The sequence below is a fragment of the Nomascus leucogenys genome, chromosome 20 (assembly GCF_006542625.1).
Source record: "Nomascus leucogenys isolate Asia chromosome 20, Asia_NLE_v1, whole genome shotgun sequence".
In the NCBI taxonomy this organism is placed as follows: Eukaryota; Metazoa; Chordata; class Mammalia; order Primates; family Hylobatidae; genus Nomascus; species Nomascus leucogenys.
The window spans coordinates 37,209,553-37,281,641 of record NC_044400.1 but is presented as its reverse complement, the minus strand read 5'-3'; the positions used below and the strand labels follow the sequence as shown (position 1 = coordinate 37,281,641).

The 72,089-nt window shown below is 44.0% G+C and overlaps 1 long non-coding RNA gene across 2 annotated transcripts; it reads left to right on the top strand.

The window, feature by feature from the left end:
• The first annotated feature begins 12,997 nt into the window (after positions 1 to 12,997).
• On the top strand, positions 12,998 to 51,983 carry LOC115831865. Of its 2 annotated transcripts, none has more exons than XR_004027356.1 (3): positions 12,998 to 13,049; positions 14,777 to 14,914; positions 51,311 to 51,983. It is a non-coding gene; the product is annotated as an uncharacterized LOC115831865 (long non-coding RNA). The 2 variants fall into 2 exon arrangements; XR_004027355.1 differs by lacking the exon at positions 51,311 to 51,983 and adding an exon at positions 15,138 to 15,177.
• Positions 51,984 to 72,089: the final 20,106 nt, after the last annotated feature.

Here is a 72,089-nt window from a genome sequence, read left to right as displayed (position 1 = left end):
GTCTGCACTGCCAGTGGCCTGCACAGGGCTGGGGGCTGCCACAGCTGCTATAGTTCACCGTGTGCACGTGGCAGTCGCCCCTGAGCCCATCGCTGAGGCTGCAGGGCTGGTCCGGTCCCAAGCGGCTTGAGGGTCATTTGCCCGCGCCCAGAGCACCGGGTGGCGGGCGCTGGGCACTGTGCCGCCTCCAGGAATCCGCTGAAGGGCGGGTTCCAGCTCTCCTGCAGCTGTGGGCCGACTGCCTGACTTTGGCCACTAGGTGGCCTCTGGCTCTAGGGTTTCGGGGCCGCTGGTGTCGGCGGGCGGAGTCCGGGTTTGCCACCGCTGCCCACAGGCTCACCATGGCCTGACTAAATGGTCTCACTGCTCATACATCCACTTTTAAAAATCAGGTTGAACATGAGAACATAATCATTCATATTTTATCCATTTGCATGTATTCAATAACATCCTTTCCCTGTTCTCGTCTCTGCTTTACAGCCTTTTTCTTTAAAGAATGACTGTTTCCATGTTTTATATCCACAGAACTTCTGTTTTTTCCTGTTGGAGCCCAAGGAGCAAGGGCAGAATGACGAACATGATGTTTCTTACAGTTACTCATGAGGCTGCAGCACAGAAATTGCAAGAAATGTCAGTCATAAAGTGTCCAAGTGCATTTTAAATTGATGGTTATTAAAATCCTTCTTTATCTATAGGGGATCTAAAAAATTAAACAACTCATAATTTAAACACAGTTGCCAGGTAGCCTGATTCAAAAATCAGGAGAGGCTCCATGGTCAGAAGTCTCCTAGTGCTCACCTTGGTGAGGGTCTAGTTGCCTAAAGGGTTGGTGTAATGACATCATTTAACACAAGCAAAACACAACTCCCTTAGTTGTCCAAAAAATCAGGAAATAGAAAAAAAAAAAGGAGAATAAAATATTGACAGGAGAGAAAAATGAAGAGTTACTTGGAGATTTGAAGAAGGCGAAATGGACAAAAAGTAAATTTAGCAATTCGAATTTAAAGTCAGTGGATAATTAAGTTGAATAATTTATTCTTATGTCCATGTATTTTGGTTTTAAAGTTTTGATTAATACTCAACACTAATTTCTAACAAATTAGAATATTTTCACATTGTCTATTTTTACCAGTGAGCTTGTAATAAAAATCCACCAGTAATCTTAGTACACCAAAAGAAGCCCACAGAATAAACTAATTTTTAAAGAGTCACATTTTATTCAATGTCTATTTATACTTGTTACTAGCAATAAATACTTTTATCTTTAATTTTGAGAAGTTTTACAAATACAGAAAAGTAGAATGACTAATAGAGCCGGTAGCCAGGACACAGATTTGGAAAAATAGGTCTAATTGGTTGTTACGCTGTGCTTATGTCATACAGTTCACTTATTTTTATCAAATAAAAATCAGAATTTATAAAATGTTAATTAAAAGGAAAACATTCTGAGTAAAGTTTAGTCCCGTGTTTCTTCCTCCAGATCTTTTTGTTCTACACTAACAGGTCAGGATAAGTATGGATGGGGAGGTTGGAAAAGGGGCATCCTTCCCCATGCGGTTCCCAGAGCCATCTTCTCCAAGCAGGACTTGGGGAACATCCTTCTCCATCCAGGACCTGAAGGATGTCCTTCTCCACCCAGGATTTGGGAGGTGTCTTATCCACCCAGGACTTGAGGGGGATCCTATTCCATTCAGGAGTGGGGGAAATTCTTCTTCCTCTGGACTTGGGGAGCGTCCTTCTTCATTTAAGTCTTGTGGGGCATCTTTCTCCATCCAGGATTGGGGTCTGTCCTTCTCCATATAGGGCTTGGGGGGCATCCTTCTCCTTTCGGGACTGGGGGTTGTCCTTCTCCATGTAGGACTAGGGGGCATCCTTCTCCATTCAGGAATTGGGGGGCATCCTTCTCTGTGCAGGACTTGGGGAACCATCTTTCTCCATCAGGACTTGGGGGATGTATTTTTCCATCCAGTAACTAGTGCCTGGCAATCCTGTAACCCACTCGGGGAGGACAGAGCCCTTCTCCATCCAGGACTGGGGGGGCATCCTTCTCCATTCAGGAATTGGGGGGCATCCTTCTTCATCCAGGACTTGAAGGACCATCTTTCTCCATCCAGGACTTGGGGGACATCCTTTATCATCCAGTAACTAGGGGGCATCTGTCTCCATCCAGGACTGAGGGGGGCATCTTTCTCCATCTAGGACTGGGGGGCATCCTTCTCCATCCAGTATTAGGGGTCATCCTCCTCCATCCAGGACCTGAGGGATGTCCTTTTCTGCACTTCCCTGGATGGCAGCCTTTCCTGTGCAGTCATTCAGAAAGTCAGGCTGACACATGTTGTCGTCTTGAACTCTGGCATCTCATCTAGGTGAATCCCTTCGTGTTTATAGTGATTTACCATTAAATCACTGTGCCGTTTTTTTCCTAAAATATATAGGGTGTGTTTTTTGTTCTGACTTCTGTTAGTCCTTTGGTCCCTAGCTCCAGTTTTTTTGTAATTTCTTTTGCAACCTAATATGGGTCCCATTTAGTAAGTATTACCTATACTAGCAAATGACATATATTCAGCATTTGTTGTGATTTTAAAATCTTTTATAAACACATAACATCTTTGTCTATTTCCTGTTTAAATTCAGAAGTATGAGTTCCAGCGTCCCTCTCTAGACCTGCTGTTCCTGTTAGTTTCTTTGTGTGTCCTGGAGGCGAGGCCAGCGTTGGACTTGACGTTGCTTCACCTACTTGGTTCTATGGTCCCTCCATGTGCAGTGTCTATCCTGTTGTTTATTATTTCTTCCTTAAATTTTATTTGAACTAAAATTAATTTTGTGGTAGCAGCTTGCTTTCTGTGAATACTTACTTAAAATTTTTATTCCCATTATTTTTCTTTCTTTAATTTGAAAGTGCTGCTTTGTTACTGATAATTTTCTATTTTAATATATGAGGTTAATCCCTCTATGTTTGGTAGGAAAAAGTGAGATATTTGAACTTATTTCTATCATTTGATTTTGGATTTTGTATCCCAAAGCTTTATTGTCAATTCTCTTTTCCTTTTTTCAGATTTCTTTTCTTTTCCTTTTTTTGGGGAGGGGGGGTATGGAGTTTTGCTCTTGTTGCCTAGGCTGGAGTGCAACGGGGTGGTCTCGGCTCACCACAACCTCCGCCTCTCAGGTTCAAGTGATTCTTCTGCCATAGCCTCCGAGTAGCTGGGATTCCAAACATGTGCCACCACACCTGGCTAATTTTGTATTTTTAGTACAGACAGAGTTTCTCCATGTTGGTCGGGCTGGTCTCAAACTCCCGTCCTCAGGTGATCCACCCACCTTGGTCTCCCAAAGTGCTGGGATTACAGGCATGAGCCACTGTGCCAGGACTTCCAGATTTATTTTCAATCAAGGTTTCATTTTCCACTTCCTTCCTTTGCTGGCTTTTAGGTTTTCCAGACTATTTACCTTCATTTAGTGTCAAAAATTCTTTTGGAAACTTTTGAGTTGTCAACCAATATTGTAAGCACATTGGATATTGCTGTTTTTCTCCTGGTGCTCTGGTTATAATCTCTCCTATTAATACCTGATAGTCTTATTGTTGTAGTTATGTTTTTCTATTAATTTCTGAGATATAAGAATTAGAATTGTCAAATTGTGGATTTATGCATTTATCCTTTTAATTCAATAACTTTTGCTTCATGTATTTTGTTATTTTTCCTAGGTGCATACATGCTTATTAGGTTTTCTAAGCAAATTGACTCATTCGCATAAAACATCCTTCTTTATCCCTGTTGATGCTTGTCTTTCTTGTAGTCTGTCTTATCTGCCATTAATACACTGGCTGCAGTTTTTGATAACAAAGATTTGCATGGTGTATATTTGTCCATCTTTTCAGTTTGAATCTATTTGTATCTTTATCTCATAAGTGTATTTCTTTTTAAAAGCTGATATTGAGGTTTCCTTTTTACCTACTTTGACAGTCTCTGTTCTGCCTTCCTGGTCTTCTTCTGGATTATTGTAGTTTTCATTTGTTTGTTTGTTTTATGGGGTTTTCTTTTTTTTTTTAGTATGGATTTTGTATCTTGTGTTTTTTTTTTAACCATGACTCTGTTTTATTTATTTTTAGTGAGTTCTTTAGAAATTAAAATAAAAATACTTAAAGTATATTAAATATCATAACATTGTATATAAAATATAAAAACCTTACCTTACCCTCCTCCTTCCTCTCATCTTTTGTGCCATGTTGCCATAGATTTTTCTTCTGCACGTGTTGTAATTCCTGGAGGATGTCGTTAAAACAGTAATTTCCCCTCCACATGTTTACTATTTTTGGCACACTTTCATCTTTTCTGAGAACTAGAATTTCCAATTGTTATCATTTTTCTTCAACCTGAACAGCTTTCTTTTACATTTATTTTTGTTTGGGTGTGATGGCAACACATTCTCTCAGACTTTCCTTAATTGAAAATGTACTTTTCTCAACTTCAGTTCTGAGGGCGGCTTCAGCAAGTTCAGAATTCTAGGGACACCTTCGACTTTGAACAGCGTGAAGTCTCTGCTCAGCAGTGCTCTAGGCACCATCTAACATATTATTATATCTAGTTGTGTCAAATCTGTCATCGGCCATAGAACCCTTTGACAGGTGCTTCTTGTTGCTTCAGTTCTAAGTATTTCATAGTCTTCAGAGATATGGAGAAGTAGCAGTGCTAGCAACAGTACCAGTAAAACCAGGATAGGCTCTAAAATAATTAAGAAGCCATTGCATGCACACGCATGAACGTTTGACTTCAGCTAAAATGCTTTCAAGTGTACTATTTTATCTTTTCACAAGGTTATAATACAAATTAAAATTTTAAAAATATTTTCACTTTATATATGTGAAAACTGCAGCTCAAAGAATTTAACAGACATGACTGAAATCCCATAACTAGGTAAAGATGGTCAAATCTGGAGCCCACATGTCTCGGTCCCCCCACACCCTGTTACAGAGAGTGTGAGGCTTCACCAGGAAGCTCTTTCGGCTCAAGGATTAGCTCTGGGGAAGTGCAGCAGGCAGGCCTGCTTTGCATCCTTTTTCCAGCAGAAATCCTATGTTTGTTTCAAGTTTCTAGTTCTTTTTGTTTTGTTTTGTTTCTTACCAGCATGGCTCAGGGAGTTATTTACACAATTTAATTTTAAAAGAGACAGTCCCCATCACTAAGGTTCCTTGGAAACTTATCATGCAAAAAAATAAAAATAATAAATGCTGGTAGATGAGAAACTTCTGCAAAATTATTTTATATATATAATTGTAACTAAATAAATATGTGTATTACAGTAATGATTTATTACTGTAATTTTCTTGCCAGATTTGAAGGCAATTTTTTAAAGCTCTCCACGTGTAGTTTGCTGTGGACCAAACACTGGCAGCTTCAGGCTTACGATCTGCTGACAAACCCTTCTTACTTAGTTCCTTCACTTGAAGAATGGGAGCATGCACTGCTCATGTGCCTGGCAAGCATGCAACCCACTCAGGAGAAGGACAGTGGCCACTCAGGTCATCAGGTGAACTTGTGACGGGGCCATCAAGAGTCTGCACATGAGCTCCAGAGAATGAAATTCCCACTATCAACCTATTTTCCATTTCCACCCAATGCCCCGCCTCTGCTCCAAATCAAGGTCTCCGCCTCTTAGAAATGCTTGATTTTCAGTATTGCTAAACAGGGGTCAAAGAACAAACTGAACAAAGAAACAAATAAAGCCTTTAACACAGTGAGCAAAGACACAGCACCCACCCCTTCCCCGGGCCCTGCAACAGCTCCAGAGCTGCACAGCTGCTCCCAGGGCCTGAGCATGGACCTGAGCTCTGGCGCACGGATCTCACCAATGCATTTCTTCCCTCTGTGTCAAAAAAGCATCCAGAAATTGAATTCATTTACTTGGGACATAAAATAATGTATAACTATAGTTTTGTCCGAGAACTGTTTAAACTGGCATGCTGCCTGCCACAATACAGTCCTCCCCCTGCATCAGGAGCTCAGATGGGGGAAGCCGGCAGGGCTGGAGGCCTGGGAGTCACAGGTGCTTGGAGGGGAGAGAAAAGCACCACAGAGAGCCAGGCAGGCCCTGCCTACAAGTCACATTTTTAGGGGTCTAGTGGTCTGCGCAGGCTGGGAGATGATCTCTAAAGGAAAGGCAAGAAATATTGCCCCACATCTCCCACCACCAAACAGAAAGTACAGGTGGTCAGTCCCAGGGCTCACTCGCCCTTTGCCAGGGTCATGAGCTAGGCCCAGGCTGTGCCCTCCACACAACCATCAAGGGGACTGCCTGCCAGGCTGGGACAACAGCACCGGGCCCTGATGCCCTGGGAAGAACAGGGTTGCATTTAACAGAAACAGCTAAACCTGCAGGGATGAGCTTGCCTTTCCCCAGGACCATGGGATGGTTTATAGAAAGTTCTACCCATCAGGAGGAGACCTCACATGGCACCATCAGAGGAACTGATACCATGCCACAGAGGGAGGAAGAGGGCACGCGCCATAGGTCTGCTGGTCACAGCACACACACGCTCCTGGGAACTTCAGAACCAGCAGTGTGGCTCAGGTGCCAGGTCAGGATGTGGGACGACACAGTGTCTGGGTGAATCTGTCACCTTTGCTAGCTGCCTTGTCCCACCAGGTAGAAGATGTGGCAATGGGAGCACAGCAGTAGGAAGCCCAGTGTCCCCCAACCTTCCACCTCACACCCAGGACCTCTGAGGTGCATCTATATCCTGCACATATAGGCTCTGAAAAGCAGGAGGTCCTGGTTTCCACAGCTATGGGGCTTCTAGACAGGACAGAGCCAGGTTCTCCAAAAAAACAAGCTCTGGATGCTGCTTTGTCCTCAGGCTGCTTCTCCATGGGACCTGCGGGCAGAAAAATGTGTACCACCTGGACCATGGTGTCAGCAGAAGCAGGGCTGTGCTGCCTGGGGAAGGAGGGGTTCTACACAAGTGCCTCTCAGTACACAGCATTTGATGGTATGTGGACAAGTGCAGCAGCCCTAGACCAAGGACTCTGTGGTGAGCAAGACTCAGGACCCCTTAGGGGTGAGGGCCTGGGTTGCACCACCAGGGGGTCACCCAGACCCTCAGCAGAAGGTGGAGGGGGTGGTGATCATTACCTTTGCGACCCTGAAATAGGTGGCAGCCACAGGACATAGAGTTCATTGAACCCACCTTGTGTAACTATTGCCCAGGAAAAGGCCCAGAATTTAGTAAAGATGAGGCCCCTGGCAGTGCAGTGCTGGATGGGCCCACCCCCTGGGGCACACCTGAACCTCCCCCAGGGCCTTGGCTGTGAGCTTTGATTATAGACACACGTATGCCATGGCCTCTTCAGACTGCTCCCTTCACCTCTGAAAAACCAGACAGGATGCTTCTGTTCCTGGAAATGTGAATGCCCTTCATGTGTTTTTTACTTTGACTATAAACTCAACTGCAACCAAAATATAGACTCCCACACAATAATAATGGGCGTCTTTAACACCCCACTGTGAACATTAGGCAGATCAATGAGTCAGAAAGTTAACAAGGATATCCAGGAATTGAACTCAGCTCTGCACCAAGCAGACCTAACAGACATCTAGAGAACTCTCCACCAAAATGAACAGAATATACATTCTTCTTAGCACCACACAGCACTTATTCCAAAATTGACCACATAGTTGGAAGTAAAGCACTCCTCAGCAAATGTAAAAGAACAGAAATTATAACAAACTGTCTCTCAGACCACAGTGCAATCAAACTAGAACTCAGGATTAAGAAACTCACTCAGAACCGCTCAACTACATGGAAACTGAACAATCTGCTCCGGAATGACTACTGGGTACATAACGAAATGAAGGCAGAAATAAAGATATTCTTTGAAACCAATGAGAATAAAGACACAACATACCAGAATCTCTGGGACACATTTAAAGCAGTGCGTAGAGGGAAATTTATAGCACTAAATGCCCACAAGAGAAAGCAGGAAAGATCTAAAATGGACACCCTAACATCACAATTAAAAGAACTAGAGAAGCAAGAGCAAACACATTCAAAAACTAGCAGAAGGCAAGAAATAAGTAAGATCAGAGCAGAACTGAAGGAAATAGAGACACAAAAAACCCTTCAAAAAAATCACTGAATCCAGGAGCTGGTTTTTTGAAAAGGTCAACAAAATTGATAGACCACTAGCAAGACTAACAAAGAAGAAAAGAGAGAAGAATCAAATAGATGCAATAAAAAATGATAAAGGGGATGTCACCACTGATCCCACAGAAATACCAACTACCATCAGAGAATACTATAAACACCTCTACGCAAATAAACTAGAAAATCTAGAAGAAATGGATAAATTCCTTGACACATACACCCTCCCAAGACTAAACCAGGAAGAAGTTGAATCTCTGAATAGACCAATAACAGACTCTGAAATTGAGGCAATAATTAATAGCCTCTCCCTGGGAATGGGCAGGCCTGGGTCCAGTCCACAGGGCCCCTCGCGGGCCCTGACGCAGGATGGAGTTGAGGTGGGGGCAGCGCTGGACCCCAGGGTCCCTGCCTGCCTCCTGGGGAGCCCGGTGACCCAGGCAGCCCTGGTGAGGCTGTGGGTGGCTGGGCCATAGCGAGGCACCCGGGCTCCCACAGGACAGATGCGGACAGTGAGGCTGGGGAGGCCCTGCTGCCCTCCAGACTGTCCCTCCAGGCCCCAGCTTTCTGTGGTTCTCTGGACCCCCTCTGCAGAGGAGCAGGGGAACCTACCCTGGATCCTGAGACGCCGAGCTTGAGGGACCCCAGAGCTCTAGCGAGGCTGCTTCCTTTGCGGATGGTGAAGCTGAGGTCCAGAGGAGGGCAGGGGCAGGTCCTGGGCGCTCCCTAGGCAAAGGGAGCCGATCTCGGGGAGGGGGTCACAGGGAGCGCTCCTGCGACTTCTAGGGCCCGAAAGCTGGGGATGAGAGACCAGGGGCCTTTCGTCGTCCCCTGGGGCTGGGCAGAGGCTCAGTCTGTGCCGCAACCCAAAGCTGCTTCTGGCAAGTCGGAGCCGCGGTCCCTTTAAGAGGGGGTGGAGCTTCAATCTGGCACGAGGGACGCTGCCAGCGTGCGGGTCCCTACGGAAGCTGAGGCTGCACTTCCTGCGAGGCCCCTGGAGCAGCAGCGCCGTGGTCAGAGCGAGCTTCGAGAAGCGGTGGTGGGTTCCATGTGATGGTGGAGTAGGAGGCAGGTCTCCGCGGTAAGTGGCGGGGGCGTGGACCCCACCGGGAACCCTCCCAGCTCCTTCCCTGCCTCTCCCTGTTTTCGTGCCCTCACTTCTTCGTGGGCATCTGGGCCTGAGTCCTCCGCATGGGGGCGGTTGTGGGGTCCTGGCTACTGCAGCGTCCGCACCCCGGCCGGGAAGGCTATGCCAGTGTCCGACCCGCGTCCAGCGTAAAGGAGTGCCTTGGCCCAGAGCTGGCGGTGAAACGCGGGACCTGGGTCCCTCCGAGCCCCAGGGGCCTCTGAGGTGGAGTCTAGGATTATTTTTGATGCCTCAGCACCTTTAAAAAGAGACCTCGCTAGAGCAAGGGACATCTGTAGTTTCAGTTCTTTGAGGAGTCCCCAGCTATTTAGCTGTTTTCCATGGTGTGTATCCTGATTTTCATTTCCACCTACAGTGTAGAGTTTCCCTTTCTCCAAAACCACACCCGCATTCCTGTTATTTTTGGCTTGGGGTTTGTTTTGTTTTTGTTTTTAGATGGAGTCTTGCTCTGTCTTCCAGGCTGGAGTGCAGTGGCGCCATCTCGGCCGACTGCAACCTCTGCCTGGTTTTAAGCAAGTCTCCTGTCTCAGCCTCCAGAGTAGCTGAGACTACAGGCGCCCACCACCATGCCCAGCTAATTTTTGTATTTTTAGTAGAGATGGGGTTTCACGATATTGGTCAGGCTGGTCTCAAACTCCTGACCTCAGATGATCTACCTGCCTCGGCCTCGCAAAGTGCAGAGATTACAGGCATGAGACACCGTTCCCAGCCCCCCTATTTTTTTTTTTAAATCTAGGAATATTCAATAAGTGTGAGGTTATCTGTGTGTGGTTTTGAATTACAGTTTTCTAATGAATAGTTTATTTTGAGGACTTTATCTCTTATTTGTTGTTCGATTTTATGGCTGTGCAGAATTGTCCAGGTTCTTTGCAAAATATTAGATTGGATGCTTTTGCTACTTTGTAGAGTTTTTTGTGTACATGTTAGATGACAACTCCTCGTGAATTACATGATGGCCTGAAATTTAATTTGGAAAGTAGTTTTCTTTGATGTGCAGAAACTTTTCATGTTGACGTAGACCCATATATTTATTTTTGCGTTTCTTGCATGTAGTTTTTGTCACCCATATAAGAAAATATGTATCAGTGACAAAGCATTTAATTGTCAATGAGGTTTTTCTTCCAGGGTGTTTGTTAATTTTCCTCTTTGCAAAGGTGAGCAGAGATTCAAGTGACCCAAAATATATGCTCATCCTGTGTTTTAGTTAAAAACATTGTCTGGTTTATGGTCTTTTGTTTTGCCTTCAATTTGGGGGAGGGGTGTTCATTTTCATACATCGTGTAAAATAAGGTCCTGTTTCGCGCTTCTGCATCTGGATATCATTTTTCTCAAAGGTATTCATTCTCTGCCTTCCACATTGCAGTGTTCTTTATCAAAGTCAGTTGATTGTGTCCATATTTGTGTTGATCATGTTTTTGTCCTCCCTGTTTTTGTCCATAGTTTATGCAAGTATCATATATCAGCTGTATAACTACAACTTGGCAGTGTAATTTGATATTGAGGATTGTGGGTCTTCACTTTGTATTTCTTAGGATTCCTTTAGATATTCATTGCTTTTGTGGTTCCCTGTGATTTTTAGCAATACATATTTATTTCTGTTAACTTTTTTTCACAACATAAAGGTCCATAATTAGAGGTACACTTTCATACATATAGATTGGGTAATGATCAAATCAGGGTACTTAGGATCTCTATTTGCTCATCCAGGTGTTTTTTTTTTTTTTTTGTTTTTTTTTTTGTGGGGAGAACTTTCAAAATTCTCCCTTCTTGCTCTAGAAAAATATGATATTGTTAACCCCAGTCACCAGGCTGAGGAGGAGAACCTCAGATTTATTCCTTTAATGTTAAGATAACTTTGTTTCCATAATCAGTCCTTCCCCATTCCCCCTCTATCTCCCAAACTCTGGTAACCAATGTTGTGCTTTCTACTTCATTAAGATAAACATCTTACGATTTCACATGAGTGGTATCATGCAGTGTTTGTCTTTCTAGGCCTAGCTCATTACATTTAACATAATGTTTTCCAGGTTCATCTGTGTTGCTCTAAATGACACTGTTTCATTATTTTGATGGCTGAGGAATATTTCCTAGTGTATGTATATGAGAGTTTCTTGATCTCTTTATCTGTGGATGAACAGGTAGGTTGAGTTTATACCCAGTAATGGGACTGCTAGATGATATGGTATTTCTTTTTTTCCTATTCTTTGCAAGACCTCTAACTGTTTTTTATAGTGTTAATACTAATTTATGTTTCCACAAACAGTTCCCCTTTCTGGAAATTCATACCAGGAATTGTCTTTTTAAATATTTTGATCTTTTTGTAATGTTCATTCTATTGGAGTGAGATAAGATCTGAGTGTGGTTTTGATCTGCATTTTTCTCATGAGTAGTAATGTTAACCACGTTTTTGTAGACATTGTGTCAGTTTCCTGTCTTCTTTGGAAAATCATCTAATCCAGTTATTTGCCCAGTTTTTGTCTGGCAATTGTTCTGTTGTTTTGTTATTTTTTTGCCAGCTGGTAGTATGACTGGCTTGTACCTTTTCAAAAATAATCCCTTATCCCAAACTTGTAATTTTTAGTGTGCCTTTTTATTTTGTTTATTGTTTCCTTTGTTGGGCACAAACCCTTCAGCTTGACGTGGTCCCACATGTGTGTAATTTCTTGGTGGCTGTGCTGTTGGTTACTAATCAAGAAAAAACAAATCACCACCAAAGCAGTTCACTGTCAATAATTTTTTTCCCTTGTATTTTTGTTTACTTTTTGCGAACCCTCAGCATACATACAAGTTGTCCTAAATATATGCACAACCAAGGTTGTCTTTATAGGAGCTTTATGGTTGCAAGTTTTGTGTATAATCTTCAATCATTTTGAGTTGATTATTGTGTATCTAGTACCATAAGAGTCCTGTATTATTCTTTTGCATATGGATATCTAGTTTTGGAAATCTTCCGCGTTGTGTCATTTTGGTGGTGTTTTGAAAAATGTGTTGATTCCATATAAATTTTTGTTTATTATTGAGCACATTCATTTTGCTCACTGGTCTGTGTTTCTCTGTGTATGTCAGTAACATATGGGTTTGTTAACTACGGATTTTCATTTAATTAGAACTCAGGGAATGTGATGCATCCCATATGGTTTGTATTTCTTAGAATAGCTTTGGAAATTCAGGATGTTTCACATTTCCACATAAATTTTGGCATTGTTTCTTTATATTTCTTAAAACACTATTTGTCATATACTAAATGTATACAATTAGAAGGTACAAGGAAGATTTTGATACATGTATATGTTGAGTAATGATAAAATCAGGTTATTTAGCATCTCTTCATCTCATATAGTTATTATTTTTGAGTGGTAACAACATTCAGAATCTTTCCTTCTAGCTACTTTGAAACATATGATACATTTGTGTTAAGGCTGGTCACCCTGCTGTGGAATAGAAGACCAGAATTGATCACTCTCATCTGAGAGTAACTTTGGACCCCATCACTGATTCCTCCTGAGACCGCCTCCACTTCCCCAGCAGCCTCTGGTAAGCCCTATTGAACTTTCTACTTCTAGAAGATAAAGCTTTTTTCAGTCTACATGCCTGAGATCACGTGGCATGGGACTTTCTCTACCAGGCTTATTCTTCGGACCTCATGTTCTTCAGGTTTCTTCATGTGGCTGCAGATGGCAGGATTTCCCAAAGGTTTATGGCTGAAACATATCTGTGGTGTATCTGTACAGCAGTTTCCTCATCCCTGCAGCTGTGTTTGAACAGGTAGGTTGGTTCTCTACCTTAGCCACAGTTAAGAGTGCTTTAGTACTCATGGGAAGGCAGATAGCTGTCTTCAACCTAGGGACTTCCACTGCTTTAAATGTGGAACCAGTGGTGGGGCTGTTAGCTGACATGGTAGTTGTACTGTGAATTTTTTCAGAAACCTCTAGCTGTTTTTCATAGTGTGTATACTAATTTACATCCCTACCAGTAGTGTTTAAGTGTTACCTTTCTGTAAGTCTACACTGGATGTCACCTTCAAAAACTTGTGTTTTGCTTTTGGTAGCACTCATTCTGAGTGGAATGAGACAGAATCTTAGTGTGGTTTTCATGGACATTTTTTTGTGAGGTTTAGTGATGTCGAGAAAGTTATTTGAGAAATCCCCACATTGCTTTCCATGGCGTCCGAACTAGTTTGCATTTGCACCAACAGCAGACCAGCATCCCTCCTCCTCTGCCTTGCTGGTGTTCATTCTTGTGGACTGTGTCATAATTGTCATTCATCAGAATGTGTGAAATACTATCTCATGGGCCTTTTGCTTTGCATTTCTCTGATGATTCCTGAGGTAAAGAAATGTTGTCTTGTCCGTTGGTTGCTGTAAACCTTCTTTGGAGATGCATGTTTTCATGCCCCTTGCCCTTTCTTCATTGAGTTTTTGTTTTTCTGATTTATTTGCTTAATGTATTTGAGGTAGATCCTGGATATTAGACTTCATCAGATGCGTATGTGGGAACATTTTCCTCCATTGTGTAGGCTGTCTGTTTACTGTGTTGGTAACTTCTTCTGCTGTGCAGCAGCTCTTTTGTATATTAGGCCCCACTTGTCAATAATTGTTTTAGTTGCACTTGCTTTTGGGGTCTTAGGCATAGCCACGCTCTGCCAAATCCTCTGTCAAGAAGGGTATTTCCACGTTCTCTTGCAGGCTTTTCATAGTTTGAGGTCTTGCGTTTACATCTTTCATTCATGTTGAGTTGATTTCTGTACAGGGTGAGACACAGGGGCCCAATGTTTTTCTTCTGCAACTGGCTAGCAGTTTATCCTGGCACCATCTATTGAGCGGAGGGAGTCCTTTCTCCAAAGCTTATTTTTGTGGATTTTTTTGAAGATCAGATGGTGTTAGGGGTGTGGGTTTATGTCTGGGTCCTCTAATCTGTTCCACTGCGGTGTGTGAAATGGGGTCCCTAGCTTTTCCATGAAATTTAAAATCAGGAAGTGTGACACAACCAATGTAGTTTGGACTTCTCAGGATTGCTTTAGAAATTCAGGGTGTTTTGTGGTCTGCATGAATTTTAGCATTGCATATTTACATATTTTTTAAAAGGTTGGCCATGTAGTAAAAGTATACAATGGGGAGAGTTAGAGTGGGGCATTTTGGTTAATGCACACACAGAGGAATGTTAAAATCAGGATATTTAGAGTCTCTGTTATCACAAACAGTTGTTAATTTCTTTGTGGTGAAAACATTTGGAATCTTCTTTTCCAGATTTTGTGAAAAAGTGTGATGTTTTGTTAACCTTTGGTCACTGTGCTGTGGAACAGAGAGGAACAATCCATTCCTCTCATCTAAGTGTAATTTTGTACCTATTTCTGATCCCTGCCCATGCCCCTGCTTCCCTCCAATCTCTGGAAACCACTGTTGTGCTCTCTAGATCTATTGCAATAAAGCCTTTTATTTTGGGTTCTACATGAGTGAGATGTGGCAATGTTTTTCTTTCTCTACCTGGTTTAGGTCATTTACCATGCTGTCCTCCAGGTTCAACAGTATGGCTCCAAATGATGAAATTTCACTTTGATTTTCTGGCTGAAGACTATTCTGTTTGTGTGCGTCCCCCACAGTTACTTTATCCCTTCATCTGTGGATGGGCAGGTAAGTTTCTTCCTTATCTTGGTGATTGTGAATAGTGCTGCAGTCCACATAGGATGGCTGATACCTCTTGCATAAACTGATTTCTTTTGCACTGAAAGTGTACTTAGTAGTAGAATTGTTAGATGAAGTGGTAGTTGTAGGTTTAATTTTTGGAGGAACCTCCAACTGGTTTCTGTAGTATGTATACTAATTAACATTCTTTTTTTTTTTTTTTTGGACGGAGTCTCGCTCTGTTGCCCAGACTGGAGTGCAGTGGCACAATCTCGGCTCACTGCAAGCTCCGCTTCCTGGGTTCACGCCATTCTCCTGCCTCAGCCTCCTGAGTAGCTGGGACTACAGGCACCCACCACCATGCCCAGCTAATTTTTTGTATTTTTAGTAGAGACAGGGTTTCACCGTGTTAGCCAGGATGGTCTCGATCTCCTGACCTCGTGATCCACCCGCCTCGGCCTCCCAAAATGCTGGGATTACAGGCGTGAGCCACTGTGCCCAACTGTGTACTAATTAACATTCTTACCAAACGAGTTATTCTCTGGAAATTTCCACCAGCATTTGTGTCTCTTTTAATACATTTTATCACTTTGATAACATCCATTTGAATTATAGTGAGATGATATGTGTGTTGTTTTGATTTATATCTTTCTCATGGTTTGTGATGTTATTCAAGTTTTAAAACTTGTTTTCAATGTTATGTCTTTTTTGTAGAAATGTCTATTCAGGTTTTGTTTGGTTATTAGTTTCTCTTTTGTGTTTTTGCTAGTAAGTAGTGTTAGTTGCTTAGACATTTTGAAGACAGCCTTTTATCAGATGTATGTTTGTCGAAACGTTTCTTGTGCAATGAAACATATATGGAAATGTTCTGTGCTATAAAAACAGCAGTGGTAACAGAGGAGATGTAGGCTCTGAGTGTCTCACTGGAGACTGAAGTCCACAGATATGCAACAAAGCCTTTGTTTCCCTAATATTTTTGCCTCCTGCTGGTCATGTGCTTTCACACATCAAGAGAGGACATTTAACATTTGAGCCACAGCGTCATTTGCTGTTGTCTGATGGGTGAGATTTTTGCTGGTGTAGTCCATATTGTCATATGTTCTTGGGGCCCACAGGATTATTCTTGGTCATCTAAGATGTTACTGACATCACCTTAAGATGTTGCTGACTTAATCACCTTCAACTGACTCCTGTTCATTCTTCGAAATAAGCAAACACATGTTGTTTCAGTGATCCTTTCAGTTGATTTGCCTGGTGCATTGCTATGTGAGGTCATCTCCCGTCAAATGACCCACAGGTGGTAACAGTCTGTGAACAAACAGTTTACAGGAGGGACCAACCATGTGTGGACATGGGGTGGGTCATTTCAAAGTGAGGTAGTCAACCTGTGCCTTAGACTGGCACAGACAGAAGAAGCCACAATCCTTTAGAGAGAAAAAAATTACAAAGTATAAATATCCTTTGTTAAGAGAAACAGAGACCATTTTCAGAGGGCATAATAGTATTAAAATGTGTTCTCATTGTTCAGCTCCCACGTATGAGTGAGAACATGCAGTGTTTGGTTTTCTGTTCCTGTGTTAGCTTGCTGAGGATAATGGCTTCTAGCTTCATCCCTGTCCCTGCAGAGGACTTGATCTCATACCTTTTTATGGCTGTGTAGTATTCCATGATGTATATGTAGTACATTTTCTTTTTCCAGTTTTATCATTGATGGGCATATGGGTTGGTCCCAAGTCTTTACCATTGTGAATAGTGCTGCTATAAACATACGTAGAGCAGATGGTGCTCAAAGCAAGATGGACCTCTGAGCAAGATGAGCTCCAAGGTTGATGGAGCTCAGAGCAGATGGAGCTCCAGGTGAGATGGAGCTCCAATTAATATGAAGCTCGGAGCAGATGTTGCTCAGAGTGTGATGGAGCTCCAAGCCTATGGTCTCAGAGCAAGATGGAGCTCTGAGCAAAATGGAGCTCAGAGCAGATGGTGCTCAGAGAAAGATGGAGTTTGGAGTGATTGGAGCTCTGAGAAAGATGGAGCTTGGAGCAAATGGAGCTCTGAGTAAATGGAGCTCTGAGCAAAATGGAGCTCAGTGTGATGGGAGCTCTAAGCAAGATGGAGCTTGGAGCAGATGGAGCTTCAAGCAGATGGTGCTCAGAGCAAGATGGAGCTTGGAGTGATTGGATCTCTGAACCAGATGGAGCTCGGATCAGATAGACCTCTGAGCAAGAAGGAGCTCCAAACAAAATGGAACTTGGAGCAGAAGTTGCTGGTGTAAGATGGAGCTCAGAGCAGATGGTGCTCAGAGCAAGAGGGAGCTCAGAGTGATTGGCACTCTGAACATTGTTCTGAGCGATTGGAGCTCTGAGCAAGATGCAGCTCAGAGCAGATAGAGCTCTGAGCAAAAAAGGAGCTGTAAGCAAGATGGAGTTTGGAGGAGATGTTGCTTGGTTTTAGTTGGAGCTCAGAGCAAAATGGAGCCCACAGTGATTACAGCTCTAAGCAAGGTGGAGCTCAGAGCACATGTAGCTCAGAGTAAGATGAGCTCTGACCACATGGTGCTCAGAGCAAAATGGAGCTAGAAGTGATTGGAGCTCCCAGCAAGATGGGGCTTGGAGTGATTGGAACTCCCAGCAAGATGGAGCTCAAAGTAGATGGATCTCTGACTAGATGGAGGTCTGAGTAAGATGAATGTCTATGCAGATGTTGCTCACAGCAAGACAGTGCTTGGAGTGATTGGCACTTCGAGCAAGATGGAGCTTGGAGCAGATGGAGCTCTGAGCAAGATGGAGCTTGGAGTAGATAGAGCTTGGAGCAAGAAGGAGCTCCAAGCAAGATGGAGCTTGCAGCAGGTGCTTCTCAGTGTAAGATGGAGCTCAGAGAAGATGATGTTGAGAGCAAGATTGAGCTCAGGGTGATTGGGACTCCAAACATTGCTCTGAGCCCATTGGAGCTCTGAGCAAGAAGGTGGGAAGTGAGCAAGAAGGTGAAGAAGTGATACAATCCCACAGAACATTACAAGTTTAGCAGAAGCTATTATTAAATGTAAAGAGAAGAATGCCCCAGATTTCTATGTGGATTGTCAGGGGACAATACTCATTTCTGTAATCAGGCATACTTTCTTTGAAAAAGTTTATCATATCAAACCTCACAAGGACAACCAGAACTCTGTGATATCCACTCCACAAACCTCAGACCCCTATAGTGTAGTAAAGATGACAGCCAATATAGAAAGACAGAAACACACTGTTTGATGACCAATCTTTGGAAGTTGAGATGGCAAATGTGGATTTACTCAGATTATTTTCCTGTTAGCACCTCCAGATGTAATTTTGACGGTACTTCGAATTGGGCTGATGACACAATGGGGAAACATAAACTGCTGACACTGGACTTCAGCAGTACAGTAACAGCCATGTGCAAGGTCATTGAAAAAGACTGGTGGTTACATTGCCACGTGTTTATCTGCATGTCATCATTATCTTAACTATGGACTTTATGTGTTTTCACAGCAAGATGTTTCTAGTATTTAGAAATGGACCTTATGCATCATATACTTCATAAGAGCTTGGAAAGCTCTCACCCAGGTATTACCAAATGCCAGACATCTCTCTGTGTAGGCCATTTTCTGCCACAGCCAGAATTCATTCTGGGTGACATGCTGTTCTTGGCTGCTAAGGAAGTGATGTGGGGGAGCCAGGTGTCTCTCACTGTCTGTAAGTCTATGGGAAAAAGAACACTGAAAGGCACTAAGTTTACTGCCACGTTTAGAGGAACTTGTCAAGGCAACACAAGAGTGTTGTAGTCCTATGTGGCCAACAGTAACCTGAGTTTTTACAGCAGTTATTGCACAATGATCACAGTCACATTCAAGTTCACTTTCTAAATCTTAGATTCTACAAAAACTCTGTCTGATAATGTCCTATAGACCATTTGGTAGCTAAAATCAATGAGTTTGAAAAATAATTTGAATTTGGCTTGCTCACGTTTTCAGCAGAATGCACTTGTGAGTTCTGCTCTGTCATTGTATTTTACATGTGTGGCTGTCCCTCTTGCTGTGTTGGAAGTCAGTGTTCCAGAATGTTAACTTCTACAAATACGTATGTATAGAGCAAAGAGAAAACTCATTATGTCAAAAGAGTGTATGTTGTTTCAGGGCAGCTCTCAGGCCTTGGATTTGAAACTATAATATTTGTTACACAGAGAGAAGATGGTTCTTTTTTGTATTTTATTTTTAATTTTTGTGGGTACATAGAATTTATGGAGTACATGAGATGTTTTGATACAGGCATGCAATGTGAAAAAAAGCACATCATAGAGAATGGGGTATCCCCTCAGTGATTCTTTGAGTTACAAACATTCCAATTACCCTCTTTATGTTATTTTCAAATATATGATTAAGTTATTATTGACTGTAGTCACCCAGGTTTGCTATCAAATAGTAGGTTTTTATTATATATTATTTCTTTTTTGTTTTTTGTATCCATTAACAATTCCTGCCTCCGTCTCACTCTCTCACTACCCTTCCCAGCCTCTGGTAATCATCCTTCTACTATGTACATGAATTTAATTGTTTTTATTTTTAGATCCCGGAAATAAGTGAGAACATGTGATGTCTGTATTTCTGTGCCTGGCTTATTTTTCTTGACATAATAATCTTCAGTTCCATCCATGTTGTTGCAAATGACAGGCTTTCATTTTTATGGCTGAATAGTACTCCACTGTGTATATGTACCACATTTTCTTCCTTCATCTGTTGATGGACACTTAGGTTGCTTTCAAATATTAGTAATTGTAAACAGTGCTGCAGCAAACCTAGGCGTGCAGAAATCTCTTTGATATACTAATTTCCTTTCTTTTGGGTATATACCAAACAGTGGGATTTTTGGATCATATGGTGGTATATCTGTTTTTTTCAGGAAACTCCAAACTGTCCAAGGAGATAGTTCTGTTGTGATTACTTCATTGAGAAATTTAACTTATGAGCAGTTGAAAGGAATGCAAGTTGCTGGAAAATCAGAATGAAGAGTGCAAAATGACCAAGCTACAATGTATTGTCATTATTCACTCTGATGTGAAAAAGGCAGTGAATTTAATAGAAAATAACTTTGCAGAGTAAAATCTCAGGTGTGTTTTTTCAGTGCCACAGTCTTGGATGATGGGTTCCTAGAAGCTGTCAACATCTCTTCTTAGCTGGAGAAAGTGTTAAGCCCCAAAGTAGCTGGAGCAGTACATCTTCAGTTTTTGACAAGAAAGCAGGAACTTGATTACTTTGAGTGCTATTCATTAGTTTCTGCTTTCACTGAGAATGCAACAAAAGCCAACTAGGCTGCTGCTAACTCCTTGCTGGACATCTTCTGCCACTGTCACAGGAACTGTGATCTCACTGGACAATTAACTAGGGAGCCTTTAATCTTGAATGACGGCTGCACAAATGATCTTCAAAGCATTTCAGCCACCAGAGGAATTCTCTTCAAATACCCAAAATCCATCAGTATCTTGAATCATGCTGGATTTTGAATAATTCTTAACAAGCCGTGTAAAGGGGGCTCTCTGGCCTTGAAATAGTGATGTTTTTTATACAGAAAATATTATGCAGAATGGTCAGACTACCATGCACTGTTAAATTTGATTTCAAGAAATTACAGGAAAACTTTCCAAAGTTCCGTCTCACAGAATTTGTTTTTACAAAGAATTCCAAGATAAGTTTAGTTTTATGGAAGATTTTTTTTTTTTTTTTTTTTTTTTGAGACAGAGTCTCACTCTGTCGCCCAGGCTGGAGTGCAGTGGCACAATCTCGGCTCACTGCAAGCTCCACCTCCAGGGTTCACGCTATTCTCCTGCCTCAGCCTCTCCGAGTAGCTGGGATTACAGGCGCCCGCCACCACGCCCGGCTAATATTTTGTATTTTTAGTAGAGACGGGGTTTCACCGTGGTCTCGATCTCCTGACCTCGTGATCCGCCCGCCTCGGCCTCCCAAAGTGCTGGGATTACAAGCGTGAGCCACCGCGCCCGGCCCTATGGAAGATTTTTATGTGGTTTTTACTCTTCATCTCAGACATCAACAGATGATTACGTCACTTGTTTAGCTGTTTAAATTTATTAATATAAAACTCAGAGACATTCCAATATCCACATTGCTTACACCATTAGGCATAGATTCATTGTCAGCTATGACAATTGAAAATAAGCTGTTTTGTGATTTAAAGGTTTAAATTTCTCTAACCAAACTGCTTGATCCAGATGCAGCACTGCAAATGTTAATATCTGTTCTGGAAGAACAATCAAATAAGACTGAAGAGGAAAAGGAATGGCCACAATCCACCTGAAATTTTTTTTAAAAAAGGATGTAGCCTACTAAATCAGAATGAAAACAGAAGTACAAGATTATAAACAAAATGCAATCAAACTTTTCTTAAGCTTACCTAAAGTTATTTTATCTGAAAATTTCAAGCAACTTTGTTCAACATTAAATTGACAATCTAAACTAACAAGTCTTTTGAATTTATGTATGGTAGTAAACATTCTATTAACTTTATTACCTAAGGCTAAACCTAAAATTTTTAAGCAAAATTAGAAAAATAGCCTTCACTTATCAAAAAATAAAGTTTGTTACATTTAGTATTTTCCCAATAAAATTGGTCATTCTTGGTTTTTTATTTGGAGAATCTGTGCAAAATTTCACTAAAAATAAATTAGCACGAGAAATTATTTCTAAATACCAAAAAAATTAAGAATGGTTTCACAAAGAAAAAAAAGAAAACTTGCTTAGTTAGCAGAGTATCATCTCTGTGATTTTTGTGATTATTTGATCAGTGTCCTGAGATGGATACAAAGGCAAGTAATGACAAAATTAAAATAAGCATGCAGATTTTTTAAAATTAAGTGCCAAAAAATAATGGGTCGTGCAAAGCCCTTAAAAACATGTGGCCTGGCCGGGCGCGGTGGCTCACGCTTGTAATCCCAGCACTTCGGGAGGCCGAGGCGGGCGGATCATGAGGTCAGGAGATCGAGACCACGGTGAAACCCCGTCTCTACTAAAAAAATTCAAAAAAATTAGCCGGGCATGGTGGCGGGCGCCTGTAGTCCCAGCTACTCAGAGAGGCTGAGGCAGGAGAATGGCATGAACCCGGGAAGCGGAGCTTGCAGTGAGCCGAGATTGCGCCACTGCACTCCAGCCTGGGCGACAGAGAGAGACTCCGCCTCAAAAAAAAAAAAAACAAAAAAAGAGAAAACATTGTGGCCTAATTCTAAAGTTTTTTGCTACTATGCTACATCACACCCAACATCAGTTAAGTGCTCATTCTGTGACAGGTAGTGCATTACATTTTAGCAAACTACACTAGACCCCTATGTGATAATAGGCTTCAGGGTTGTAAGGTTGGGTGCATTTACTAGTCTTGAATTTTCTGGGTGTATACAAACCCAATATTAGTCTAGATGCCCAAAAATCTATTTAGACATCACAGTAGAATGGAGAGTAATCTTGACCACAGGAGGCTGTGTTGTGGCATTTATTTTGAAATTATTTTTTCTTGTTTTTTTTTTGCCTTTTAATTGTTTTGTGAGTTTTATAATGTACAGAATATTTTTAAATTATTATATATATAAACTGATTAGTCTTCATTTTAAACTTATGCCTCTGGGGTCTTACTTGGATTTCTCCTAACAATATTATATACATATTTGCAATAATTTCTCTCATACTGCTTTTAACTCATTTAATTTTTCAACTTTTTAAGAATAACAAAAGTGATATTAATTGTAAAAATGCTGAAGTGACATGAATTTATGCAGTGCGTATGTATTTTTTATTTTACCAATGAGATGGGAGAAATGCTGTCTTATATTTTAACATACATTTTGGCCATTACACAGATGAAGCAACTTTTCATTTGTTAATACATAATGCATACTTTTTCTTCTGTGAAATTCCTCTTTATATTCTTTGCTCATTTTCCCACTGGGATTTTCAAGTTCTTTATTATTTGATAATCTCTATACATTCTGAATATCCATTTTTTGTTATATATACCATGTAAATATTTTCTTCTAATTTGTTATTTGTCTTTTAATGGTATTTATCAATTGTTTGCTAAAAATGAGTTTGTTTAGTTAGTAAAATTTGTCTGTCTTTTACTTCATGATATTTGTATTTCATGTCATGAGGAAAAGGCATGAATATTTTAAAAACTTCCTTGTAGTATTAATTTTATTTTTTATTTCATTCTTTATTTGAAATTTATTGTTTCTTCAAATTCCAAATATAACCAACTTTCTCAAAGCAATGCTTCTTTCTACTGATTTCAAATGTTACATTTGTCTTCTTTGAAGTTCTTGTCTATTTGATACCTGACTGTCACACTACTGCTGTGGATGTGCTTCATACCATCACAGTACTGCAGGGTTATAAGATTATCTGATAGCCTATAGAAGCAGACCTCTACTCACTGTCGTTCTTTTTTCTCTTGGAGAATAAAGTTAGCTATATTTATCTGGGTTCTCAATTTTTTTTTTTTTCTTTTTGAGATGAAGCTTTGCTCTCTCACCCAGGCTAGAGTGCAGTGGCGTGATCTTGGCTCACTGCAACCTCTGCCTCCTGGGTTCAGTTGATTCTCATGTCTCAGCCTCCTGAGTAGCCAAGATTACAGGCATCCATCACCACACCTGGCTAATTTTTTTATTTTTAGTAGAGACAGGGCTTCACCATCTTGGCCAGGCTGGTCTTGAACTCCTGACCTCGTGTTGCAACCACCTCTGATTCCCAAAGTCCTGGGATTACAGGCGTGAGCCACCGCACCTAGCCGGGTTCTCAGTTTTGTATAAACTTTAAAGTAGATTATCAAATCACATACCAATTACCGTCTGATTGAAATTTCAATGTTTTTATATATAAGTTTCGAGACTAAAGCCATTTCTATTCTTTCAGCACTTCAGATGTTTATCTTTCAATTCAAAATGTATTCTAAATTTTATTTTGATGTTTCTTTGTGAATTATTTAGAAGTTTGTTGTTTGATTTCCAAACACTTGTGTGTTTGCTAAGTATCTTATTGATATTCATTCTTTTCTTTTTTAATTTATATTTTAGGTTCAGGGGGTACATGTGCAGCTTTGCTATGTAGGTAAATTGCATGTTGCTGGGGTTTCATGGAAAAAATAATTTAGTCACTGAGGTAGTGAGCATAGTACCTGATAGGCATAAGTAATTTTTCAATCCTCATCAATTTTCCACCCTCTACCCTCACACAGGCCCTGGTATCTATTGGTCCCTGTTTTGGACCATGTGGAGCCAATGTTTATTTCTCATTTATAGGTGATAATACATACTTTCTTTTTCTGTTTTTGTGTTAATTTGCTTCATTTGTGGGATGTAGCCTCCAGCTACATCCATTTTGTTGCAAAAGCCATAATTTTATTTTTTTTTGTTGCTGCGCAGTATTTCATGGTTTATATGTACCATTTTTTTTTTCTTTTTGAGATAGAGTCTCACTCTGACACCCAGGCTGGAGTGCTGTGGCATAATCTGGGCCCACTGCAACCTTCGCCTCCCAGGTTCAAGCTATTCTGCCACCTCAGCTTCCCAAGCTGGGTCTGCAGGCATGCACCACCACGCCTGGCTAATTTTTGTATTTTTAGTAGAGATGGTGTTTCACCATGTTGGCCAGGCTTTTCTCAAATTCCTAATATCAAATGATCCACCCATCTCGGCCTCCCAAAGTGCTGGGAATACAGGCATGAGCAACCACGTCAGGCGGTACACATTTTTTTTTTCTAGTCCACCACTGATGAGCCTCTAGGTTGGTTCCATGTTTTTGCTACTGTGAATAGTGCTGTGATAATCATACAAGTACATGTGTCATTTGGTAGAACAATTTATATTTCTTTATGTATGTACCCAGTAATGAGATTGCTGCACCAAATGGTAGTTCTGTTTAAGTTTTTTGAGAAATCTTCAAACTGCTTTATACAATGGCTGAATTAATTTACATTCCCAACAGAAGTGTATAAGATTTCCCTTTTCTCTGCAACCTCAGCAACATCTGTTATTTTCTGATTTTTATTAGTGGCCATTGTGATTGGTATGAAATGGTATCTCATTGTGGTTTTCATTTGCGTTTCTCTAACGATTAGTGATTTTTAAAATGGAGCATTTTTTCATATTCTTGTTGACAGCACGTATGTCTTTTTTGAGAAGTGTCTGTTCTTGTCCTTTGCCCATTTTTCAATGAGGTTGTTTAGTTTTTGCTTAAAAATTTTTTTTAGTTCCTTACAGGTTCTGGATATGAGACCTTTGTCAGATCCATAGTTTGCAAATATTTTCTCCCATTTTGTTGGTTGTCTGTTTACTCTGCTGATAGTTTCTTTTGTTGAACATAATCTCCTTAGTATACTTAGGTCCCACTTGTCTATTTATGTTTTTGTTGCAATAGCTATTGGAAACTTGATCATAAAATCCTTGTTTTTTTAAATTTTATTATTATACTTTAGGTTTTAGGGTACATGTGCACAATGTGCAGGTTTGTTACATATGTATCCATGTGCTGTGTTGGTTTGCTGCACCCATTAACTCGTCATTTAGCATTAGGTATATCTCCTAATGCTGTCCCTCCCCACTCCCCCCAACCCACAACAGTCCCCAGAGTGTGATGTTCCCCTTCCTGTGTCCATGTGTTCTCTTTGTTCAATTCCCACCTATGAGTGAGAACATGCAGTGTTTGGTTTTTTGTCCTTGCAATAGTTTACTGAGAATGATGTTTTCCAGTTTCATCCATGTCCCTACAAAGGACATGAACTCATCACTTTTTTATGGCTGCATAGTATTCCATGGTGTATAAGTGCCACATTTTCTTAATCCAGTCTATTGTTGTTGGACATTTGGGTTGATTCCAAGTCTTTGCTATTGTGAATAGTGCTGCAATAAACATACGTGTGCCTGTGTCTTTATAGTAGCATGATTTATAGTCCTTTGGGTATATACCCAGTAATGGGATGGCTGGGTCAAATGGTATTTCTAGTTCTAGATCCCTGAGGAATCACCACACTGACTTCCACAATGGTTGAACTAGTTTACAGTCCCACCAACAGTGTAAAAGTGTTCCTATTTCTCCACATCCTCTCCAGCACCTGTTGTTTCCTGACTTTTTAATGGTGGCCATTCTAACTGGTGTGAGCTGGTATCTCATTGTGGTTTTGATTTGCATTTCTCTGATGGCCAGCGATGATGAGCATTTTTGCATGTGTTTTTTGGCTGCATATATGTCTTCTTTTGAGAAGTGTCTGTTCATGTCCTTTGCCCACTTTTTGATGGGGTTGTTTGTATTTTTCTTATAATTTGTTTGAGTTCATTGTAGATTCTGAATATTAGCCCTTTGTCAGATGAGTAGGTTGTGTTATTGCCTATGTCTAGAATATTATGTTCTGGGCTTTTGTCTAGGGTTTTTATAGTTTTAGGTTTTACCTATAGGTCTTTAATCCATCTTAAGTTGACTTTTTTAATGTGTTGGAAAGAAGTTGTCCATTTTAAATCTTCTGAATATGGCTAACCAGTTATCCTAGTACCATTCATTGAATAGGGAGTCCATTCCCATTGCTTCTAATTATAGACTTTGTCAAAGATCAGATGGTTGTAGGAGTGCAGCCTACAACCTTCTCTAATCTGTTCCATTGGCTTTTGTGTCATGGTTTTTGTACCAGATCTATGATGTTTTGCTTACTATATCCTTGGAGTATAGTTTGTGAACCCCCAAAATCTGACACAGGTCTCAGTTAATTTACAAAGTTGACATTGCCCAGCTAGCCATATGTAGAAAGCTGAAACTGGATCCCTTCCTTACACCTTATACAAAAACTAATTCAAGTTGGATTAAAGACTTAAATGTTAGACCCCAAACCATAAAAACCCTAGAAGAAAACCTAGGCAATACCATTCAGGACATAGGCATGGGCAAGGACTTCATGTCTAAAAACACCAAAAGCAATGGCAACAAAAGTCAAAATTGGCAAATGGGATCTAATTAAAGAGATTCTGCACAGCAAAAGAGACCACCATCAGAGTGAACGGGCAACCTACAGAATGGGAGGAAATTTTTGCAATCTACTCATCTGACAAAGGGCTAATATCCAGAATCTATAATGAACTCAAATTTACCAGAAAAAAACAACCCCATCAACAAGTGGGCGAAGGATATGAACAGACACTTCTCAAAAGAAGACATTTATGCAGCCAAAAGACACATGAAAAAATGTTCATCATCACTGGCCATCAGAGAAATGCAAATCAAAACCACAATGAGATAGCATCTCACACCAGTTAGAATGGCCATCATTAAAAAGTCAGGAAACAACAGGTGCTGGAGAGGATGTGGAGAAATAGGAACACTTTTACACTGTTGGTGGGACTGTAAACTAGTTCAACCATTGTGGAAGTCAGTGTGGCGATTCCTCAGGGATCTAGAACTAGAAATACCATTTGACCCAGCCATCCCCTTACTGGGTATATACCCAAAGGATTATAAATCGTGCTGCTAAAAAGACACATGCACACGTATGTTTATTGCGGCACTATTCACAATAGCCAAGACTTGGAACCAACCCAAATGTCCAACAATGATAGACTAGATTAAGAAAATGTGGCACATATACATCATGGAATACTATGCAGCCATAAAATTGATGAGTTCATGTCCTTTATAGGGACATGGATGAAGCTGGAAACCATCATTCTCAGCAAACTATCGTGAGGACAAAAAACCAAACACCACATGTTCTCACTCATAGGTGGGAATTGAACAAAGAGAACACTTGGACACAGGAAGGAGAACATCACACATTGGGTCTGTTGTGGGTGGGGGGAGGGGGAGGGATAGCATTAGGAGATATACCTAATGTAAATGATGAGTTAATGGGTGCAGCACACCGACATGGCACATGTATACATATGTAAGAAACCTGCATGTTGTGCACATGTACCCTAGAACTTAAAGTGTAATAAAAAAAAATATATATATATATATAAATGGCCGGTCAGGAAAAAAATTAGGAAGTAGAATTCAACAACACAGCAAAAAGATTATACATCATGATTAAGTGGGAATTATCTCTGGCATGCAAGGCTGGTTTAACATATGTAAATCATCGATGTGATATATCACCTTAACAAAATGAAAGATAAAACCATATGGTCACCTGAATTGATGCAGAAAAAGCATTTAACAAAGTTTAGCAACCTTTCTTGATAAAACCTCTTAATAGTTTATGTATAAAAGGAAAGTTCCTCAACATAATAAAGACCATTTATGAGAAACCCATGGCCTACATCATAGTCAGTGGGGAACAACTGAAAGCTTTTCTACTAAGATTGAGTACAAGATAGGGATGCCTAGTCTCATCACTTTTATTCAACATAGTACTTGCAAGAGCAATCTGACGAGAAAAAAAAAGCAACTAAATTAAAGAAGTAAAATTATCTCTGTTTGCAGATGACAAGACCTTTTATGTAAAAAACTCCAAACGTTCCACAAAAAACTCTGAGAACTACTAAATCAACTCAGTTAAGCTGCAAAGTATAAACTCAACATATAAAAATCAGTTGCATTTCTATATACAAATAACCTAGCTGACAAAGAAATCAAGAAAACAATCTCATTTACAATAGCATCAAAGAAAAACATATACTTAGGAATGAATTTAAACAAGAAGATGGAAGATGTGTACGCTTGAAAACCATAAAACATTGATGAAAGAAATTTAGACATGAACAAATGAAAAGATATCCTATGTTTATGGATCAGAAGAGTTAATATTGTTAAAATGTTCACACTACCCAAAGCAAATATACAGATTTAGTACAATGCTCATCAAAGTTCTGACGGCATTCTTCACAGAACAGAGAAAAACAATGCTGGCCAGGCGTTGCGGTTCACGCCTGTAATCCCAGCACTTTGGGAGGCCAAGGCAGGTGGATCACGAGGTCAGGAGTTGGAGACCAGCCTGGCCAACATAGTGAAACCCTGTCTCTACTAAAACTACGAAAATTAGCCAGATATAGTGGCATGTGCCTGTAGTCCCAGCTACTCGGGGGCTGAGGCAGGAGAATTGCTTGAATCCGGGAAGTGGAGCTTGCAGTGAGCCAAGATTGTGCCACTGCACTCCAACTTGGGCAACAGAGTGAGACTTCATCTCAAAAAAAACAAAAAACAAAAAAAACCCCAATCCTGAAACTCATATGGAACCACAAAAAACCCCAAACAGCCAACAGATTACTGTGAAAGAAAAAGTTGGAGGCACCACACCTCTTGATTTAAAATTGTATTACAAAGCTATAGTAATCAAAACAGTATGATACTGGCTTAAAAACAAAAAATATAAACCAATGGAACGGAACAGAGACCTTTGAAATAAATCCAAACATATACTGTCAACTAATTTTTGACAAGGGCAAACAAGACAACACAATGGAAAGAAAAATAGTCTCTTCAATAATAGTGCTGGTAAAACTGGATTTTCACATGCAAAAGTATAAAAATGGACCCTGATCATACACCATACACAAAAATCATCTCAAAACAGATACAAGACCCAAGACCCAAATAAAACCTGAAACTGTAAAACTCCTAGAAGAGAACATACGGGGAAAGCCTCTTGACATTGGCCTTGGCAATTGTTTTTTGGATATCACACCACAAGCCAGGCTACAAATGGAAACAAACAAGGAGGACTGCATGAAACTAAAAAGCTTCTGCACAGCAAAGGAAACAATGAACAAAATGAAAAGAGAACCTACAGACTGGAAGAAATATTTGCAGATCACATATCTGATAAAGTGTTAATGTCCAAAAATCAGTAAAGAACTCTTTTAATAACAGAAAAACAACCCAGTTGAAAAATGAGCCAAATAGGAAATGACCAATAGCAAATGGGGAGATGTACATTAAAAAAATACAAAGTAGCAGACATATAGGATGATCAAGTTAGAGATCTGATGTACATCATGAGGGTTATAGTTAATAAAAATGTATTGTCTTTGGGATTTTTGTTAAATAAGTAGATTTTAGCTGTTCCTGTCACACACAAAAAATGTAACTGTGAGATGGTAGACATGTTAATTTGCTTCACTATAGTAACCAGTTTACTGTCTGTATGTATCCTTAAGGTCATGTGGTCAACCTCAAATATATAAAATAAAATTTAAAGAAGAAAAGTTTGTCTTCAATCAAGAAAGAACCACTATTACCATTTTTTGGTATTCCATTCCAAAATATTCCATGAATATACACTCGTTCAATCAAATTTAATGTTAGACTTTATACTTGAACATTCAAAGCACTTAAGAAATTATAGAAAAGTGTGTGACTCCCTGTCTGCAGAGCACAGGCTGCATCTCCACTAACACACACACCACCAGTACTTTATACAGACTCCTTGTTCACCTTTAGTCTGATGCCGTGGGTGAGCCTGAGTTGTCCTGTGGTCTGCATTCCTGACCAGGTGTCTTTCTCACCCACTGGTTTCAACAAAGATGTTACTGGGTTATAGAAGGCTGGGATGGAAACAGGATACCAAGTTCACATGAAGACAGGATCTGAAAAGAGAGGTAATTTACTTTAACATTTTCAAAAGAAGATTTATATCCATATTGCGAAGAAACAAAGAACAAAACCTTCACTCCAAACTTCTCTACCTGGTTGCAAAGTATTTGAAGGGAAAGCTCACTAAAGAAGCTAGTCTCATAGATCCCAGAACTGTTACTGGGTGTGGCCAGGGGGCTGCAGACACAAGGCGAATGGGCACACCACATAAGACTGGGAGATCTAAGGCTGGAGCTGCCCAACTCTCTAGAGACCTGACTCCAGCCTCTCGTCACACTGGCTAGAAGTCAAGCACGAATGGTAACACCCTGCCCTGAACACTACTCAAGACACTCACTGCTCATTAGCAGCTTATACTCAAAGCTGGCCTGGAAGGCTCCTTCTGGAGCCTGGAGCGCTTTCTTGATCTGCTGCCTTATCTCGATGACAGTTTGAATCACAGCACCTTCAAATTTGGCCACTTCCAAGGCAGAATTAAACATTCCCTACGGGTATAGCAAGATAAAAACACACACAAAAAATCATATACTTTATGCTTTACTTCTTACCTCAAACGTACATCCTTGGCTAAAGAACAAAAACAACTCACTGAAAGGTGATAAAATAATCAAAATGTATTTGCCCCTGAAAAGTGGAATTACTACCACAAAAAGAATATAACTCTTTCATTTTACCTGTTGAGTATCCCTTATCCAAAATGCATGGAACCAGAAGTATTTTGGATTTGGGGTTTTTTCAGATATTGGAATATTTGCATTATACTTACCAGTTGAGCATACCTATTCTCCTTTGCAACAGAGTGCTAATATTCTCTTCTGTCTTTTTTGTTTTGTATGGTAGTCTATTTCCATCTTCTTCTGGAAGTTAACATCTATGCCAGCAACAGTTCTCTAAATTTGTCCCATTTTTCATGTTTCCTTCTTCAAAGATCTCTTGAGATTTTTGGTTTCTGTGCCCCACTTAATTTTTCTTTAGAATCTTTAGCTAGCTGTCCAGTCCCAAGAAACCCATCAAACTTCACATGTCTTTACTGACAAATGAACGTTGCATTTCTCATTGATTTCACTGATCTCTGGGGAGGCATGCTCCATGAAGGCTGCACTTTTATTTCCAGTGAAAAAGGCACAGTTAGGCAATATGGGAAAGGCATTTCTGAATTTCAGGACCAGTCCTAAAATTGAGTTTGGGTCAGTTCTCTCTAGAAAATATTCTATTTTATTTACAAAGCAAAATTATTTTATTCCTTACAATAATATCAGAGACAGTTTCGCTATTATTTACATTCAGTCTTTTGCCCTAAGTCAAATAATCAACTGTGGGAGGAGGAGATCTTTGAAATAAATTTATTTTGTACCCTATGGACAGACACAAATTCTTTGGAGGCCTTTAGTTATATCTCCCTAAGAACTATGAGGGAAGATAATAGGCAACTGACTTCAAAAAATTTTGTTCTATTTTTTTGAAAACTCGACTCATTTATGCTCTCCAGTGTCTTATCTCCATACTGTTCTGTGTTTTACTTCTGAATCAATATTCCCTCCCTCCCAAATATTTTCAGTGTGACTTCTGGAAACCTCATTAGAGGACATCGACTCCATTTCTTTGCTTTAATTAAAATTCAGCTATCTCTGTGGGGACATTGCTTCCCTTGACATGTGCTCCACTGAAGGCTAGTCATTTTCCCAAAGGCTAAGGTGTCATAGAATTTATTTAATAGAAGTGGGTTGGCATAATTTTAGCTCCATATTTCCTATTCCCAACCACTATTCCTCTATTTTAATACAAAAGCCCCTTCTTTACTGTCTATCCATCTAACTATAATGTCTTCTGACTATAATGTCTTCTGACTATAATGTCTTCTAACAACTGCCACATTTATTCCAGAACTTCCTTTCCACCCAAGCAACATGATTTTCTCATTTGGCCTCCCTTTCACACTCATGTGGTTGGCTCATCTAACACCTTAACCTCATAGGTTCTTTGTTTCCTCAGCTCTGAGACTTTTTCTTGAATTCAGCTTTCCACTGCCTACGTCTTAGACATTTTTTAATGGCCTCAACTGTTCCATGTAAAGAACCATAAGCTTAAATATCCATATTCTCTTACCCTTATTTTGATCTTTTAAAATACTTGTTGAGTATCCCTTATTGAAAATGCGTGGGACCAGAAGTATTTTGGATTTTGAATATTTTTCAGATTTTGGAATATTTGCATTATACTTACCAGTTGAGTATCCTTAATTTGAAAATCTGAAATCTGAAATGCTCCAATGAACATTTCCTTTGAGCATCATGTAAGTGCTTAAACACTTTCAGATTTTGAAGCATTTCAGATTTCAGATTTTCAGATTAGGGATATTCATTGTTTGGCTGCCTTGGCTTGGGGCCACAATTTTATCTCCTGCTAGGGCAGGCTCTTCAGATCCACTTCTTCCAGCTGCATCAGTGTAGGGAAGTAGTTGGCAGGCTTACTGTGAAGCTCCTCCCAGACTTTAGCCAACTTCAATCTCAAGCCACAGGCAGAGAGTCTTCTTAGTGTAGTTATAGTCCTTTCCTGCCCTGTTTTATGTTGGTTAGCTCCAGCTTGAGTTCCTCTCTTGGAGCCTTTACTAAAAGTAGCAAGAAGCAAGCATCTTATACCAAACACTTGAAATGTTTTCCTCCATGTTCTTTGGAGTTAGAGGTTCAGATGCCATGTGCTGTACCTTCCATGACATCATAGATGGTTTTAACAAACATTTGTCCATGGCCTAGCAAAACTCATCAGCTTTATCACTGTCACATGCTGAGGAATTTTTTTTTTTTTTTTTTTGAGGCGGAGTCTAGCTCTGTCACCCAGGCTGGAGTGCAGTGGCGCGATCTCGGCTCACTGCAAGCTCCGCCTCCCGGGTTCACACCATTCTCCTGCCTCAGCCTCTCTGAGTAGCTGGGACTACAGGCACCCGCCACTATGCCCAGCTAATTTTTTGTATTTTTAGTAGAGACGGGGTTTCACCATGGTCTTGATCTCCTGACCTCGTGATCCGCCCGCCTCGGTCTCCCAAAGTGCTGGGATTACAAGCGTGAGCCACCGTGCCCGGCCCATGCTGGGGAATTCTGAGTAAATGCCACGCATTTCAGATTCTCTTCTGTTCAGCTCCTCTTCCAGGTACAAAGTTTTGTGTTAGTTAAGATACAGGTTTGGTGGCTGTGATAGAAGTTCAAAATAAGAGTGGCTTAGAGAAGAAAAGAGACTATTTCCCAGTCACATAATAGAACAAGTTATTAAGGCAGCATAGCTTTACAGGGAGGTCAGTGCTTGGGTATCTTCTATTTTTCTTTTATCCAATCACTATGGCATGGCTTTTGTGGCCAAAAAGAGCTCATCACCACATCTGCATGTTAGCTAGGGAAAGGGGAAAATACTCCCTTCATTGACACACAGCAGTCACCAAAGCTGGTCACATGGCTATTGAGAAGGTGCAAGGGCAGCTGGGAAAGCTGCAATGCATTCTGGGTATTGGTGAGAAGGCAGCCACTCTCATCTACTCTGATATTGAGAATTACATGTGATTGCTTTTAATTTTCATATTAAGCTTATTATGTTTGTTGGAACATTAAAGAAAAAATAGACAAACAAATAAACTAGAGAATATTTTCCACTCCATTCATGTGACCGCCAGTCTTTGATGGAGTTTCAGCCTGACAGAGATGAGAGGCAGAGCTCACAGGATAGAAAGATTTGAATTTGACTTTACTTTTAAATGCTTTCTTAATAGCTGAGTCCAAAAGTTAAGTTAAAAAAAAAACTTGTTTAATTTTTCCCTCTGTCTCTAGGTAGCCCTGCATTAACATTATCATGAATACATTCCATTTAAAGACCTCCTTGAAAAGACAGTTCACAAATTGCCTCTATTAATGTTTCTCAGTTTTCTAGCCAAAATAAATATCTCAAGTTGTGCATTTCCTTTACGTAACAGTGTGCAGTTGTGATAAACAAATTATATATGGAACTGACATGATCCTACAACATAAATTCTTTGAGAACTGAGGCTGTGCATTTTTTAGATTAGTAGATACCTTGCAATTTTTTTTTAATGGAGTCTCACTCTTCTGCCCAGGCTGGAGTGCAGTAGCATCATCTCAGCTCACTGCAACCTCTGCCTCCTGGGTTCAAGTGATTCTCCTGCCTCAGTCTCTCGAGTACCTGGGATTACAGGCACGCGCTACCATGCCCGAATACTTTTTGTATTTTTAATAGAGACGGGGTTTTGCCATGTTGGCGAGGCTGGTCTTGAAATCCTGACCTCAAGTGATCTGCCTGCCTCAGTCTCCCAAAGTGCTGGGATTACAGGCATGAGCCACCTCGCCTGGCAATCTTCTTTCAACTTAATCAGCCCTTATACACTCAAAGAGTTACTTGGGTGCATGCTTTCTCATTATCTATTTTCATCATTGCATATATCTGAGGAAGGATAATAAGACTCTACTATCAGTAGAAGGATGCTTGGATTATCAAGTGCAACACTTTATAGCCTATTTGACATTTCTCCCAAACTTCATAGAAGAAAAGATGGGATTTTCTGACTCTTTTTAACTTCCTAGGACTAGAGAGCCAGGAAGACAGAAAAATGGGGCAAAAGGGGCCTTACTTTTAACTTGGTACAAAGTTTACATTGGGAACATAATAGTTCCAGAAAGCAGAATAGAAGAATCTTATTAAAGAAACCAAGACAGGGAGCTTCATTAACATTCTGCTCTTGAACTCATGCTTTTATTATATACTTATGTGTAGGGCTATTCTGAGGACCTACTATTCATTTTTTCAAATAATTCATATTTTAATGTATTTACATAGGTAATTTACATGACATTATTTTTAGAAATCATGACCTATTTCAACCTGTCATTGTTATCTATGGCTTAATTTCTGTGAAAAGCAATGAAGTCTGTCTGCAATATAGCAATGATGATCTCTAATTTTGTAGTTCTCTAACTTGTTCACACATTTAGAATGACCTTTTATGCCTTTCCAACTATGGCATCTTCTATTGTTATATGATTTGGGTTCAAATGTTCACCAATACATAGTGCTTGAAATGTGTATTAAAAAAGTATGAACAAAGGAGAAGAGAAGTTGATACAGAAGCAGTAATACACAGTGTTCTCAAACAATCCACCTAAGTTGCCATTTCTAGTTTCATATCTCATAATTCAAAATCCTGGGGAGCTGCCACTGAATCATTTCTTCTCCTAATCATAAATACCTGGACCCAATACACCAGGGAATACTGGTATCTTGAAAAAAATGAAAGAATGGAATAAAAAATTAGCCTCAAGAAAGCGGCCTAAATATATTTGAAGATGACAGATTGGTAGGTAGGTAGGTAGATAGATACCTAGATAGATAGACAGATAGATAGATAGATAGATAGACAGACAGACAGACAGATAGATAGATATTCCAAGACTATAAAACTATGAACCAATTTTTAAAATCATATAATCTAATATTATGCTGAGCTGTGATCATCTGCTTATATAAAATTCGAGACACATTCAAAGAGATCCTTCAGTGATAATTTTTTAATCAGAAGGAAAAAGTTTTAGATGCTACTTGAGAAAAGGACAAAGTATAGGTGGAGTTTCTCTTTTTTGCCAGTTGTTATTACTTAATTACACTATCTTTCTGGCCATAAAATGAACAAAAGGATTCATTCACTTGTCTCATTAGGTATTAAGGATCAGTTGTCGATTCATTCATTTCACACATTTCACTAGTGACACTGAATACTGCAGAGCCAAAGATGAAAGGGGAAGCAATTCACAGGCTGATGAGAAGATGCACGATTGCCATTCGGATACTGAGAGCTGCAACGGAGGAAGGGTGGTGAGAGCACTAATGAATTCTTGCTATGTTCTGGTCGTTGTCTCATCCTAATAACAGCTCCCTGGAAAAGGTACTATTAATCCCTAAAGAAACTAAAATTCAGAGAGATTAAATGACTTTCCCAAAATCACAAAACCAATATGCAATAGAGCCATAAATCCAATTCAGGCTTGCCTCATATCACAATTATTTTCTATCTGCTATGCCAAGTGGCATCCTTGAGTTTTGCAAGATGCCCTCAGTGCCAAGGCATGAGCCCTTACCAGGGAAACTTACTTTTTTTCTTTTTTTTTTTTTGATGGAGTCTCACTCTGTAGCCCAAGGTGGAGTGCAGTGGTGCAATCTTGGCTCACTGCAACCTCTGCCTCCCAGGCTCAAGTAATTTTCCTGCCTCAGCCTCCAGAGCGGCTGGAATTACAGGCGTGTGCCACCATACCTGGTGAGTTTTTTGTATTTTAGTAAAGACGGGGTTTCACCATGTTGCCCAGGGCAGTCTCAAACTCCTGAGCTCAGGCGATCCACCCACCTCGGCCTCCCAAAGTGCTGAGATTCAGAGAAATTTTCATGGAGAAGGGACAGATGGAGTCAGTTCTTGTGGGGTGAACATGAGTACCACAGGCAGACTGAGGTTGGGAAAGATTTTCCAGACAATTGGAAGAGCATGTGAAAGACACAGATTTCGAGAAATGTCAAGTCTAGGGAACTGCAAGCCTTTTGGCACAAGAAAGCCACTGTGGACTGTAGAGGCAGGATGCCTAGATTCAAATCCCAACTGCTACACTTCTAAGCTTTGTAATTTTGGCAAGTTTTTACCCTCTTTTTTCTTATCTATAAAATATAGATTATATATATATTGATATAGATAGATAATAATAGTACCTGCCTAATAAAGTTGTCAAAGATTAAATGTTATATGTGAAGTATTTTGTAGTCATAGGAACCCAGGAAGGGCTCTATGAATATTATATATTATTATTATTCTAAAGTAGCTGGAATACAATGTTCAAAGGAGATAGTGGCAGGAGATAAGTTTGAATTGAAAGATTGAGGCAAGAACATAAAGTGCCTCCTATATTATATTTTATGTAATTGGAACATCATTGAAAGATTTAAGTATTATTTATGTGTGTATGTGTGTTTTATATAATTAATTCTAGTTCATCATTTTAAAATATCTTTCTGTTGTCACTGTGAACAACAGATGAGAAGAAGTGAATCCTGAGTTAAGGAGACCAGCTCTTTGATTACTGCAATAATCCAGGGATGGTACCATAAGGATTTCAACTGGAAATGAGTCCATCATGATGGAGAGGAAGGACAGGGCTGAAAAATACTTAGGAAGTAGTATCAGTAGGACTTGGTTAAGAGAAGCAGAGGCAGGCTACAGGGGTTGGAGGTGTCAATCACAGAGATAGGGAAAATGGGAAGAGAAGCAGGCTTTGAAAAAGTGGCTTGTCTTGTAAAATTATGTCCTGTTAAAACAGTAAAAGAAATTAATATATTCAATCCCCAAATACAGGTACAACTGTTTTTGAAAGAGTTACCCAGATAATCTTGCTTGAAGTTTTCAGTTAAAGAAATTTCTTGTTAACAAGTAATGTAGTCATGGAAGAAAACACTTAAAACTTTATTGAATAAAGCTAATAAATCATTTAGTATCATTTATAGGAACCTGTTACATAACACACACATTCAATACTTTTTGGTAAAGTATAAATTAATGGAAGGAGAGCACACATACAGAGGTTGAATTATGTTTATGACTTTATTAGTCAAGAATACAAAATTGAGTAGCTACATCTAGCAGAAGCACATGCTTTACAATCCAGCACAGAATCCCATGACTTCCAAATTCCTGAAAGAGACACATACAGATGACATCGTCAGAACAAAATAGGGTCTCACCAGACCTACAATGTTCTTTTCTTGATATAAATATGCACATGAATTGCATACGGTCATATGGTGCCAATTACCATTATTTCCTCTGGGCTTAGCTATCCATCTAAGGAGAATTTACACCAACACTGTACTTCTACTTGCAAGAATATATGAAAGCATAGTTAGCTTCTGGCTTAGGACCCCAACTCAGGATCAACAAAGCTGTCGTCTTGGGGGAAGCCCATTTCCCTACCATTTAAAGTCATCATAAGCATTAAATAAAAGCTAAGTACTTGTAATCAAGTGTGTTATAATGCAGTTAGGGAATTAGATTTCAGGTGTTTATTTTTAACACAAATCCATTAATTCTGAGACCTAAGGCAAATGCTAGTCAACATGAATGGAGAAACTTTTGATTAGTGGTATATGTTTTCAGATTTCTGGAACATTCATAGACTCTTCAATGTCTTATGTACTGAAATTTTTTAAACCATTGTTTTCTCTAGAAACTAATGAAACTCATCATAAACTCATTTTTCAATATTAAAACATAGTCATAAGTAGAATATTAATCTTACGTTAATTAAGATGTTAACATGTGAAATTTAATACTTCCTTTAAGGTATGAACACTTATCCAATTCATAATTTCAATGAAAGGATATGTCTAAAAGAAACTGTTTTAATTCTTCAACCACAAGGACTACACAGAGCAGTTTCAGCACCAGGGATAGTTTTCTTCCTGGATAACAGCGAATGTTCTAATACTGATGAGTAAATCCTGTGTGTCTAACTTCAAATTAATTGTTAGGTTTATATGAATGAGTATAACATGATAGGAGCATAGGCACAAAGGAAACATTCAAATTTGTTGTTGTTGTCCTTGCTATTATTCTTGTTATATGTGAGGCTGATATGATAAAAGATACTGATTTAGGTCAAATAAACATATTACTTGTGGAAAATTAATAACTCTAATTAAATATTTCTTGTTTCATACACATTAATTTTAAATACAGCCCAACAATGGGCCACTATTTCTCAATACAAGAAAGTAATACATAAAAATCATGAAATTCTTCAAACTTAAATAATGCTTATTGCAAACATAAAACATAAAAAACAACACATTTTTAAAGAAATATTATCTTTCCAAACATAACCATATAATTCCTCTGTATTTGAATTTTTCACAGGAATTCTAACTAGTATATTTTTTGTACATGCTTTAAAGAATAAAAAAATTTGAACTGTTGACCAAATGTGATATATTGTATACTATTGTGTGTATTCTAAAGTGAGGGTAAAAAAAGATACCAAAGCCTCTGGGAAGTTAAACTATAAATTAACTTACAGAATTAATTAGGAATTAAACTGTAATTAACTTACAGAAGTTACCAAGAAGTGTTAATGCCTACCCTAGGAATGACTATAAATCTATTAGTTAGAATTTCCATATATCTCAATTTTTAATATGTAATTGTTTTGAAAAATTTTGCCAATTTCAAAAAACCATTAATATGTAAATAAATATATCTACATTAATACATATTCTTTATTCTTTATTAGATGCTAATCTGGGTTCTGCACAATTTTGTATCTGGCCATTTATTTGTTTTATATGCCAGTAACAAATATACAGTTTTCTGAAGCCACCAATACCAATATATTTTTAATGGATGGAGCCATCTCTATGCTGATATATCACGGTTACTACACGAATTTATAGTTAAGAGATATCTGAATGTGATGTTGGACCTAGGAAACTAGTACTTGTAAACCCAATCACCAGGAATGCATGGTTGAATGGCCAAAATTCAGGAAACGTACAGGTGGATAAACCAATGATCCATTAACCTAACAGTATAATGGTTCCCAGGAACCAAGGGGAACAAAATTGGTTGGAGAAGAAATATATGACACTTGCAGAAAAAAAAAACAACTTGCTGCTAAGGCCAGGTTCCTTACTGGCATGCCACCCTCCATCCTGGGGATAGCCAGTCCTGAGTGAGCCTGGCCTGAGGTTCGCTGGTAATCACTACACATGTCTAGCTAGTGGCATTCCTTGGTCAGTTTTGAATGTAGAGATAGAAAGCAAACAAACAGTTACCTAAAGACAGTAATTCTCTCTCATCCACAGGAGGGTTTTGCCTAGCATTCACAGGCATGTAGCTACAGTACAATTGATTCATTAATTAACTTTAGCCAATTATTTAGTAAACTCAGGTCAACAAGAGAGGAGGCAATGCTTTCATTCCTAGCTGAAACCATACATACTGAGGATCTAATAATGAGTGCATACATCAACAATTGAGTTTTTTTACTTTCAAAATATTTTATGGTACCATGAAAACATAGTGTAAATCCCAAGGGAAATTTGTCTAGAGATTTGATGAAGCTTTATCTTGCTGTCCAATTAGAAAATGGATGACTGGAAAGATTCTTCTAAAAACTGGCTATTTATTGCCAGAATTTTCTTGAGGAGAAACTGTTGGTTTGGCTCCACCTACATTCCCTTACCTCAATCATGTAATCCTGAGCACCTGCTCCTCAAGAGTCAATGCTTTCCTTCAAAGGATCCTTATACATACACTGGAGCTGATGCACAAAACTGCCTTGCTGCATTTTTGAAGATCTCAAATTTGGCCTCTCGTTTACATTATCCTTCATTTTGTTCATCACATTTCCAGATTCCTGACTGTTTACCAAACTTTATATTGCCTTCCTATTCCATTCTTGAGGATCCATGGTCACTGCAACTGTCTTTTCAGGTTTGCCCCAACTGTGGCTTGTGTGACTAGTTTTGATTCCTTGCCATTTGATTCCTGACCACTAGCTCTGGGCGTGGAACCTGCCTAGCTCCGATTTTTTTTTTTGAGATGGAGTCTTGCTGTGTTGTCCAGGCTGGAGTGCAGTGGCCACTGTGATCTCTGCCTCCCAGGTTCAAGCAATTTGCCTTCCTCAGCCTCCCAAGTAGCTGGGATTGCAGGCATGCGCCACCACGCCGGGCTTATTTTTGTATTTTTAGTAGAGAAGGGATTTCCCCATGTTGGCCAGGCTGGTCTCGAACTTCCTACCTCAGGTCATCCGCCCGCCTCGGCCTCCCAAAGTGCTGGGATTGCAGGTGGGAACCACCGTGCTCGGCCCTGCCTAGCTCCTTTTAACATCCCCCACAACTTGTCACACACTTTATCCAAACCAGTTCCCTGCTCTGAGTCTACAGCCGTGACTCACTACTGCCTGTATTTCCAGATGACTGGAATTACTGCTCCATTCCAGACTGCTGCCAGAATTAATGCTATTGCTTTCTCTGTAATACTTTGTACTTGTCAAAGGATCATAATTTATCTCATTTGTGCTTACAACCGCTTTCTATAATGAGAGCTGTTCATTCCTATACTCTCATTCCTATTTCATTGGTAAGAAAATCAAGACTCCAAGAGGCCAAATAATTTACTTAACAATGATGATTTAATACTTTGGATGCTAGTTTTGAGGACCTTATTATTCCCCCAAAATCATGTTTTAGGGAATTTAACAGTCCTTTAGAGGAATGATTTTATTCTGACTTTAAACCCTTTTTTCTTCCTTTAATATGTGACATTGCCTTGTAATGTAAGTAATCTATATCAAACTATTGAATGTATTGAATTTTTAGAATTTTTACCTTTAAGTTCTTTCCTCCTTTCTTCCCTTGAGACATTTATCAAGTATTTACCATGTATCAATCAATGAGCATAGCTTATTGCTGCAGAGTTTATTTATAAGCTATAGTCCCTGCCTTCAAGTAGTGCTAATGTAGTCAGGAAAAAATTGTATAACAAATTACTACAAGACTATATTTTTTTCATAAAAGTAAATACCATAAAAAGTATCATTTTCTGAAGTCATATTATTTATGTACATTTTACTAGTTTATTGTCTGTGACCTGTATTAGAACATAAGCTATATGAGGACAGGGACTTTGTTTCATTTACCGCTATATTTCCTGTACCTTGAAACTACACATGGCTTGCAAAATACATTCAATAGATACGTGTAGTAAGGAATAAAATGTTAGTTCTCCTTTAGGCTTTTAAGGGCGCCTGTAGTTCCAGCTACTGGGGAGGCTGAGGCAGGAGAATGGCGTGAACCCCGGGGGGCGGAGCTTGCAGTGAGCAGAGATCGCGCCACTGCACTCCAGCCTGGGCGACAGACCAAGACTCCGTTTCAAAAAAAAAAAAAATTCTCTTATGTTTCTAAGAGACTATGAATGAAGACTATTATATAGTACTTGTAATCAAGTACTGTATACTTGATACTTTGTATCAAGTATACAAATGATGAATGAAGACTATTAGATACCACATGAGTGGCACTCATTGCATAATCAGTTAGTAGATTTACATCTATCTTTTGAGTGGTCCCAGCAATAATTAGTGAAACATAGTGTAAGAACCAACCATTACCCTTATTTTATAAATGAGGAAACATACTCCAAGATTATGTGATTGGAAAAGGAAACATGGGAAAATCATATTTCTGAACATGATTTGTACGAGTATCAGGTTTTGCTTTAGGAAGACTCACTATTAAATGTGTGTAAGTGTGTGTGTGCATGTGTGTGTATGTTTTTATTATAATAGTATATATGCTCATTGCAAATCATTTAAAAATATATGTGAAGAAGAAATGGAAAGTCACCAGTAATCTCATTGCTCCATGGTCACTTTTGTAAACATCTGACATTTGTTAAATCTGTTATTTATGTCCTGTATTCAAAGTAGTGTGGAGGTAGGCAAGACCACTGGACTAGTCAGGAAATTTGAATATTCTACCTATCTGTTACCTTAGTTTTTGACCTTGGTGTAGGGATTCCATGATTACCAACATTTAATTTTTAAAATTATTTCTTACCTTCTTCTCCAGTTTCTACTGCTATTTCTATTAAATAAATATGACTTTGTTTTCCAGTGAGAGATAGCTAGATTGACAACATTGCCTTTATAGTCAGTGAAGAATAAAAGATGACGTTTCACTTAGCTCATGTAGTCCTAGTTCTCAAGAATATGACATGTGATACTTTTTGAAATATTAAAAGTCATTTAAACAGTATCCATTTGACTCTATAAAAGCCTAGCTAGGCTCTCCATGAAGGGAGCAATTCCAATAGATGGTTTGTAACATCTTTTTCAGTTTTAAAATATGGATACTCTGATTCCTTTGCACATTGATATATGAACTCATTGTTCCTTATTATTATTCCCCAAGGGGTAATTATTTCACTTCTAGACCAGCAAGCTAATATATCAAAAACTCTTACATGTAAATGTAGTTGTTTAAAAATATTTATGCTGTGTAATGTCAGTAATTTATGAGTTACAGACATGATATCCATTATATTTTTGCCTAATAATTCATTTTTAGGAAAAACTAAGAATAAATTTATTCTTTGTATTTTTACCAATCTTTTCCCAACCGAATGTTACTGAAACTGTCATCCCAAAATCTTTTTACCAATTTACTTCTACTGTTAGGTGCTTGTTTGTTGTACTTATGAAGAACTAAGAAGGATTTTCTAGTAGCCCAGAGTTATGTTATTTTTTCCTTAGTGACAATTTTTACAAGAGACCTTATGATAATGAAACCAATGAAATGCATCACGGTACCCTTTTCAGAGTGCCAGTGGCTTATGAGCTATTTTTTGATGTAAACTGGTTAAAGCCACGTAACTAACCGAGCTTATATCCTTACTGTAGAACTAGAGACCTATTATAAATATTTATAACAAACAAAATTGGGGTAAGAATCCTTCATTTGTTCTATTTTTTGGTCAGTCAATAAATATATTTTTAAAAATTTTTGTCTGTGACTGGTTTTGGTAACAGGGTAATACAGGCCTCATACAATGAGTTTGGAAGTATTCCTTCCTCCTCTATTTTTCAGAATAGTTTGAGTGGGATTAATATTAGTTCTTTAAATGTTTGGTTAGAATTCAGCAGTGAAGCTATCATTTCCCAGACGTTTCTTTACTGGGAGACTTTTATTACAACTTCAGTCTTGTAACTTGTTATTAGTCTGTTCAGGTTTTGGATTTCTTCCTGGTTCAATCTTAGTAGTTTTATGTGTGTAGCAATTCATAAATTTCTTCTAGATTTTCCAATTAATTTGCATGTAGTTGCCCACAGTAGCTGCTAATGATCCTTTGAATTTTTGCAGTATCAGTTGTAATATCTCCTTTTGTATTTCTGATTTTCTTTATTTGGATCTTCTCTCTTAGTCTGGCTAAAGATTTGTCAATTTTGGTTAGGCTTTCCAAAAAATAAACTTTTCATTTCTTTGATCTTTTGTAGTTTTTTCATTTCAATTTTATTTATTTCTGCTCTGATCTTTATTATTTCTTTTATTCTGTTAATTTTGGATTTGGTGTGCTCTTGATCATTCAGTTCTTTAAGATGCAGCATTTGATTGTCTATTTGATATTTTTCCTCTTTTTTGATATTGGCACTTAGAAACATCCCTCTTAGTACAACTTTTGTTGTATCCCATAGATTTTGGTATGTTGTGTTTCTATTATTATTTGTTTCAAGAAATTTTTCAATTTCCTTCTTAATTTTTTCATTGACCCCCTTGTCACTCAGGAGCATATTGTTTGATTTCCATGTATTTTTATAGTTTCTAAAATTTCTCTTGGTAGTTCTAGTTTTATTCCATTGTTGTCAGAGAAGATGCTTTATATTATTTCATTTTTTTTGGAATGTTTCAAGATTTGTTTTGTGACCTAACATATGGTCTGTCTTTTCAACTGATCCATGCGCTGAGGAAAATAATGTGTATTCTGCAGCTTCTGGATGAAATGTTCTGTAAATATATGTTAGCTCAATTTGGTCTGCAGTGCAGATTAATTCTGATGTGTCCTTGTTTTCTTTCTGGAAGATGTGTCCAATGCTGAAAGTGAGGCTTTGAAGTCTGCAGATATTATGGAGCCTATAGCTGTCTTTAGCTGTAATAATATTTCCTTTATATATCTGGGTGCTCTAGTGTTGGGTGCATATATATTGAAATTATTATATCATCTTGCTTAATTGACCCCCTTATCTTTATTTAGTGACCTTCTTTGTCTCTTTTTACAGTTAGTTTTTGTCTTGAAATTTCTTTTGTCTAAGTATAGTGACTTCTGCTGTTTTTTTGGTTTTCTTTGGCATGGGATATCTTTTTCCATCTGTTTATTTTCAGTCTTTGTGTGTCTCTATAAGTGAAGTATGTTTCTTTTAGGCAACAGATCAATAGGTCTTGTTTTTTATCCATTTAGTTAATGGTTAGTCTGTGTCTTTCGATTGGAGAGTTTAGTGTGTTTACATTCACTGTTATTATTAAGTAAGGATCTACTCTTGCCATTTTGTTTTTGGTTTTCTGGTTGTTTTGTGGTCTTCTTTCTTGCATTCTTGTCTTCCTCTAGTGAAGATGATTTTCTCTGGTGATTTAGTTTCTTGATTATTATTTTTTTGTGTGTCCATTGTATGTTTTTTGGTTTGAGGTTACCTTACCATGAGCCTTGCAAATGCTATCTTATCACTCATTATTTTAACCTGATAACATGACACTATTTGCGTAAGCAAACAAACAAGCAAAAAGAAAACTAGTAAAAACTTGCCTTAACTTCATTTCCTTGCTTTTTAACTTTTCATTGTTTCTGTTTATATCTTATTATACTGCCTATGTCTTGAAAAGTTGTTGTAGTTATTATTGCTGTTTAATTCATCATTTAGTCTTTCTACCTAGGATAAGAGTAGTTTGCAAACCACAGTAACAGTGTTTATAATATTCTGTATTTTTCTGTGTACTTATATTACCGGTAAGTTTTATATTTTCAGGTGATCATTTATTGCTCATTAATGCCCTTTTCTTTCTGATTGAAGTGCCCCCTTTAGCATTTCTTGTAGGACAGGTCTGGTGTCGATGAAATCCCTCAGCTTTTATTTCTTTGGGAAAGTCTTTATTTCCTCTTCATGGTCAAATGATATTTTCACTGGATATACTATTCCAGGGTAAAAGTTTTTTTCCCTCAGCAATTTAAATATGTCATGCCACTGTCTCCTGGCATATAAGGTTTTCACTGAAAAGTCTGCTGCCAGATGTATTGGGGCTCCTTTGTATGTTAGTGTTTCTTTTCTCTTGCAGCTTTTAGGATTCTTATTTTATTCTTGACCTTTGGGCATTTGATTATTAAATGTCTTGAGGTAGTCTTCTTTGGGTTAAATCTGCTTGGTATTCTATAACCTTCTTGTACTTGGATATTTTCTCTAGGTTTGGGTAGTTCTCTGTTATTTGAAAGTTTACTCAAGATAAACTTTCTAACCCTGTTCTCTACCTCTTTTTCAAGGCCAATACCTCTTAGATTTGCCCTTTTGAGGCTATTCCCTAGATCATGTAAGCATGTGTCATTGGTTTTTATTCTTTTTTCTCCTCTGTGTGTTTTCAAATAGCCTTTCTTCAGAAGCTCATTAATTCTTTCCTCTGCTTGATGCAGTTTGCTCTTGAAGGACTTGATGCATTCTTAAGTATGCCAATTGCATTTTTGAGCTCCAGAATTTCTGCTCGATTTTTTAAAAATTATTTCAATATCTTTGTTAAATTTATCTGATAGAATTCTGAATCCCTTCTCTGTGTTATCTTGAATTTCTTTGAGTTTCCTGAACACAGCTATTTTGAATTTTCCATGTGAAACGTCACATATTTTGTTTCTCAAGAATTGATTCTTGGTGCCTTATTTAGTGCATTTGGTGAGGTCATGTTTTTCTGGATGGTGTTAATGCTAGTAGATGTTCCTCGGGGCCTGAGCATTGAAGAGTTAGGTATTTATTGTACTCTTCATTGCCTGAGCTTATTTGTAGCCATCCTTCTTGGGAAGGCTTTCCAGTGACACTGTGGTTCTTGCAGACTTGTAGAGGTACTGCCTTGATGGCCTTGGATAAGATCTGGGATAATTCTCTAGATTAGCAGGCAGAGTCTCTTTTTCTCTTCCCTTACTTTCTCCCAAGCACCCAGAGTCTCTCTCTCTCTCTCTCTCTGTTCTGAGACACCTAAAGCTGGGGCTGGTATGATGTATGATACAAGCACTCCTATGACCACCACCACCATGACTGTGCTGGGTCACACCTGAAGCAAGCACAGTGCTGGGTCTTGCCCAAGGCCTGCCTTAATCACTCCTTGGCTATAGCCTATATTCACTCAAGGCCCTGGGGCTCTACAATTAGCAGTTAGCAAAGTCAGCTGGGCCTGTGTCCTTCTCTTCAGGGTGGCAAAGTCCCCCTGGCCATCAGTGGGTCCAGAGATGCCATACAGGAGTCAGGGACTAGAGTCAAAAACCTTAGAAATCTACCTGGCATTCTGTTGTATTGCGGCTGAGCTGGCACTCAAACCACAAGACACAATCCTTCCCATCTTTCCACTTTTTCCCCTTTCCAAAAGCTGAGGAGCCTCACCCCGTAGCCACCTCCACTCCTGGCAATGAGGAGTACTGCCAAAGTACCACCGATGTTCCCTTAAGGACCAAGGGCTCTTACATCAGCTTGTGGTGAATACTGCCTGGCCTGGGACTCACCCGTTGGGGCAGTGGGCTCCCCTTTGGCCCAGGACAGGTCTAGAAATGCTGTCCAAGAGTCAAGTCCTAGAATTGGGGACCCCAAGAGCCCACTTGGTGCTCTACCCCACGGTGGTGGTGTTGGTATCTAAGATGCAAGACAAAGTCCCCTTTACTCTTCCTTCTGTTTTTATCAAGTGGAAGGGGTTTTGCCCCATAGCCACCACAGCTGGTAACGTGCATAGTCTCACCTGAAGCCAAGTCTCAGAAGCTCACCAAGGCCCTCAACATAGTACCCGGGTATCACTGCTGGTTATTCAGGAGCCAAGGGCTCTTCAGTTAGCAGATGATGAATGCCGCCAGGACTGGGTCCTTTCCTTCAAGGCAGTGGGTTTCCTTCTGGCCCAGGGTATATCTAGAGATGTCATCCCAGAGCTAGAGCCTGGAACAAGGGCCTCATGACCTCAAGGTGCCCTGTCCTTCTGTGGCAGAGCTAATAAGCAAGATGCAAGACAAACTCCTCCCAACTCTTCCCTCTCCTCTTCTCAAGTGGAAGGAAGGGGTTTCTTTTGGATCCACAAGATGTGCAGTCTGGGGTTAGGGGAGAGGTGATGCCAGCATTCCCTTAGCTGCCCCAGCTGGTATCTCAATATGTTCCATGCCACTTTAGTCCATTGTCTTTGGGCCTAGTTCAGCACTAGGACTCACCTATGAGGTGCAGTCCTTATGGCCTAGACTACCTTTCAAGTTTACTTAGAAAACAAGAGCACTGTGGCCTTTGGTCCTGAGGTTTGCGGGCAGTCAGGTTTGGACTGCTGGTATCAGTGATTGCCCTCTGGCTAAGGCTGGTTGAGATGCCTTCTTTTGGGTGGACTTCAGCTTAGTTTGGTCAGGTTTTTCTTTTTGCTGCAACAAAACGGCACTGAGTTCAGTGCCTCACAATTGCTCTGTTCTCTCTTCACCAGCACCCAGAGATGCTCTTGGCACCAAGCCATGCTGCTGGGGTCAGGGAGGGGTGGCGTCAGAGACTCAGAACCGTTTTTCTATCTTTTCAGTGTCTCTTTCAGTGATACGAGGTTAAAACCAGGTACTGTGAGTGCTCACCTGATTTTTAGCTCTTATGAAGATGCTTTTTTCTGTGTAGTTGTTTGATAACTTAGTGTCCTTATGGTAGGGGTAGGGGGATGATCTGTGGAGTTTTCTGTTCTGCCATCTTGTCTCACCTCCCTCCTAAAAAAACATTCTTAAATAAGATTGTAATGTTTGTATGAACTTGCATGAAGACAGACTTCTTGTGCTTGGATCCTGGGTCTCTTACCCATTTTGTAACATTCTTCAACATACTTACAACTCTGTGCCTATGATTCCTTCTCTGTAAAATGAAGATAATAATAGTGTCAGAATGGATGTAAAACCTTTAAAACAGTACTAAATGCCATGTAAGGTTAGGTGGTGGTATTATTACTATTTATCTTATTTATATCATATTCTGTGGTGATCTGTCAGTATTTGTGAATACCTTTCAGTGATAGGAAATTAATTCTACTTCTTGATCCTAATTCTACTCCCTGTCTGTTCCTAATCTTGTTTTTCCTTTGCTTCCTCTTTTCTCATCTAATATTTTATGCCTTCCTTCATGCTTTATATAACTTGTAGCCACCTTCAGTGTTTTTTTTTTTGGAATAAAGTAGTGTATGCATACATACATATAAATCTTTGTTCCTAGAATTTAGCACTGTTAGTGCATGGTCTTTATCTTGGATGTTCATATATTCTAGTTCCCAGAACAGTAACTTCTAGACCTTAATAAATTATTTATTGAATGAACAAAGGAATTAATGACTTCGAATTTGTGATTATTATTTTATTCCTAAATCTTATCATTCTTTAGACCAAAAGAATATCCAGTTTGACAGTGTTCTTTTTTAAGAATGATGCTTATAACTGAATATAATAATTCCTAAGGGATTCGATCAACAGAGAGTAACAGAGTATTATTATGTTATTTTATTCTGTATTTGTCTATTACTCTACTTAAAATACCAAATGGGAGGGGCAGTATGACTTTGGACTCATTTGCCATAATGCTGAAGTCAAATGTGTTGCTGTTAAATCAGCTTTCTTTACCCAATTCACATTTGTGCTTAAAAAACAAAAAAGCATTACAAGACCTTGCATATTTCTGTTCAACTTATTTTTAACATTCATTTCATTATTGCAACATTTATTGTAAGTTGTATCAGTTTCATATTTCTTCATCTTCTATGTATGGAGATTATGACCCATGTAGGGTCTGTGCTGAGGTGGATGAGTAAAAGAGGAAAGCCTCTTGCAGTTGAGATAGAGGATGGCCACTGCTAGGTAACATGGGTACCTTAAAATGGTGCCGTACCTTAAAATGGTGCCATACCTTAAGATGGGGCCGGTTCCGGGTTCTTCTCCCCTCCTTGACCGGGCACTGTCTGAACCCGCCAAAGGAGGGCCAATCAGAAAGAAGCATCTCCCGCCTTCCCTTGGGCCCGCCCCTAGCCCAATCTACGTAGGCCCAAGAGATATAAAACCCAGCACACCACCAGCCCTCTCTCTCTTCTCTTCCTTCTCCTTGCGTGGTGCTACTCGATACCTCCAATAAAGATCTCTTGACCACGACCAGTGTAGTTTGGTCTCCACCCGGCCCCTTTCAGCCACTGTCTCCTGCCTGCCCCTGGGAACTGAATGTCTCGGTATAAAACCCGATTGTACATTTGTTCAATTCTGAGATAGGAGAAAAACCGCCCTATGGCAGGAGGCGAGACATGTTGGCAGCAATGCTGCCTTGTTATTCTTTACTCCACTGAGATGTTTGGGCAGAGAGAAACATAAATCTGGCCTACGTGCACATCCAGGCATAGTACCTCCCCTTGAACTTAATTATGACATAGATTGTTTTGCTCACACATTTTTTTGTTGACCTTCTCCTTATTATCACCTTGCTCTCCTACTGCATTCCTCTTGCTGAGATAATGAAAATAATAATCAAAACTGAGGGAACTCAGAGACCGGTGCCGGTGCAGGTCCTTGGTATGCTGAGTGCTGGTCTCCTGGGCCCACTGTTGTTTCTCTATGCTTTGTCTCTGTGTCTTATTTCTTTTCTCAGTCTCTCGTCCCACCTGATGAGATATCCCACAGGTGTAGGGGGCAGGCCACCCCTTCAGTGTTTGCTAGTTTCAATGCTTACAATGCCTGTCATTTATCTGTAGCTCTTATACTTTTTATAAAAAATAACTTTATACCAAAAGCCTTGAAATTTTTTTAGAGTAGTAGCTTTGAATTCTTGTTATTATTTTATTCTACTGTTACCAGTAACCTGTCATTTATCTGTAGCTCTTATACTTTTTAGAAAAAATAATTTTATACCAAAAGCCTTGAAATTTTTTTAGAGTAGTAGCTTTGAATTATTGTTATTATTTTATTCTACTGTTATCAGTAACCTCCCATGTTAACACTATTGTTTCTTTCTGTTTACTTTCAGCTGGTTGGAGAATTTGAACTGGAGATGAACTTTATTATCCAGGATGCTGAGAGTATAGCATGCATGACAGAGCTTTTAGAGCACTGTGATGTAACATGTCAAGCAGAAATAGGGAGCATGTTTACAGCCATTCTATGAAAAAGTGTTCGGAATGTACAGACTAGCACAGAAGTTGGGCTAATTGAACAAGTATTGCTGAAAATGAGTTTGTAGATGACATGATAGCAGCTATGGGGTTGTCTGTCAGGAAAGTATAACTTAAATGTTTATAAAGTTTCATATACTTCTCTTTATATTCTAAAGGTAATGTAGATTTTGTTGACACTACTTTGATTTAAAATAAGTGGAAATGCATGGAAATTTTACTTTTTACATTAATGGAAAACCTGAGAGTGAAAGAAGAAAAACATAATGACTAAAGTAGACAAACATAATTACTAATGTTGTTTTCTAAATTTTAGAAAATCTCAGTACCACGGAGTGCTATGAAATCTATCAGAAAAATAAACAGTATCTTTTTATGTAGTATTTCAGTAAGCTTTTACATAATTAAAATGCCACAAAAGGTATTACAGTTCTGTATAAAGAGCATTTTACCAAATTCCCCTAGTTCTGTGCCCCTCAATCTGGCATATATGCAACTATGACAGGAGGTACTAAAAGCCTTAAATAAGCATGGTGTATCTTTTTTTTCCCCCACGTATATTTTTTGTTGTTTTTTTTTTTCTGTAAAATGTCCCAGTTCTTTCATAACTTATAAACATCATTTATACTGAGGAGATGAGAAAGTGGACGGGGCACGGTGGACTGACCGAGGATGGGGAAGCTCTTCTCACTGCCCGCTCAGGGTGGGCCCAGGCCCTTTGGAGTATGGGGACACCAGGACACTCCTCCCTGAGGTTATCTGGCCGCCTCTGCCCCTGGTGCTCAGAATCCTGCGTGCCCCTCAATTCCGGAGTCCAGGGTATGCCTCGGGCCCTCTAGGGGTACCCCAGTGCGGGCAGAAGGGGATGAGGGGAAGGTGAGGCACAAGGGGCAGAGAAAAAAAAAACCGCGCCGCAAAGAAGTGGGGCCTGGGTCCTCCACGGACGAAGGTGCCTTCCCATCAGCCCCTGCGCTGGGCCCTAGGGAACCTGGTGTCCCTGGCTGGAACCCAGGGTGCGCCTCGGCCGCTAGGGGTACCCCAAGGAGAGCAGAAAACCCATGAGGGGAAGGTGAGGCACCTGAGGCAGAGAAAAAAAAAACAACCTCGCTGCAGAGAAGCGGGGACTGGGTCCCCCAGGGATGAAAGTATCTTCCCATCAGCCCATGCGCTGGGCACCAGGGACCCTGGCGTCCCTGGATCGAGCCCACAGTGCACCTCGAGCTGCTAGGTGTACCCCAAGGCAGACAGAAGGCCCATGAGGGGAAGGTGAGGTCTGAGGGAGGAGAGGTGAGGCACCTGTGGCAAAAAAAACAAAAACGCGCCACGGAGAAGCAGGGCATGGGTCCCCCACGGACGAAAGTGCCTTCCCATCAGGCCCTGCGCTGAGCCGCGTGGACCCTGGAGACCTTGGCTCAAATCCAGGGTGCGCCTCAGGCCACTAGGGGTACCCCAAGGCGGGCAGAAAGCCCATGAGGGGAAGTTGAGGTTTGAGGGAGGAGAGGTGAGGCACCTGTGGCAGAAAAAAAAAAAAAACGCGCCTCAGAGAAGCTGGGCCTGGGTCAGCCACGGACGAAAGTATCTTCCCATCAGTCCTTGCGCTGGGCCACGGGGACCCTGGCGTCCCTGGTTCGAGCCCAGGGTGCGCCTCGGTCCACTAGGGGTACCCCAAAGTGGGCAGATGGCCCATGAGACGAAGGTGAGGTTTGCGGGAGGAGAGGTGAGGCACTTGTGGCAGAAAAAAAAAAAAAAACGCGCCATGGGGATGGGGGCCTCGGTCCCCCACGGACGAAAGTGCCTTCCCATCAGGCCCTGCGCTTGGCCCCTGGACCCTGGCAACCCTGGTTCGAACCCAGTGTGCTCCTGGGGCCGCTAGCGGTACCGCAAAGCGGGCAGAAGCCCATAAGACGAAGGTGAGGCACCTGGGGCAGAGGAAAAAAAAAAAAAAACCTCGCCACGGAGAAGGGAGGCCTGGGTCCCCCATGGAAGAAAGTGCCTTCCCGTCAGACCCTGCACTGGGCCCCAGGGACCCTGGTGTCCCTGCTTCGAGCCCAGGGTGGGCCTCAGGCTGTTGGGGGTACCCCAAGGCGGACAGAAACCCCATGAGGGGAAGGTGAGGCACCTGTGGCAGAAAAAAAAAAACACGCTGCAGTGAAGCAGGGCCTGGGTCCCCCACTGATGAAAGTGCCTTCCCATCAGGGCTTGCGCTGGACCTCGTGGACACTAGTGACCCTGGTTCGAGCCCAGGGTGCAAGTCGGGCCCGCTAGGGGTAACCCAAAGCGGACAAAAGGCCCATTAGAGGAAGGTGAGGCACCCGGGCAGAGAAAAAAACCGCGCCGCTGAAAAGCGGAGCCTGGGTCCTCCACGGACGAAAGTCTCTTACCATCAGCGCCTGTGATGGACCCCAGGGACCCTGGCGTCCCTGGTTCTGCCACAGGGTGCGCCTCGGGCCCCTAGCAGTACTTCTAGGCGGGCAGAGGGCTCTGAGGGGAAGGTGAGATTTGAGGAAGGAGAGGTAAGGCACCTGCGGAAGAAAAAAAAGGGCTCACCTCGGAGAAGCAGGCCCTGGGTCCCCCACGGACAAAAGTCCCTTCCCATCAGCCCTGCGATGGGACCCGGGGACCCTCGCATGCCTGGCTCCGAACCAGGGTGAGCCTTGGGCCCGCTAGTGGTACCCAAAGGCGGGCAGAAAGCCCATGAGGGGAAGATGAGGCATCTGGGGAAGAGAAAAAAAAAATGCAGAGAAGCGGAGCCAGGGTCCCCCACCGACGAAAAGTGTCTTCCCATCAGCCCCCGAGTTGGGCCCCGTGGACCCTGTTGTCCCTGTTGTCCCTGATTAGAGCCCAGGGTGCGTCTCCGCATGCTAGGGGTACCCCAAGGTGGACAGAAGGCCCATGAGGGGAAGGTGAGGTTTGAGGGAGGAGAGGTGAGGCACCTGTGGCAGAAAAAAAAACCGCGCCACGGAGAAGGGGGGACTGGGTCCACCACGGACGAAAGTGCCTTCCCATCAGCCCCTGCGCTTGGCCCGGTGGACCCTGGCGACCCTGGTTCGAACCCAGTGTGCGCTGGGGCCGCTAGTGGTACCCCAAAGCAGGCAGATGGTCCGTGAGACGAACGGAGAAGCAGGGCATGGGTCGCCCATGGACGAAAGTGCCTTCGCGGCAGGCCAACATTCAGATTCAGGAAATACAGAGAACGCCACAAAGATACTCCTCAAGAAGAGCAACTCCAAGACACATAATTGTCAGATTCACCAAAGTTGAAATGAAGGAAAAAATGTTAAGGGCAGCCAGAGAGAAAGGTTGGGTTACCCACAAAGGGAAGCCCATCAGACTAACAGCTGATCTCTCAGCAGAAACTCTACAAGCCAGAAGAAAGTGGGGGCCGATATTCAACATTCTTAAAGAAAAGAATTTTCAACCCAGAATTTCATATCCAGCCAAACTAAGCTTCATAAGTGAAGGAGAAATAAAATACTTTACAGACAAGCAAATGCTGAGTGATTTTGTCACCACCAGACCTGCCCTAAAAGAGCTCCTGAAGGAAGCACTAAACATGGAAAGGAACAACCGGTAGCAGCCACTGCAAAAACATGCCAAATTGTAAAGACCATCGAGGCTAGGAGGAAACTGCATCAACTAATTAGCAAAATAACCAACTAACATCATAATGACAGGATCAGATTCACACATAACAATATTAACGTTAAATGTAAATGGGCTAAATGCTCCAATTAAAAGACACAAACTGGCAAACTGGATAAGGAGTGAGGACCCATCAGTGTGCTGTATTCAGGAAACCCATCTCACATGCAGAGACACACATAGACTCAAAATAAAGGGATGGAGGAAGATCTATCAAGCAAATGGAAAACAAAAAAAGGCAGGGGTTGCAATCCTAGTCTCTGATAAAATAGACTTTAAAACAACAAAGATCAAAAGAGACAAAGAAGGCCATTACATAATGGTAAAGGGATCAATTCAACAAGAAGAGCTAACTATCCTAAATATATATGCACCCAACACAGGAGCACCCAGATTCATAAAGCAAGTCCTGAGTGACCTACAAAGGGACTTAAACTCCCACACAATAATAATGGGAGATTTTAACACCCCACTGTCAACATTAGACAGATCATCGAGACAGAAAGTTAACAAGGATATCCAGGAATTGAACTCAGCTCTGCACAAAGTGGACCTAATAGACATCTACAGAACTCTCCACCCCAAATCAACAGAATATACATTTTTTTCAGCACCACACCACACCTATTCCAAAATTGACCACATAGTTGGAAGTAAAGCTCTCCTCAGCAAATGTAAAAGAACAGAAATTATAACAAACTGTCTCCCAGACCACAGTGCAATCAAACTAGAACTCAGGATTAAAAAACTCACTCAAAACCGCTCAACTACATGGAAACTGAACAACCTGCTCCTGAATGACTATTGGGTACATAATGAAATGAAGGCAGAAATAAAGACGTTCTTTGAAACCAACGAGAATGAAGACACCACATACCAGAATCTCTGGGACACATTCAAAGCAGTGTGTAGAGGGAAATTTATAGCACTAAATGCCCACAAGAGAAAGCAGGAAAGATCCAAAATTGACACCCTAACATCACAATTAAAAGAACTAGAAAAGCAGGAGCAAACACATTCAAAAGCTAGCAGAAGGCTAGAAATAACTAAAATCAGAGCGGAACTGAAGGAAATAGAGACACAAAAAACCCTTCAAAAAATTAATGAATACAGGAGCTGGTTTTTTGAGAAGATCAACAAAATTGATAGACCGCTAGCAAGACTAATAAAGAAGAAAAGAGAGAAGAATCAAATAGATGCAATAAAAAATGAAAAAGGGGATATCACCACCGATCCCACAGAAATACAATCTACCATCAGAGAATACTACAAACACCTCTATGCAAATAAACTAGAAAATCTAGAAGAGATGGATAAATTCCTCGACAAATACACCCTCCCAAGACTAAATCAGGAAGAAGTCGAATCTCTGAATAGACCAATAACAGGTTCTGAAATTGTGGCAATAATGAATAGCTTACCAACCAAAAAGAGTCCAGGACCTGATGGATTCACAGCTGAATTCTACCAGAGGTACAAGGAGGAACTGGTACCATTCCTTCTGAAACTATTCCAATCGATAGAAAAAGAGGGAATCCTCCCTAACACATTTTATGAAGCCAGCATCGTCCTGATACCAAAGCCAGGCAGAGACACAACCAAAAAAGAGAATTTTAGACCAATATCCTTGATGAACATTGATGCAAAAATCCTCAATAAAATACTGGCAAACCGAATCCAGCAGCACATCAAAAAGCTTATATACCATGATCAAGTGGGCTTCATCCCTGGGATGCAAGGCTGGTTCAACATACGCAAATCAATAAATGTAATCCAGCATATAAACAGAACCAAAGACAAAAACCACATGATTATCTCAATAGATGCAGAAAAGGCCTTTGATAAAATTCAACAACCCTTCATGCTAAAAACTCTCAATAAATTAGGTATTGATGGGACGTATCTCAAAATAATAAGAGCTATCTACGACAAACCCACAGCCAATATCATACTGAATGGGCAAAAACTGGAAGCATTCCCTCTGAAAACTGGCACAAGACAGGGATGCCCTCTCTCACCGCTCCTATTCAACATAGTGCTGGAAGTTCTGGCCAGAGCAATCAGGCAGGAGAAGGAAATAAAGGGTATTCAATTAGGAAAAGAGGAAGTCAAACTGTCCCTGTTTGCAGATGACATGATTGTATATCTAGAAAATCCCATTGTCTCAGCCCAAAATCTCCTTAAGCTGATTAGCAACTTCAGCAAAGTCTCAGGATACAAAATCAATGTACAAAAATCACAAGCATTCTTGTACACCAATCACAGACAAACAGAGAGCCAAATCATGAGTGAACTCCCCTTCACAACTGCTTCAAAGAGAATAAAATACCTAGGAATCCAACTTACAAGGGATGTGAAGGACCTCTTCAAGGAGAACTACAAACCACTGCTCAATGAAATAAAAGAGGATACAAACAAATGGAAGAACATTCCATGCTCATGGGTTGGAAGAATCAATATCGTGAAAATGGCCATACTGCCCAAAGTAATTTATAGATTCAATGCCATCCCCATCAAGCTACCAATGACTTTCTTCACAGAATTGGAAAAAACTACTTTAAAGTTCATATGGAACCAAAAAAGAGCCCGCATCGCCAAGTCAATCCTAAGCCAAAAGAACAAAGCTGGAGGCATCACGCTACCTGACTTCAAACTATACTACAAGGCTACAGTAACCAAAACAGCATGGTACTGGTACCACAACAGAGATATAGATCAATGGAACAGAACAGAGCCCTCAGAAATGATGCCACATATCTACAACTATCTGATCTTTGACAAACCTGACAAAAACAAGAAATGGGGAAAGGATTCCCTATTTAATAAATGGTGCTGGGAAAACTGGCTAGCCATATGTAGAAAGCTGAAACTGGATCCCTTCCTTACACCTTATACAAAAATTAATTCAAAATGGATTAAAGACTTAAATGTTAGACCTAAAACCATTAAAATCCTACAAGAAAACCTAGGCAATACCATTCAGGACATAGGCGTGGGCAAGGACTTCATGTCTAAAACACCAAAAGCAATGGCAACAAAAGCCAAAATTGACAAATGGGATCTAATTAAACTAAAGACCTTCTGCACAGCAAAAGAAACTACCATCAGAGTGAACAGGCAACCTACAGAATGGGAGAAAATTTTTGCAACCTACTCATCTGACAAAGGGCTAATATCCAGAATCTACAATGAACTCAAACAAATTTACAAGAAAAAAACAACCCCATCAAAAGGTGGGCAAAGGACGTGAACAGACACTTCTCAAAAGAAGACATATATGCAGCCAAAAAACACATGAAGAAATGCTCATCATCACTGGCCATCAGAGAAATGCAAATCAAAACCACAGTGAGATACCATCTCACACCAGTTAGAATGGCCATCATTAAAAAAACAGGAAACAACAGGTGCTGGAAAGGATGTGGAGAAATAGGAACGCTTTTACACTGTTGGTGGGACTGTAAACTAGTTCAACCATTGTGGAAGTCAGTGTGGCGATTCCTCAGGGATCTAGAACTAGAAATACCATTTCACCCAGCCATCCCATTACTAGGTATATACCCAAAGGACTATAAATCATGCTGCTATAAAGACACATGCACACGTATGTTTATTGCGGCACTATTCACAATAGCAAAGAGTTGGAACCAACCCAAATGTCCAACAACGATAGACTGGATTAAGAAAATGTGGCACATATACACCATGGAATACTATGCAGCCATAAAAAATGATGAGTTCGTGTCCTTTGTAGGGACATGGATGAAACTGGAAAACATCATTCTCAGTAAACTATCGCAAGGACAAAAAACCAAACACCGCATGTTCTCACTCATAGGTGGGAATTGAACAATGAGAACTCATGGACACAGGAAGGGTAACATCACATTCCAGGGACTGTTGTGGGTTGGGGGGAGTGGGGAGGGACAGCATTAGGAGATATACCTAATGCTAAATGACGAGTTAATGAGTGCAGGAAATCAACATGGCACATGGATACATATGTAACAAACCTGCACATTGTGCACATGTATCCTAAAACCTAAAGTAGAATAAAAAAAAAAAAAAAAAAAAAAAAAGAAAGTGCCTTCGCATCAGGCCCTGCGCTGAGCCCCGTGCACCCTGGCGACGTTGGCTCAAACCCAGGGTGCGCCTCGGGCCGCTAGGGGTACCCCAAGGCGGTCAGAAAGCCCATGAGGGGAAGTTGAGGTTTGAGGGAGGAGAGGTGAGGTACCTGTGGCAGAAAAAAAAAAAAAAGAACAAACCGCGCCTCAGAGAAGCTGGGCCTGGGTCAGCCACGGACCAATGTGTCTTCCCATCAGCCCTTTCGCTGGGCCCCGGTGACCCTGGCGTCCCTGGTTTGAGCCCAGGGTGCGCCTCGTTCCACTAGGGGTACCCCAAAGCGGGCAGATGGGCCATGAGACGAACGTGAGGTTTGAGGGAGGAGAGGTGAAGCATCTGTGGCAGAAAAAAAAAAAAACGCGCCACGGAGAAGGGGGGCCTGGATCCCCCACAGACGAAAGTGCCTTCCCATCAGCCCCTGCGCTTGGCCCCCGTGGACCCTGGCGACCCTGGTTCGAACCCAGTGTGCGCCTGGGCCGCTAGCGGTACCATAAAACGGGCAAAAGCCCATGAGGGGAAGGTGTTCGAGACCAGGGTGCGCCTTGGGCTGCTGGGGGTACCCCAAAGCGGACAGAAACACCATGAGGGGAAGGTGAGGCACCTGCGGCAGAAAAAGGAAAAAAAGCTCACCTAGGAGAAGCGGGCCCTGGGTCCCCCACAGACAAAAGTCCCTTCCCATCAGCGCTGCGATGGGCCCCGGGGACCCTAGCATCCCTGGCTCCAAACCAGCGTGAGCCTCCGGGCCGCTAGGGGTACCCAAAGGCGGGTAGAAAGCCCATGAGGGGAAGGTGTGGCATCTGGGGAAGAGAAAAAAAAAAAAACCCTGCGGAGAAGCGGAGCCTCGGAACCCACAGACGAAAGTGTCTTCCCATAAGTCCCTGAGCTGGGCCCCGTGGACCCTGTTGTCCCTGGTTAGAGCCCAGGGTGCACCTCGGCCTGCTAGGGGTACCCCAAGGCAGACAGAAGGCCCATGAGGGGAAGGTGAGACACCTGGGATAGAGAAAAAAAAAAAACTGCGCCGCCGAGAAGCGGGGTCTGGGTCCCCCACGGACGAAACTGTCTTCCCATCAGCCGCTGCGCTGGGCCTAGGGGACCCTGGCTTTCCTGGTTCGCGACCAGGGTGCGCTTGAGGCCCCTAGGGGTACCCAAAAGCGGGCAGAAGGCCCATGAGGGGAAGGTGACGCACCCGGGGCAGAGAAAACGAAAAACAACCGCCCCGCGGATAAGCGGGGCCTGGGTCCCCCACAGAGGAAACTGTCTTCCCCTCAGCGCTCGCGCTGCGCCCCGGGGACCCTGGTATCCCTGGCTCGAGCCCAGGGTGCTCCTCGGCCTGCTAGGGATACCCCAAGGCAGAGAGAAGGACCATGAGGGAAAGGTGAGACACCTGGGGCAGAGAAAAACATTAAAAACTGCGTCGCCCAGAAGTGGGGCCAGGGACCCCCACGGATGAAGGTCCCTACCCATCAGCCCTGCACTGGGCCCCGGAGACCCTAGCGTCCCTGGCTAGAAACCAGGGTGCACCTCGAGCCCGCTAGGGGTACCTCAAGGCGGACAGAAAGCCCATGAGGGGAAGGTGAGGCACCTGGGGAAAAGCAAAACAAAAGAAAACAAAACAAAACAACAACAACAAAAAACGCGTCGGAGAAGCAGAGCCTGGGTCCCCAAGGAAGAAAGTGTCTTCCCATCAGCCCTTGCGCTGGGCCCCAGGGAACTTGGTGTCCCAGTTTCGAACCCAGGGTGTGCGTCTGGCCACTAGGGGTACCCCAAGTCAGAAAGCAGGCCCATGAGGGGAAGGTGAGCTTTGAGGGAGGAGAGGTGAGGCACCTGTGGCAGAAAAAAAAAAAAAAAATACCCACGCCGCGGAGAATCGGGGCCCGTGTCCCCAACGGAGGAAAGTGCCTTCCCATCAGCCCCTGCACTGGGCCCCATGGATCCTGGTTAGAGCCCAGGGTGTGCCTCGTGCCCAATAGGGGTATCCCAAGGCGGACAGAAGGCCCATGAGGGGAAGGTGAGGCACCTGAGGTAGAGGAAAAAAAAAAACAAAACCGCGTTGCAGAGAGGCGGGGCCCGAGTCCCCCAAGGACGAAAGTGCCTTCCCATCAGCCCCTCCGCTGGGCCGCGGGGACCCTGGCGACCCTGGTTCGAGCCCAGGGTATGCCTCGGGCCCTCTAGAGGTACCCCAATGCGGGCAGAAGGGGATGAGGGGAAGGTGAGGCACAAGGGGCAGAGAAAAAAACCGCGCCGCAAAGAAGTGGGGCCTGGGTCCTCCACGGACGAAGGTGCCTTCCCATCAGCCTCTGCGCTGGGCCCTGGGGAACCTGGAGTCCCTGGCTGGAACCCAGGGTGCGCCTGGGCCGCTAGGGGTACCTCAAGGAGAGCAGAAAGCCCATGAGGGGAAGGTGAGGTACCTGCGGCAGAGAAAGAAAGAAAGCCGCGCCGCGGAGAAGCGGGGCCTGGGTCCCCCATTGACGAAAGTGTCCGTCAGCCCGTGCGCTGGGCCCCGAAGACGCTGACGTCCCTGGTTCGAGCCCACAGTGAGCCTCAGGCTGCTAGAAGTACCCCAAGGAGGAAAGAAGGCCCAAAAGTTTCAGCTGAGGTTTGAGGGAGGAGAGGTGAGGCACGTGTGGTAGAAAAAAAAAAAAAACAAAAAAACGCGCAGCGCAGAACCGGTGCCTGTGTCCCACATGGACGAAAGTCCGTTCCCATCAGCCACTGCGCTTGGCCCCGTGGAACCTGGCTTCCATAGTTCGAGCCCAGGGTGCGCCTCGGGCCGCTAGAGGTACCCCAAAGCGTGCAGGAGGCACATGAGGGGAAAGTGAGGCACCTAGGGCAGAGAAAAAAAAAAACAAAAAAAACCTCGCAGCGGAGAAGCGGCGACTGGGTCCCCCATGGACGAAAGTATCTTCCCATCAGCACTTGCGCTGGGCCCCAGGGACTCTGGCGTCCCTGGTTCGAGACCAGGGTGCACCTCGGGCTGCTGGGGGTACCCCAATGGGGACAGAAACCCCATGAGGGGAAGGTGAGGCACCTGTGGCAGAAAAAAAAAAAACCGCGCCACAGTGAAGCAGGGCCTGGGTCCCCCACTGATGAAGTTTCCTTCCCATCTGGCCTTTCGCTGGACCTCCTGGATACTGGTGACCCTGGTTCGAGCCCATTGTGCGAGTTGTGTCCGCTAGGGGTACCCCAAAGGGGGCAAAAGGCTCATTAGAGGAAGGTGAGGCACCCGGGCAGAGAAAAAAAAAACCGCGCCGCTGAGAAACGGAGCCTGGGTCCTCCACGGAGGAAAGTGTCTTCCCATCAGCGCCTTTGCTGGACCCCAGGGACCCTAGCGTTCCTGGTTTGGCCACAGGGTGCTCCTCGGGCTGCTAGTGGTACCTCTAGGCGGGCAGAAGGCCCATGAGGGGAAGGTGAGGTTTGAGGGAGGAGAAGTGAGGCACCTGCAGCAGAAAAAAAAAAAGCTCACCTCGGAGAAGCGGGCCCTGGGTCCCCCACGGACAAAAGTCCCTTCCCATCAGCGCTGCTCTGGGCCCCAGGGACCCTAGCATCCCTGGCTCCAAACCATGGTGAGCCTACGGCCGCTAGGGGTGCCCAAAGCGGGGCAGAAAGCCCATGAGGAGAAGGTGAGGCATCTGGGGAAGAGAAAAAAAAAAAAAAAACCCTGCGGTGAAGTGCAGCCTGGGTCCATCACAGACGAAAGTGTCTTCCCATCAGCCCCTGAGCTGGGCCCCGTGGACCCTGTTGTTCCTGGTTAGAGCCCAGGGTGCGTCTCGGCCTGCTAGGGGTACCCCAAGGTGGACAGAAGGCCCATGAGAGGAGGTGAGACACCTGGGACAGAGAAAAAAATAAAAAACCCTGCCTCCCAGAAGCGGGGCCTGGGTCCCCCACGGACGAAAGTGCCTTCCGATGAGCCCCTGCGCTGGGCCCTGGGGACACTGGCGTCCCTGGTTTGAGCCCAGGGTGCGCCTCCAGACTGCTAGGGTACCCCAACGCAGGCGGAAGGCCCCTGAGGGGAAGGTGAGGCACCTGGGGCAGAGGAAAAAAAAAACTGCGCCGCCGAGAAGCGGGGCCTGGGTCCCCCACGGACGAAACTGTCTTCCCATCAGCCACTGCGCTGGGCCTAGGGTACCCTGGCGTTCCTGCTTCGAGACCAGGGTGTACTTCAGGCCGCTAGGGGTACCCAAAAGCGGGCAGAAGGCCCATGAAGGGAATGTGACGCACCCGGGGCAGAGAAAAAAAAAAAACATCCGTGCCGCGGATAAGCGGGGCCTGGGTCCCCCACAGAGGAAACTGTCTTCCCATCAGCGCTTGCGCTGTGCGCCAGGGACCCTGGTATCCCTGGCTCGAGCCCAGGGTGTGCCTCGGCCTGCTAGGGGTACCGCAAGGCAGAGAGAAGGCCCATGAGGGAAAAGTGAGACACCTGGGGCAGAGAAAAACTTTAACAACTGCGTCGCCCAGAAGTGGGGCCTGGGTCCCCCACGGATGAAGGTCCCTACCCATCAGCCCTGCACTGGGCCCCGGAGACCCTAGTGTCCCTGGCTAGAAACCAGGGTGCACCGCGAGCCCGCTAGGGGTACCTCAAGGCGGGCAGAAAGCCCATGAGGGGTAGGTGAGGCACCTGGGGAAAAGCAAAAGAAAACAAAACAACAAAAAAAAAACGATGCGGAGAAGCAGAGCCTGGGTCCCCAAGGAAGAAAGTGTCTTCCCATCAGCCCTTGCACTGGGTCCCGGGGAACCTGGTGTCCCAGTTTCGAACCCGGGGTGTGGGTCTGGCCACTATGGGTACCCCAAGTCGGACAGAAGGCCCATGAGGGGAAGATGAGGTTTGAGGGAGGAGAGGTGAGGCACCTGTGGCAGAAAAAAAAAAACAAACCCAAGCCGCGGAGAAGCGGGGCCCAGGACCCCAAGGGACGAAAGTGCCTTCCCATCAGCCCCTGCGCTGGGCCCCATGGACCCTGGCGACCGTGGTTAGAGCCCAGGGTGCGCCCCGTGCCCAATAGGGGTATCCCAAGGCTGACAGAAGGCCCTTGAGGGGAAGTTGAGGCACCTGAGGTAGAGAAAAAAAAATCGCGCTGCAGAGAGGCGGGGCCTGGGTCCCTCAAGGAGGAAAGTGCCTTCCCATCAGCCCCTCCGCTGGGCCACGGGGACCCTGGCGACCCTGGTTCGAGCCCAGGGTGTGCCTCGGGCCCTCTAGGGGTACCCCAATGCGGGCAGAAGGGGATGAGGGGAAGGTGAGGCACAAGGGGCAGAGAAAAAAAAACCGCACCACAAAGAAGCGGGGCCTGGGTCCTCCACGGACGAAGGTGCCTTCCCATCAGCCCCTGCGCTGGGCCCTGGGGAACCTGGTGTCCCTGGCTGGAACCCAGGGTGCGCCTCGGCCGCTAGGGGTACCCCAAGGAGAGCAGAAAGCCCATGAGGGGAAGGTGAGGCACCTGCAGCAAGAAAGAAAACCGCGCCGCGGAGAAGCGGGGCCTGGGTCCCCATTGACGAAAGTGTCCGTCAGCCCTTGCGCTGGGCCCCGAGGACGCTGATGTCCCTGGTTCGAGCCCACAGTGCGCCTCAGGCTGCTAGGAGAACCCCAAGGAGGAAAGAAGGCCCAAAAGTTTCAGCTGAGGTTTGAGGGAGGATAGGTGAGGCCCGTGTGGCAGAGAATAAAAAAAAAACGCGCAGCGGGGAACCGGTGCCTAGGTCCGCCACGGATGAAAGTGCCTTCCCATCAGCCACTGCGCTTGGCTTCGTGGAACCTGGCTTTCATGGTTCGAGCCCAGGGTGCGCCTCGGGCCGCTAGGGGTACCCCAAAGCGTGCAGAAGGCACATGAGGGGAAGGTGAGGCACCTGGGGCAGAGAAAAAAAAAAAAAAAACCTCGCCGCAGAGAAGCGGCGACTGGGTTCCCCACGGACGAAAGTATCTTCCCATCAGCCCTAGCGCTGGGCCCCAGGGATCCTGGCGTCCCTGGTTTGAGCCCACAGTGCACCTCGATCTGCTAGGTGTACCCCAAGACAGACAGAAGGCCCATGGAGGGAAGGTGAGGTTTGAGGGAGGAAAGGTGAGGCACCTGTGGCAGAAAAAAAAAAAAAAGAAAAAAAACGGCGCTACGGAGAATCAGGGCATGGATCCCCCACGGACGAAAGTGCCTTCGCATCAGGCCCTGCGCTGAGCCCCGTGGACCCTGGCGACCTTGGCTCAAACCCAGGGTGTGCCTCGGGCCGCTAGAGGTACCCCAAGGCGGGCAGAAAGCCCATGAGGGGAAGTTGAGGTTTCAGGGAGGAGAGGTGAGGCACCTGTGGCAGATAAAAGCAAACAAACAAAAAAACCGCGCCTCAGAGAAGCTGGGCCTGGGTCAGCCACGGACCAAAGTGTCTTCCCATCAGCCCTTGCGCTGGGCCCCGGGGAACCTGGCATCCCTGGTTCGAGCCCAGGGTGCGCCTCGGTCCATTAGGGGTACCCCAAAGCGGGCAGATGGCCCATGAGACGAAGGTGAGGTTTGAGGGAGGAGAGGTGAGGCACCTGTGGCAGAAAAAAAAAAAAAAACCGCGCCACGGAGAAGGGGGGCCTGGGTCCACCACGGACGAATGTGCCTTCCCATCCGCACCTGCGTTTGACCCCGTGGACTCTGGCGACCCTGGTTCGAATCCAGTGTGCGCCTGGGGCCGCTAGCGGTACCCCAAGGCGGGCGGAAGCCCATGAGGTGAAGGTGAGGCACCTGGGGCAGAGAAAAAAAAAAAAAAACCTCGCCACCGAGAAGGGAGGCCTGGGTCCCCCACGGAAGGAAGTGCCTTCCCATCAGACCCTGCGCTGGGCCACAGGGACCCTGGCGTCCCTGGTTCGAGACCAGGGTGCGCCTCGGGCTGCTGGGGTTACCCGAAGGCGGACAGAAACCCCATGAGGGGAAGGTGAGGCACCTGTGGCAGAAATAAAAAACAACCGCGCCGCAGTGAAGCAGGGCCTGGGTCGCCCACTGATGAAAGTGCCTTCCCATCAGGCCTTGCGCTGGACCTCCTGGACACTGGTGACCCTGGGACGAGCCCAGGGTGCGAGTCGTGCCCGCTAGGGGTACCCCAAAGCGGGCAAAAAGCACATTAGAGGAAGGTGAGGCACCAGGGCAGAGAAAATAAAAAAAAACGCGCCGCTGAGAAGCGGAGCCTGGGTCCTCCACGGACGAAAGTGTCTTCCCATCAGCGCCTGTGCTGGACCCCAGGGACCCTGGCGTCCCTGGTTCGGCCACAGGGTGCGCCTCGGGCCGCTAGCGGTATACCTCTAGGCGGGCAGAGGGCCAATGAGGGGAAGGTGAGGTTTGAGGAAGGAGAGGTGAGGCACCTGCGGCAGAAAAAAAAAAAATGCTCACCTGGAGAAGCCGGCTGTGGGTCACCCAAGGACAAAAGTCCCTTCCCATCAGCGCTGCGCTGGGCCCCGGGGACCCTAGCATCCCTGGCTCCAAACCAGGGTGAGCCTCCGGCCCGCTAGGAGTACCCAAAGGCGGGCAGAAAGCCCATGAGGGGAAGGTGAGGCATCAGGGGAAGAGAAAAAAAAACAAAACAACCCTGCGGAGAAGGGGAGCCTGGGTCCCCCACAGACGAAAGTGTCTTCCCATCAGCCCCTGTGCTGGGCCCCGTGGACCCTGTTGTCCCTGGTTAGAGCCCAGGGTGCGCCTCGGCCTGCTGGGGGTACCCCAAGGCGGACAGAAGGCCCATGAGGGGAAGGTGAGACACCTGGGGCAGAGAAAAAAAAAACTGCTTCGCCCAGAAGCCAGGCCTGGGTCCCCCACGGAGGAAAGTGTCTTCCCATCAGCCACTGCTCTGGGACTAGGGGACCCTGGCGTTCCTGGTTCGACACCAGGGTGCGCTTCAGGCCGCTAGGGGTACCCAAAAACGGGCAGAAGGCCCATGAGGGGAAGGTGACGCACCCGGGGCAGAAAAAAAAACATCCGCGCCGCGGATAAGCGGGGCCTGGGTCCCCCACAGAGGAAACTGTCTTCCCCTCAGCGCTCGCGCTGCGCCCCGGGGACCCTGGTATCCCTGGCTGGAGCCCAGGGTGCGCCTCGGCCTGCTAGGGGTACCCCAAGGCAGAGAGAAGGCCCATGAGGGAAACGTGAGACACCTGGGGCAGAGAAAAACATTAACAACTGCATCGCCTAGAAGTGGGGCCAGGGACCCCCACGGATGAAGGTCCCTACCCATCAGCCGTGCACTGGGCCCCGGAGACCCTAGAGTCCCTGGCTAGAAACCAGGGTGTACCTCGAGCCCGCTAGGGGTACCTCAAGGCGGACAGAAAGCCCATGAGGGGAAGGTGAGGCACCTGGGGAAAAGCAAAACAAAACAAAACAACAAAAAAACAACGCCGCGGAGAAGCAGAGCCTGGATCCCCAAGGAAGAAAGTGCCTTCCCATCAGCCCCTGCGCTGGTCCCCTATGGACCCTGGCGACCCTGGTTAGAGCCCAGGGTGCGCCCCGTGCCCAATAGGGGTATTCCAAGGCGGACATAAGGCCCATGGGGGGAAGGTGAGGCACCTGAGGTAGAGAAAAAAAAACAAAAACAAAACCGCGCTCCAGAGAGGCGGGGCCTGGGTTCCCCAAGGACGAAAGTGCCTTCCCATCAGCCCCTCCGCTGGGCCGCGGGGACCCTGGCGACCCTGGTTGGAGCCCAGGGTATGCCTCGGGCCCTCTAGAGGTACCCCAATGCGGGCAGAAGGGGATGAGGGGAAGGTCAGGCACAAGGGGCAGAGAAAAAAATAAACCGCGCCGCAAAGAAGCGGGGCCTGGGTCCTCCACGGACGAAGGTGCCTTCCCATCAGCCCCTGCGCTGGGCCCTGGGGAACCTGGTGTCCCTGGCTGGAACCCAGGGTGCGCCTCGGCCGCTAGGGGTACCCCAAGGAGAGCAGAAAGCCTATGAGGGGAAGGTGAGGCACCTGCGGCAGAGAAAGAAAAAAAGCCGCGCCGCGGAGAAGCGGGGCCTGGGTCCCCCATTGACGAAAGTGTCCGTCAGCCCTTGCGCTGGGCCCCGAGGACGCTGACGTCCCAGGTTCCAGCCCACAGTGCGCCTCAGGCTGCGAGGAGAACCCCAAGGAGGAAAGAAGGCCCAAAAGTTTCAGCTGAGGTTTGAGGGAGGAGAGCTGAGGCACGTGTGACAGAAAAAAATAAAAACGCGCAGCGGAGAACCGGTGCCTAGGTCCGCCACGGATGAAAGTGCCTTCCCATCAGCCACTGCGCTTGGCCCCGTGGAACCTGGCTTCGATAGTTCGAGCCCAGGGTGCGCCTCGGGCCGCTAGGGGTACCCCAAGGCGGGCAGAAAGCCCATGAGGGGAAGTTGCGGTTTCAGGGAGGAGAGGCGAGGCACCCGTAGCAGATAAAAACAAACAAACGAAAAAACCGCGCCTCAGAGAAGCTGGGCCTGGGTCAGCCACGGACCAAAGTGTCTTCCCATCAGCCCTTGCGCTGGGCCCCGGGGAACCTGGTGTCCCTGGTTCGAGCCCAGGGTGCGCCTCGGTCCACTAGGGGTACCCCAAAGCGGGCAGATGGCCCATGAGACGAAGGTGAGGTTTGAGGGAGGAGAGGTGAGGCACTTGTGGCAGAAAAAAAAAAAAACCCCACGCCGCGGAGAATCGGGGCCCGGGTCCCCAAGGGACGAAAGTGCCTTCCCATCAGCCCCTGCGCTTGGCCCCGTGGACCCTGGCGACCCTGGTTGGAACCCAGTGTGCGCCTGGGGCCGCTGGCGGTACCCTAAGGAGGGCAGAAGTCCATGAGGGGAAGGTGAGGCACCTGGGGAAAAGCAAAACAAAACAAAACAATACAAAACAAAACAAAACAATACGCCGCGGAGAAGTAGAGCCTGGGTCCCCAAGGAAGAAAGTGTCTTCCCATCAGCCCTTGTGCTGGGCCCCGGGGAACCTGGTGTCCCAGTTTCGAACCCAGGGTGTGCGTCTGGCCACTAGGGGTACCCCACGTCGGATAGAAGGCCCATGAGCGGAAGGTGAGGTTTAAGGGAGGAGAGGTGAGGCACCTGTGGCAGAAAAAAAAAAAAAAACCACGCAGCGGAGAAGCGGGGCCAGAGTACCCAAGGGACGAAAGTGCCTTCCCATCAGCCCCTGCGCTGGGCCCCATGGATCCTAGTTAGAGCCCAGGGTGTGCCTCGTGCCCAATAGGGGTATCCCAAGGCGGACAGAAGGCCCATGAGGGGAAGGTGAGGCACCTGAGGAAGAGAAAAAAAAAAAAAACCGCGCTGCAGAGAGGCAGGGCCTGGGTACCACAAGGACGAAAGTGCCTTCCCATCAGCCCCTCCGCTGGGCCGCGGGGACCCTGGCTACCCTGGTTCAAGGCCAGGGTATGCCCCGGGCCCTCTACGGGTACCCCAACGTGGGCAGAAGGGGATGAGGGGAAGGTGAGGCACAAGGGGCAGAGAAAAAAATAAACCGCGCCGCAAAGAAGCGGGGCCTGGGTCCTCCACGGACGAAGGTGCCTTCCCATCAGCCCCTGCGCTGGGCCCTGGGGAACCTGGTGTTCCTGCCTGGAACCCAGGGTGCGCCTTGGCCGCTAGGGGTACCCCAAGGAGAGCAGAAAGCCCATGAGGGGAAGGTGAGGCACCTGCGGCAGAGAAAGAAAAAAAACCGTGCCGGGGAGAAGCGGGGCCTGGGTCCCCCATTGACGAAAGTGTCCGTCAGCCCTTGCGCTGGGCCCCGAGGACGCTGACGCCCCTGGTTGGAGCCCACAGTGCGCCTCAGGCTGCTAGGAGTACACCAAGGAGGAAAGAAGGCCCAAAAGTTTCAGCTGAGGTTTGAGGGAGGATAGGTGAGGCACCTGTGGCAGACAAAAAAAAAAAAAAAAAAAAAACGCGCATCGGAGAACCGGTGCCTGGGTCCCCCACGTACGAAGGTGCCTTCCCATCAGCCACTGCGCTTGGCCCCGTGAAACCTGGCTTCCATGGTTCGAGCCCAGGGTGCGCCTCGGGCCGCTAGAGGTACCCCAAAGCGTGCAGAAGGCACATGAGGGGAAGGTGAGGCACCTGGGGCAGAGAAAAACAAAAAACAAAAAAATCTTGCCACGGAGAAGCAGAGCCTGGGTCCCCCAGGGATGAAAGTATCTTCCCATCAGCCCTTGCGCTGGGCCCCAGGGACCCTGGCGTCCCTGGTTTGAGCCCACAGTGCACCTCGAGCTGCTAGGTGTACCCCAAGGCAGATAGAAGGCCCATGAGGGGAAGGTGAGGTCTGAGGGAGGAGAGGTGAAGCACCTGTGGCAGAAAAAAGAAAAAAAGAAATAAAACTGCGCCACGGAGAAGCAGGGCATGGGTCCCCCATGACGAAAGTGCCTTCGCATCAGGCCCTGCGCTGAGCCCCGTGGACCCTGGCGACCTTGGCTCAAACCCAGGGTGCGCCTCGGGCCGCTAAGGGTACCCCAAGGCGGGCAGAAAGTCCATGAGGGGAAGTTGCGGTTTCAGGGAGGAGAGGTGAGGCACCTGTGGCAGAAACAAAAAACAAAAAAACCGCGCCTCAGAGAAGCTGGGCCTGGGTCAGCCATGGACCAAAGTATCTTCTCATCAGCGCTTGTGCTGGGCCCCGGGTCCCTGGCGTCCCTGGTTCGAGCCCAGGGTGCGCCTCGGTCCACTACGGGTACCCCAAAGCGGGCAGATGGCCCATGAGACGAAGGTGAGGTTTGAGGGAGGAGAGGTGAGGCACCTGTGGCAGAAAAAAAAAAAAAAAACCGCGCCATGGAGAAGGGGGTCTGGGTCCCCCACGGACGAAAGTGCCTTCCCATCAGCCCCTGCGCTTGGCCCCGTGGACCCTGGCGACCCTGGTTCGAACCCAGTGTGTGCCTGGGTCCGCTAGCGGTACCCCAAAGCGGGCAGAAGCCCATGAGACGAAGGTGAGGCACCTGGGGTAGAGAAAAAAAAAAAAAAACTCGCCACGGAGAAGGGAGGCCTGGGTCCCCCACGGAAGAAAGTGCCTTCCCATCAGACCCTGCGCTGGGCCCCAGGGACCCTGGCGTCCCTGGTTCGAGACCAGGGTGCGCCTTGGGCTGCTGGGGGTACCCCAAGGCGGACAGAAACCCCATTAGGGGAAGGTGAGGCACTTGTGGCAGAAAAAAAAAAACCGCGCCGCAGTGAAGCAGGGCCTGGGTCCCCCACTGATGAAAGTGCCTTCCCATCAGGCCTTGCCCTGGACCTCCTGAACAGTGGTGACCCTGGTTCGAGCCCAGGGTGCGAGTCGTGCCCGCTAGGGGTACCGCAAAGCGGGCAAAAGGCCCATTAGAGGAAGGTGAGGCACCCGGGCAGAGAGAAACAAAACCGCGCCACTGAGAAGCGGAGCCTGGGTTCTCCCCACGAAAGTGTCTTCCCATGAGCGCCCATGCTGGACCCCAGGGACCCTGGCATCCCTGGTTCGGCCACAGGATGCGCCTCGGGCCGCTAGCGGTACCTCTAGGCGGGCAGAGGGCCAATGAGGGGAAGGTGAGGTTTGAGGGAGGAGAGGTGAGGCACCTGTGGCAGAAAAAAAACAAAAAAGCTCACCTCGGAGAAGCGGGCCCTGGGTCCCCCACGGACAAAAGTCCCTTCCCATCAGCGCTGCGATGGGCCCCGGGGACCCTAGCATCCCTGGCTCCAAACCAGGGTGAGCCTCGGGCCCGCTAGGGGTACCCAAAGGCGGGCAGAAAGCCCTTGAGGGGAAGGCGAGGCATCTGGGGAAGAGAAAAAAAAAAAAAAAACCCTGCGGAGAAGCGGAGCCTGGGTCCTCCACAGACGAAAGTGTCTTCCCATCAGTCCCTGAGCTGGGCCCCGTGGACCCTGTTGTCCCTGGTTAGAGCCCAGGGTGCGCCTCAGCCTGCTGAGGGTACCCCAAGGCAGACAGAAGGCCCATGAGGGGAAGGTGAGACACCTGGGACAGAGAAA